Raw genomic sequence first — 72,089 nt, 5'->3', positions numbered from 1 at the left:
CTCGTGTAGGGTTTCACTGTTGTCAGCAGCTACCTCCCATCCTCGCAGTGAAAGCTAATGCTCACGCACTCTGTCACAGTACGGCCAATCACCGGTTCGGTTCCCGCTCCTACTGGAATAGAATCCCTCTTTTGCGTCTGTCACTAACGCCCAGCAGGTTAGAGTTTGAAGCACGTCACAGTCATTCAGTCATTGAATCCTACTCAGAATACCACAGACAAGGTTAGACCTTCTGGATTCTCTTGAATGCCGCCATCAGTTCTTGCCTATATCATAGATAACTCATACGTGTCTCATGCAAATCAATCTAGAAAGATTCACCTCACCAAAAAAAAAGTCTATGCTATGTATATTTATCAAATTTATTAAAAAGAAATAAAAATTAATATTTAATTTAAAAATATAAAAATAAATATTTTTAAATGTTTAAAATTTATTATAAAAAGTAAGTTTAACAATTTTGACACCAAACTTATAAATATTAACGAATTAACCAAAAAAAAAACTATTTGATTCATATATGAATTTATAATCTATGTCGTTGGATCGTGAAACCACACTGGTAAATACTTTTAAGTTTCCGCCTACTTTAAAAGCAAATAAGGAGCGATTTGCTGACGAGCGGTCAACAACTCATTATGTGATTTAAATTAATCATAAATTTTAGTTTTATTCGGTTTTAATAAGTTCGTTTATTTAACTATTATTCTAATCACAACTAACGTGTGTGACCCAGAATTTATATCAGCAGAAGTTGGAGGCCGTGACCTAGCAATCTCACCCACCCAGTGTAGCCGACGAAACCGACTCGGAGACCTTAGTCGTGGATCCTGATAGGATTTAGCGCGAGATCGCCTCCGAGACCCACAAAATCGCCGCTTTGGGTTTGACTCGTTCTTCGCCAATGGCCTCCACTCCTCCCAGTTGGAGGCTTCCTCTACCTTTGCTTCTGCCACCAGTCCTACTAATCTCCAAAAGTTATAGACTTGAGGGAGGAAGTCCAAAAGCTAACTGGTGCATGAAATTGTGATCACTACAACTTCACACAACTAACCAGCAAGTGCACTGGGTCGTCCAAGTAATACCTTACGTGAGTAAGGGTCGATCCCACGGAGATTGTTGGTATGAAGCAAGCTATGGTCACCTTGTAAATCTCAGTCAGGCAGACTCAAATGGGTATAGTGATAAACGAATAAAGCATAAAGGTAAAGATAGAGATACTTATGTATATCATTGGTGAGAGCTTCAGATAAGCGAATGAAGATGCCTTCCCTTCCGTCTCTCTGCTTTCCTACTGTCTTCATCCAATCCTTCTTACTCCTTTCCATGGCAAGCTTATGCAAGGGTTTCACCGTTGTCAGTGGCTACCTCCCATCCTCTCATTGGAAATGTTCAACGCACCCTGTCACGGCACGACTATCCATCTGTCGGTTCTCAATCAGGCCGGAATAGAATCCAGTGATTCTTTTGCGTCTGTCACTAAACGCCCCGCCCTCAGGAGTTTGAAGCACGTCACAGTCATTCAATCTTGAATCCTACTCAGAATACCACAGACAAGGTTAGACCTTCCGGATTCTCTTGCCGCCATCAGTTCTCGCCTATACCACGAAGATTCTGGTTAAAGAATCCAAGAGATATCACTAAGCCTCGTATGCTTGTAGAACAAGAGTGGTTGTCAGTCACCTTGTTCATGAGTGAGAATGATGATGAGTGTCACGGATCATCACATTCATCAAGTTGAAGAACAAGTGATATCTTGGACAAAGAACAAGCGGAATTGAATGGAAGACAATAGTAATTGCATTATACTCGAGGTACAGCAGAGCTCCACACCTTAATCTATGGTGTGTAGAAACTCCACCGTTGAAAATACATAAGAACAAAAGGTCTAGGCATGGCCGAATGGCCAGCCTCCCAATGATCTAAGAACTAGATGTCCAAAGATGAAAATACAATAGTAAAAGGTCCTACTTATAGAAAACTAGTAGCCTAGGGTGTATAGAGATGAGTAAATGACATAAAAATCCACTTCCGGGCCCACTTGGTGTGTGCTTGGGCTGAGCAATGAAGCATTTTCGTGTAGAGACTCTCCTTGGAGTTAAACGCCAGCTTTTATGCCAGTTTGGGCGTTTAACTCCCAATTAGGTGCCAGTTCCGGCGTTTAACGCTGGAATTTCTGTAGGTGACTTTGAACGCCGGTTTGGGCCATCAAATCTTGGGCAAAGTATGGACTATCATATATTGCTGGAAAGCCCAGGATGTCTACTTTCCAACGCCGTTGAGAGCGCGCCAATTGGGCTTCTGTAGCTCCAGAAAATCCACTTCGAGTGCAGGGAGGTCAGAATCCAACAGCATCTGCAGTCCTTTTGAGTCTCTGGATCAGATTTTTGCTCAGATCCCTCAATTTCAGCCAGAAAAACCTGAAATCACAGAAAAACACACAAACTCATAGTAAAATCCAAAGTGATTTTAACTAAAAACTAATAAAATATACTAAGAACTCAACTAAAAACTACCAAAACATACTAAAAACCATGCCAAAAGCGTACAAATTATCCGCTCATCACAACACCAAACTTAAATTGTTGCTTGTCCCCAAGCAACTGAAAATCAAATAAGATAAAAAGAAGAGAATATACTATAGACTCCAAATTATCAATGAAACTAAGCTCCAAATTAGATGAGCGGGACTAGTAGCTTTTTGCCTCCGAACAGTTTTGGCATCTCACTTTATCCTTTGAAATTCAGAATGATTGGCTTCTTTAGGAACTCAGAATCCAGATAGTGTTATTGATTCTCCTAGTTAAGTATGATGATTCTTGAACACAGCTACTTATTGAGTCTTGGCCGTGGCCCAAAGCACTCTGTCTTCCAGTATTACCACCAGATACATACATGCCACAGACACATAATTGGGTAAACCTTTTCAGATTGTGACTCAGCTTTGCTAGAGTCCCCAATTAGAGGTGTCCAAGGTTCTTAAGCACACTCTTTTTGCCTTGGATCACAACTTTATTTCTTTTTTTTTCTTTCTTTTTCTTTCTTTTCCCTTTTTTTTCGTTTTTTTTTATATATTCACTGCTTTTTCTTGCTTCAAGAATCATTTTTATGATTTTTCAGATCCTCAGTAACATGTCTCCTTTTTCATCATTCTTTCAGGAGCCAACAATTTTAACATTCATGAACCACAAATTCAAAAGACATATGCACTGTTCAAGCATACATTCAGAAAACAAAAAGTATTGTCACCACATCAAACTAATTAAGCTAGTTTTAAAGATGAATTTGAAATCCTGTACTTCTTATTCTTTTGTAATAAAAACAGTTTTCATTTAAGAAAGGTGATGGATTTCATAGGACATTCATAACTTTAAGGCATAGATACTAAGACACTAATGATCATAAGACACAAACATAGATAAACATAAGCACTAAAATTCGAAAAACAGAAAATAAAGAACAAGGAGATTAAAGAACGGGTCCACCTTTAGTGATGGCGGCTCTTTCTTCCTCTTGAAGATCCTATGGAGTGCTTGAGCTCCTCAATGTCTCTTCCTTGTCTTTGTTGCTCCTCTCTCATGATTCTTTAATCTTCTCTAATTTCATGGAGGATGATGGAGTGTTCTTGGTGCTCCACCCTTAGTTGTCCCATGTTGGAACTCAATTCTCCTAGGGAGGTGTTCAGTTGCTCCCAATAGTCTTGTGGAGGAAAGTGCATCCCTTGAGGTATCTCAGGGATCTCATGATGAGAGGGGTCTCTTGTTTGCTCCATCTTCTTCTTAGTGATGGGCTTGAGGTCATGCCTTCTCAGTTGAACCGGCTTTGGATGCCATAAATGGTTATGGAAAAGCAATGCTTTTACCACACCAAACTTAAAAGGTTTGCTCGTCCTCGAGCAAAAGAAGAAAGAAGAGAGTAGAAGAAGAAGAAATGAGGAGGAAGGGCATGGCTTTGTGTTTCGGCCATTAGGGGAAGAAGTAGTGTTTGGGGTGTGTGAAAATGAAGGAGTGATGATGATAGTGGGATTTGAAGGGTGAGGTTGGTGGGGTTTTATGAAGGATGGCTGTGAGTGGTGAAGAGAAATATGGGATTTGATAGGTGAGGGGTTTGTGGGGATCCTGTGGGGTCCACAGATCCTGTGGTGTCAAGGAAAAGTCATCCCTGCACCAAATGTTGCTCAAAATCACGTTTTGAGTCATTTCTGGCGTTAACCGCCGGGCTGGTGCCCATTCCTGGCGTTTAACGCCAGGTTCTTGCCCTTTTCTGGCGTTTAACGCCAGTCTGGTGCCCTGATGAGCGGATAATCTATATGCTTTTTGGCATTGTTTTTAGTATGTTTTTGGTAGTTTTAGTTGAGTTTTTATTATATTTTTATTAGTTTTTAGTTAAATTTCACTTTTCTGGACTTTACTATGAGTTCGTGTGTTTTTCTGTGATTTCAGGTATTTTCTGACTGAAATTGAAGGTTCTGAGCAAAAATCTGATCCAGAGACTGAAAAGGACTGCAGATGCTGTTGGATTCTGACCTCCCTGCACTCGAAGTGGATTTTCTGGAGCTACAGAAGCCCAATTGGCGCGCTCTCAACGGCATTGGAAAGTAAACATCCAGGGCTTTCCAGCAATATAATAGTCCATACTTTGCCCAAGATTTGATGGCCCAAACCTGCGTAGCAATCCGGCCTCAGAAATTCCAGCGTTAAACGCCGGAACTGGCATAAAACTTGGAGTTAAACGCCCAAACTGGCATGAGAACTGGCGTTTAACTCCAGAAAATGTCTCTACACATAAAATCTTCAATGCTCAGCCCAAGCACACACCAAGTGGGCCCGGAAGTGGATTTTTCTGTCATTTACTCATTTCTGTAAACCTTAGGATACTAGTTTACTACATAGGACCTTTTGACTTTGTAATCCGTACCGGATGACCTCATAACATTTTGTACACGTTCTTTCCACAGTATGAGTCTCTAAACCCCATGGTTGGGGGTGAGGAGCTCTGTTTGTGTCTGATGGATTAATGCAATTACTACTGTTTCTCATTCAATCATGTTTGCTTCCATTCTAAGATAATACTTGTTCTTAATCCGGATGAATGTGGTGATCAGTGACAATCATCATCATTCTCAACTATGAACATGTGCCTGACAACCACCTCTGTTCTACCTTAGATTAAGTAGTTATCTCTTGGACTCTTTTATCGGAATCTTCGTGGTATAAGCTAGACTGATGGCGGCATTCAAGAGAATCCGGAAGGTCTAAACCTTGTCTGTGGTATTCTGAGTAGGATTCAATGACTGAATGACTGTGACGTGCTTCAATCTCCTGAAGGCGGGCGTTAGTGACAGACGCCAAAAGAATCACTGGATTTCTACTCCGGTCTGATTGAGAACCGACATATGGAATGCCGTGCCGTGACAGGGCATTAGGAATCGTTCCAATGAGAGGATGGGAGGTAGCCACTGACAACGGTGAAACCTACACACAGCTTGCCATGGAAGGAGACTTGCGTGTTTGATGAAGAAGACAGTAGGAAAGCAGAGATTCAGAAGATGGAGCATCTCCAAACCTCAACCTATTCTCCATTACTGCAAAACAAGTAACCATTCATGTTCTTTTGCTTTTTACAATCAATCCTGATAATCTCTGATATCCTGACTAAGATTTACAAGATAACCATAGCTTGATTCAAGCCGACAATCTCCGTGGGATCGACCCTTGCTCACGCAAGGTATTACTTGGACGACCCAGTGCACTTGCTGGTTAGTTGTGCGGGATTGCAAAGTGTTATTGCAATTCGTGCACCAAGTTTTTGGCGCCGTTGCCGGGGATTGTTCGAGTTTGGACACTGACGGCTTATCTTGTTGCTTAGATTAGGACTGTTTTATTTTTGTTGGTTTAGAGTCTTTTAGTTGAGTCTAGTTTCATATTCTAAGTTTGGTGTCAATTACATGCTTTTATTTTTCTTTTAAAATTTTCGTTTTGCATGTTCTTAGTCCCTTTTTGATTCATAAAAATTCTAAGTTTGGTGTCTCTTTGTGTTTTTCCTTTAAAATTTTCGAAAAAATTAGTGTTTGATTTTCTAAAATTTTAAGTTTGGTGTCTTTTGGTGTTTTTCTCTTCCCTCTTTTTAAGAATCAAATCTTTTTCATAAAAATTTTCTCAATCATATCTTCTTAATTGCTGTTTTCAAAATCTTTTTCTTTACTAATTGATTCAGTTCTCAATTTGCTTTGATCTTATTTTCTTTCTAATTTTCGAAATTTTATTTTCCTTTTGATTTTCGAATTTTTATTCTAAATTTCCTTTTTGTTTTTATTTTTATTTTTCGGTTATTTCAAAAAAAAAAAAAAAAACAAACAAAATTTATCTCTTTGCAATTATTATCATTTCCCTTTTGTCCATTATGGACTTAAGTGGAATTAACCAGTCCAGAAGGACTCTGGGGTCCTATGCCAACCCCAGTACAGCTGCATATGGGAGTAGCATCTGTGTACCTCCCATCAAAACAAGCAGCTTTGAGCTAAACCCTCAACTCATTATCATAGTGCAGCAAAATTGCCAGTATTCCGGTCTTCCAGAGGAAGAACCTACTGAGTTTCTGGCACAGTTCTTACAAATTGCTGACACAATATATGATAAAGAGGTAGATCAGGATGTCTACAGACTGTTACTGTTTCCATTTGCTGTAAAAAATCAAGCAAAAAGGTGGTTGAATAACCAACCTACAGCAAGCATAAAGACATGGAAACAGTTATCAGAAAAATTCCTGAATCATTTTTACCCTCCAAAAAGGATGACACAGCTAAGGCTGGACATCCAAGGCTTTAAACAAGAGGATAATGAATCCCTTTATGATGCCTGGGAGAGGTATAGAGGTATGCTCAGAAAATGCCCCTCTGAAATGTTTTCAGAGTGGGTACAGTTAGACATCTTCTACTATGGGCTTACAGAAAAAGCTCAGATGTCTTTAGACCACTCAGCTGGTGGATCTATACACATGAGAAAGACAATTGAAGAAGCTCAAGAGCTTATAGACATTGTTGCTAGAAACCAATACTTATATTCTAGCAAGGAATTCGTTCCACAAGAAGAGGTCATGGCAGTAGTCAATGATCCTGATCCTCAAGAACAGATGAATGAGCTTAATCAACAATTGCTCCTGATGACAGAACAGTTAGCAGAATTTAAAGAAATGCTCCATGATACTAAGGTTGCTAACAAGAGCATAGAACTGCAGTTGAATCAAGCAAAACAGCAAATATCTAAACAAATAACAGAAGAATGTCAAGCAGTTCAACTGAGGAGTGGGAAAACACTGAATGCCACTGCTCAAAAGAGCAAGAAGTCAATTAAGGAACAGTTGACAGAGGATGACCAAGCCACTGTTCAAATCCCTCTGAGGACAGTAAGAGCCCAGAGAGGAATATATTGGCGTTCAAACGCCAGAAAGGGAAGGAAAGTTGGCGTTAAACGCCCATTCCTTGCCCAATACTGGCGTTCAAACGCCAGAACAGGGAGGAAAGCTGGCGTTAAACGCCCATCCCTGCCCAGTTCTGGCGTTCAAACGCCAGAAAAGGGGGAGAAGTTGGCGTTTAACGCCCAAACTTCATCCACTCCTGGCGTTCAAACGCCCAAGGAGAATCAGGCACCTGAGAGTTCTGATGATTATCCCCTAACAAGGCCTCTTCAACCATTTCTGTAAGGAATAAACCTGCAGCATCTAAGGTTGAAGAATATCAAGCCAAGATGCCTTATCCTCAGAAACTCCGCAAAGCGGAACAGGATAAGCAATTTGCCCGCTTTGCAGACTATCTAAGGACTCTTGAAATAAAGATTTCGTTTGCAGAGGCACTTGAGCAAATACCCTCTTATGCTAAGTTCATGAAAGAGATCTTAAGCCATAAGAAGAATTGGAGAGAAACTGAAAAGTGTTTCTCACTGAAGAATGCAGTGCAGTCATTTTGAAAGCTTACCAGAAAAGCTTCAAGATCCTGGAAGCTTTATGATACCCTGCACATTAGAAGGCGCCTGCACCAAGATAGCCCTATGTGATCTTGGAGCAAGTATCAATCTAATACCTGCATCCACTATCAGAAAGCTTGGGTTGACTGGAGAAGTCAAACCAACCAGGATATGCCTCCAACTTGCTGATGGTTCCATTAAACACCCATCAGGCATAATAGAGGACATGATTGTCAAGGTTGGGCCATTTGCCTTTCCAACTGACTTTGTGGTGCTGGAAATGGAGGAGCACAAAGTGCAACTCTCATTCTAGGAAGACCTTTCCTAGCAACTGACGAACTCTCATTGATGTACATAAAGGGAAGTAACCCTGAGAGTCAATGAAGATGAGTTCAAGTTGAATGCTGTGAAAGCTATGCAGCATCCAGACACACCAGAAGACTGCATGGACGTTGACATTATTGATTCTCTGGTAGAAGAGATCAATATGGCTGAAAGCCTAGAATCAGAGCTTGAGGACATCTTCAAAGATGCTCAACCTGATCAAGAAGAACTAGAGGAAGTAAAGGAATTTTCGAAAATTCCTCAGGAGGAGGATAAGCCTCCCAAACCTGAACTCAAACCTCTACCACCATCTCTGAAATATGCATTTCTGGGAGAGGGTGACACTTTTCCAGTGATTATAAGCTCTGCTTTAAATTCACAGGAAGAGGAAGCACTGATTCAAGTGCTGAGGACGCACAAGACAGCTCTTGGGTGGTCCATAAGTGATCTTAAGGGCATTAGCCCAGCTAGATGCATGCACAAGATCCTGTTGAGGATATGCCAAACCAGTGGTCCAACCACAGAGGAGGCTAAATCCTGCCATGAAGGAAGTGGTGCAGAAAGAGGTCACTAAATTACTAGAGGCTGGGATCATTTATCCTATTTCTGATAGCCCCTGGGTGAGCCCTGTCCAAGTTGTTCCCAAAAAGGGAGGCATGACAGTGGTTCATAATGAAAAAAATGAACTGGTTCCCACAAGGACAGTCACAGGGTGGCGCATGTGTATTGACTACAGAAGGCTCAATACAGCCACCAGAAAGGATCATTTTCCTTTACCATTCATAGACCAAATGCTAGAAAGACTAGCTGGCCATGATTATTACTGCTTTTTGGATGGCTATTCAGGCTACAACCAAATTGCAGTAGACCCTCAGGACCAAGAGAAAACAGCATTCACCTGCCCTTCAGGCGTGTTTGCCTATAGGAGAATGCCTTTTGGTCTGTGCAATGCACCTGCAACCTTTCAGAGGTGCATGCTCTCTATCTTCTCAGATATGGTAGAGAAATTTCTGGAAGTCTTCATGGATGACTTCTCAGTATATGGAGACTCATTTAGCTCCTGTCTTAACCACCTATCACTTGTCCTGAAAAGATGCCAAGAGACTAACCTGGTTTTTAAACTGGGAGAAATGTCACTTTATGGTGACTGAAGGAATTGTCCTTGGGCACAAAATTTCAAGCAGGGGAATAGAGGTGGATAAGGCAAAGGTAGAGGTAATTGAAAAATTACCACCACCTGCCAATGTTAAGGCAATCAGAAGCTTTCTGGGACATGCAGGATTTTACAGAAGGTTTATCAAGGATTTTCGAAAATTGCCAAACCTCTGAGTAATCTGCTAGTTGCTGACACTCCATTTATCTTTGATAATGAGTGTCTGCAGGCATTTGAGACCCTGAAAGCTAAGTTGGTCACAGCACCAGTTATCTCTGCACCAGATTGGGCATTACCATTTGAATTAATGTGTGATGCCAGTGATCATGCCATTGGTGCAGTGTTGGGACAGAGGCATAATAAACTTCTGCATGTCATTTATTATGCTAGTCGTGTTCTAAATGATGCACAGAAAAATTACACAACCACAGAAAAAGAATTACTTGCAGTGGTTTATGCCATTGACAAGTTTAGATCCTACCTAGTAGGATCCAAAGTGATTGTGTACACTGACCATGCTACTCTTAAATACTTACTCACAAAGCAGGATTCAAAACCCAGGCTTATCAGATGGGTGTTGCTTCTGCAAGAGTTTGATATAGAAATAAGAGACAGAAAAGGGACAGAGAATCAAGTAGCTGATCATCTGTCCAGAATAGAGCCAGTAGTTGGGGCGTCCCTCCCTTCTACTGAGATTTCTGAGACTTTCCCAGATGAGCAACTATTTGCCATTCAGGAAGCTCCATGGTTTGCAGACATTGCAAACTATAAAGCTGTGAGGTTCATACCCAAAGAGTACAGTTACATGCAGAGAAAGAAATTAATTTCAGATGCCAAGTACTACCTCTGGGATGAACCATATCTCTTTAAGAGATGTGCTGACGGAGTGATCCGCAGGTGTGTACCCAGAGAAGAAGCACAGAGGATCCTATGGCACTGCCATGGATCACAGTATGGAGGACATTTTGGAAGTGAGCGAACAGCCACTAAAGTCCTCCAATGTGGCTTCTACTGGCCTACTCTCTATAAAGATTCCCGAGAGTTTGTGCGTAACTGTGACAGTTGCCAAAGAGCTGGTAACCTGCCTCATGGATATGCCATGCCTCAACAAGGGATATTAGAGATAGAGCTGTTTGATGTATGGGGAATTGACTTCATGGGGCCATTCCCACCATCATACTCAAACACTTACATTCTGGTGGCAGTGGACTATGTATCTAAATGGGTAGAAGCAATTGCTACACCCACTAATGATACTAAGACCGTACTGAAATTCCTCCAGAAGAACATTTTCAGCAGATTTGGCGTTCCCAGAGTGCTAATCAGTGATGGGGGCACTCATTTCTGCAATAAACAACTATACTCTACTATGGTCAGATATGGAATTAGCCACAAAGTGGCAACTCCGTATCATCCACAGACAAATGGGCAAGCAGAGGTCTCTAACAGAGAACTAAAAAGAATCCTAGAACGGACTGTAATGGCCCGAAGAAAGGATTGGGCAAAAAGCTTGGATGATGCTCTGTGGGCATACAGAACAGCATTCAAGACTCCTATAGGCACCTCTCCATACCAACTGGTGTATGGGAAGGCCTGTCATTTGCCTGTGGAACTGGAACACAAAGCCTACTGGGCAACCAGATTCTTAAACATGGATGCACAGTTAGCTGGTGAGAAAAGACTGCTCCAGCTAAATGAGCTAGAGGAGTTCAGACTCAATGCCTTTGAAAATGCAAAAATTTATAAGGAAAAGGCAAAGAAATGGCATGACAAGAGATTGTCAAACAGAGTCTTTGAGCCAGGACAAAAAGTTCTGCTCTTCAACTCTAGGCTCAAACTGTTTCCAGGAAAACTCAAATCCCGTTGGGGGGGTCCATATGTGATTACAGGAGTGTCACCATATGGATATGTTGAGCTTCAGGATATTGATTCTGATAAGAAGTTCATTGTTAATGGACAGAGAATCAAACACTATCTTGAAGGAAACTTTGAGCAGGAGTGCTCAAAACTGAGACTAGAGTGATTCTCAGTGAAAGTCCAGCTAAAGACAGTAAAGAAGCGCTTACTGGGAGGCAACCCAGTCATTAGTAGGTTGTATGATTGTTCTTACAGAGGCAAATATCAAAAAATGAAGGAATTCACAGAGTTACAGAAGGATTCAGCTCAAAAAGCAGAGAAAATGAGCTTACTGGCGAAAAAACGCCAGTAAGGTGCATTTTGGGCGTTAAACGCCAGGTGTGCAGCATCACTGGGCGTTCAGAAAAACGCCCAGTGAGGAAGGTTTTCTGGCGTTTAACGCCAGCCAGGGTACCTGGCTGGGCGTTAAACGCCCAAAAAGGGTGCCAAGTGGGCGTTAAACGCCAGAATGGGTGCCATTCTGGGCGTTTAACGCCAGAAAGGTGGGGGGACCACATTTTTGTTTTCAACTCAAATTTTTTCAAACTTTCCTCTTTTTACCCATAACCTTCTACATAAATGCACTTCAACCTTTCATCATTCACTTTCAAATCTTCACAAATCAAAACCATTCTTCAAATCTATTTCAAAATAATCTCAAATCTTCTTCAAAAACTCACCCTTTTCTCAAATTTTTTCAAAATCTTTTCAAATTTCCTTTCAAATCTCTCTTTTGTTTTCGAAATTCTCCTCCCCCCACTCTATAAATGAACGTTCCTCACCCCTCCTTCCTCACACCATTCGAATTTCTCTCTCTCTCTCTCTCTTCTCTTCTTTCTTTTCTTTTTGCTTGAGGACAAGCAAAACCTCTAAGTTTGGTGTGCTTTTCCGTGATCACTAAGCTAAGATCTATCAAGATCATGGCTCCCAAGGGAAAACAAAACTCAAGAGGAAAGAAAGAGACTAATCCAAAGAATCTTTGGAATGAAGAGAAGTTCTTAACCAAAGAACATGAAGACCATTATCACAAAATAATGGTCTGAGGTCAGTGATCCCGGAAGTTAAATTTGATCTGAAAGAAGATGAATATCCGGAGATCCAAGAACAAATTCGAAACAGAGGTTGGGAAGTTCTGACCAATCCTGAGACAAAGGTTGGAAGGAACATGGTTCAGGAATTCTACTCAAATCTGTGGCTAACAGATAAGCAAAGAATGACTGGAACCGCTTACCATACCCACAGAACCATGGTCAGAGGGAAAGTTATGTACTTCCATCTGGACAAAATAAGAGAAATCTTCAACTACCTCAGCTACAAGATGATCCTGATTCCTTCAATAGGAGGATGGTGAGAGTAGATAAAGGGTTGGATCAAGTTCTAGAGGACATCTGCCTCCCTGGGACTAAGTGGATAACCAATTCAAAGGGTGTCCCAAACCAACTCAAGAGGGGAGACCTCAAGCCAATTGCAAGAGGTTGGCTAGACTTTATTGGGCGTTCCATATTGCCCACTAGCAACCGTTCTGAGGTCACCATCAAGAGAGCAGTGATGATTCACTGCATTATGCTTGGAAAAGAAGTGGAGGTTCATCATGTGATTGCTTGTGAGATCTACACCATTGCAAATAAGAATTCCACTGAGGCCAAACTGGCTTACCCAAGCTTGATTTCCTTGCTCTGTAAAGAGGCTGGGGTGAAGATGGGAGTAGATGAGTTCATACCCATTGAACACCCAATCACCAAGAAGTCAATGGAAGGACAAGTGCAAGACAACTCCATCAAGAGGAGGGCGCAGGAATTCCTCCCTGAATTCCCAAGAATTGACTACTGGTCCAGCCTAGAAGCATCTATTAACAAGCTGCAAGAGACTATGGAGCAACTGAAGGAAGAACAGCAGAATCAGAATTGCATGCTCTGCAAATTGCTGAAGGAACAAGAGAAGCAGGGGCGTGAACTCCAAGAGTTGAAACGCCAAAAGCTCTCCTCTCAAGCTGAGGGAGCATCCACTTCTCAAAATCAAGGTTGTTGAGTCCTAACTCTGTGAAAACCTCTATCATTAGGAGCCTCTGTTTTTCGTTTTTTTTATTTTCCTTTATTTTGTTTTTATTTTTCGTTTTTTCTAGTCTCATTCTATATCTATTTTTGAGTCTTGTTTTTAATTCATAATTAATAAAATTAAAGTTATGCCTTAAAGTTATGAATGTCCTATGAATCCATCACCTCTCTTAAAAGAAAAAATGCTTTAATCACAAAAGAACAAGAAGTACAGGATTTCAAAATTTATCTCTGAAACTAGTTGAATTAGTTTGATGTGGTGACAATACTAGTTGAATTAATCATCATTCTTAACTAGGAGAATCAATAACACTATCTGAGTTCTGAGTTCTCATAGATGCCAATCATTCTGAACTTCAAAGGATAGAGTGAGATGCCAAAACTGTTCGGAGGCAAAAAGCTACTAGTCCCGCTCATCTAATTGGAACTATGTTTCTTTGATATTTTGGAGTCTATAGTATATTCTCTTCTTTTTATCCTATTTTGATTTTCAGTTGCTTGGGGACAAGCAACAATTTAAGTTTGGTGTTGTGATGAGCGGATAATCTATATGCTTTTTGGCATTGTTTTTAGTATGTTTTTGGTAGTTTTAGTTGAGTTTTTATTATATTTTTATTAGTTTTTAGTTAAATTTCACTTTTCTGGACTTTACTATGAGTTCGTGTGTTTTTCTGTGATTTCAGGTATTTTCTGACTGAAATTGAAGGTTCTGAGCAAAAATCTGATCCAGAGACTGAAAAGGACTGCATATGCTGTTGGATTCTGACCTCCCTGCACTCGAAGTGGATTTTCTGGAGCTACAGAAGCCCAATTGGCGCGCTCTCAACGGCATTGGAAAGTAAACATCCAGGGCTTTCCAGCAATATATAATAGTCCATACTTTGCCCAAGATTTGATGGCCCAAACCTGCGTAGCAATCCGGCCTCAGAAATTCCAGCGTTAAACGCCGGAACTGGCATAAAACTTGGAGTTAAACTCCCAAACTGGCATGAGAACTGGCGTTTAACTCCAGAAAACGTCTCTACACATATAAAAGCTTCAATGCTCAGCCCAAGCACACACCAAGTGGGCCCGGAAGTGGATTTTTCTGTCATTTACTCATTTCTGTAAACCTTAGGATACTAGTTTACTACATATAGGACCTTTTGACTTTGTAATCCGTACCGGATGACCTCATAACATTTTGTACACGTTTCTTTCCACAGTATGAGTCTCTAAACCCCATGGTTGGGGGTGAGGAGCTCTGTTGTGTCTTGATGGATTAATGCAATTACTACTGTTTCTCATTCAATCATGTTTGCTTCCATTCTAAGATAATACTTGTTCTTAATCCGGATGAATGTGGTGATCAGTGACAATCATCATCATTCTCAACTATGAACATGTGCCTGACAACCACCTCTGTTCTACCTTAGATTAAGTAGTTATCTCTTGGACTCTTTTATCGGAATCTTCGTGGTATAAGCTAGACTGATGGCGGCATTCAAGAGAATCCGGAAGGTCTAAACCTTGTCTGTGGTATTCTGAGTAGGATTCAATGACTGAATGACTGTGACGTGCTTCAATCTCCTGAAGGCGGGGCGTTAGTGACAGACGCCAAAAGAATCACTGGATTCTACTCCGGTCTGATTGAGAACCGACATATGGAATGCCGTGCCGTGACAGGGCATTAGGAATCGTTCCAATGAGAGGATGGGAGGTAGCCACTGACAACGGTGAAACCCTACACACAGCTTGCCATGGAAGGAGACTTGCGTGTTTGATGAAGAAGACAGTAGGAAAGCAGAGATTCAGAAGATGGAGCATCTCCAAACCTCAACCTATTCTCCATTACTGCAAAACAAGTAACCATTTCATGTTCTTTTGCTTTTTACAATCAATCCTGATAATCTCTGATATCCTGACTAAGATTTACAAGATAACCATAGCTTGATTCAAGCCGACAATCTCCGTGGGATCGACCCTTGCTCACGTAAGGTATTACTTGGACGACCCAGTGCACTTGCTGGTTAGTTGTGCGGGATTGCAAAAGTGTTATTGCAATTTCGTGCACCATGCCCCTTTCTGGCGTTAAACGCCCAGAATGGTGCCAGACTAGGCGTTAAACGCCCAACAGCTAACCTCACTGGCGTTTAAACGCCAGCAACATCTTCCTCCAGGGTGTGCTGTTTTTCTTCCTGTTTTTCATTTTGTTTTTGCTTTTTTCATTGATTTTGTGACTTCTCATGATCATCAACCTACAAAAAAGATAAAATAACAAAAGAGAATAGTTAATTATAAAACATTGGGTTGCCTCCCAACAAGCGCTTCTTTAATGTCATTAGCTTGACAGAGGACTCTCATGGAGCCTCACAGATACTCAGAGTCATGTTGGAACCTCCCAACACCAAACTTAGAGTTTGAATGTGGGGGTTCAACACCAAACTTAGAGTTTGGTTGTGGCCTCCCAACACCAAACTTAGAGTTTGACTGTGGGGGCTCTATTTGGCTCTGTTTTGAGAGAAGCTCTTCATGCTTCTTCTCCATGGTGACAGAGGTATATCCTTGAGCCTTAAACACCAAGGATTCTTCATTCACTTGAATGATCAGTTCACCTCCATCAACATCAATCACAGCCTTTGCTGTGGCTAGGAAGGGTCTGCCAAGGATGATGGATTCATCCATGCACTTCCCAGTCTCTAGGACTATGAAATCAGCAGGGATGTAATGGTCTTCAATCTTCACCAAAACATCCTCTACAAGTCCATGAGCTTGTTTTCTTGAGTTGTCTGCCATCTCTAGTGAGATTCTTGCAGCTTGTACCTCAAAGATCCCTAGCTTCTCCATTACAGAGAGAGGCATGAGGTTTACACTTGACCCTAAGTCACACAGAGCCTTCTTGAAGGTCATGGTGCCTATGGTACAAGGTATTGAAAACTTCCCAGGATCTTGTTTCTTTTGAGGTAATTTCTGCCTAGACAAGTCATCCAGTTCTTTGGTGAGCAAAGGGGGTTCATCCTCCCAAGTCTCATTTCCAAATAACTTGTCATTTAGCTTCATGATTGCTCCAAGGTATTTAGCAACTTGCTCTTCAGTGACATACTCATCCTCTTCAGAGGAAGAATACTCATCAGAGCTCATGAAAGGCAGAAGTAAGTTCAATGGAATCTCTATGGTCTCATTTTGAGCCTCAGATTCCCATGGTTCCTCATTAGGGAACTCATTGGAGGCTAGTGCACGCCCATTGAGGCCTTCCTCAGTGGCGTCCACTTCCTCTCTTCCCTCTCTAGATTCGGCCATGATTATGGCTTTGCACTCTCCTTTTGGATTTTCTTCTGTATTGCTTGGAAGAGTACTTGGAGGGAGTTCAGTAATTTTCTTACTCAGCTGTCCCACTTGTGCTTCCAAATTCCTAATGGAAGATCTTGTTTCAGTCATAAAACTTTGAGTGGTTTTGATTAGATCAGAGACCATGGTTGCTAAGTCAGAGGGGTTCTGCTTAGAATTCTCTGTCTGTTGCTGAGAAGATGATGGAAAAGGCTTGCCATTGCTAAACCTGTTTCTTCCACCATTATTGTTGAAACCTTGTTGAGGTCTCTCTTGATTCTTCCATGAGAAAATTGGGTGATTTCTCCATGAAGAATTATAGGTGTTCTCATAGGGTTCTCCTAGGTAATTCACCTCTTCCATTGAAGGGTTCTCAGGATCATAAGCTTCTTCCTTAGATGAAGCATCCTTAGTACTGCTTGGTGCATTCTGCATTCCAGACAGACTTTGAGAAATCAAATTGACTTGTTGAGTCAATATTTTGTTCTGAGCCAGTATGGCATTCAGAGCATCAATCTCAAGAACTCCTTTCTTCTGACTTGTCCCATTGTTCACAGGATTTCTTTCAGAAGTGTACATGAATTGGTTATTTGCAACCATTTCAATGAGCTCTTGAGCTTCTGTAGGCGTCTTCTTCAGATGAAGAGATCCTCCAGCAGAGCTATCCAAAGACATCTTGGATAGTTCAGAGAGACTATCATAGAAAATACCTATGATGCTCCATTCAGAAAGCATGTCTGAGGGACACTTTCTGATTAATTGTTTGTATCTTTCCCAAGCTTCATAGAGGGATTCTCCATCCTTCTGTCTGAAGGTTTGGACTTCCACTCTAAGCTTACTCAATTTTTGAGGTGGAAAGAACTTTGCCAAGAAGGCATTGACTAGCTTTTCCCAAGAGTCCAGGCTTTCTTTAGGTTGTGAGTCCAACCATATTCTAGCTCTGTCTCTTACAGCAAAAGGGAATAGCATCAGTCTGTAGACCTCAGGGTCAACCCCATTAGTCTTGACTGTGTTACAGATTTGCAAGAATTCAGCTAAAAACTGATGAGGATCTTCCAATGGAAGTCCATGGAACTTGCAATTCTGTTGCATTAGAGAAACTAATTGAGGCTTAAGCTCAAAGTTGTTTGCTCCAATGGCAGGGATAGAGATGATTCTCCCATAGAAGTCGGGAGTAGGTGCAGTAAAGTCACCCAGCACCTTCCTTGCATTGTTGGCATTGTTGTTATTTTCGGCTGCCATGGTTTCTTCTTCCTTGAAGAATTCGGTCAGGTCCTCAGCAGAGAGTTGTGCCTTAGCTTCTCTTAGCTTTCGCTTCAAGGTCCTTTCAGGTTCAGGGTCAGCTTCAACAAAAATGCCTTTGTCTTTGTTCCTGCTCATATGAAAGAGAAGAGAACAAGAAAATATGGAATCCTCTATGTCACAGTATAGAGATTCCTTGAGGTGTCAGAGGAAAAGAAAAGTAGAAGACAGAAGTAGAAAATTCGAACTTATCAAAGAAGATGGAGTTCGAAGTTTGCATTAAGGAATAGAGTTAGTTCAGAAATAGAAGGATGTGAGAAGAAGGGAAGTAATTTTCGAAAATTAAGTAAAAGATTTTGAAAACATTTTTGAAAAACACTAATTGATTTTCGAAAATAAAAGTGGAAAAGAAATCAAGTGATTTTTGACAAAGATTTTAAAATTAGAAATCAAAAAGATTTGATTGAAAACTATTTTGAAAAAGACGTGGTTAAGAAGATATGATTGGTTTTAAAAAAATGTGATTGAGAAGATATGATTTGAAAACAATTTTAAAAAGATTTGATTTTAAAAATTAATGACTTGCCTAACAAGAAAAGATATGATTCAAACATTAAACCTTTCTCAACAGAAAAGGCAACAAACTTGAGATGTTCAATCAAATCATTAATTGTTAGTAAGTATCTTTGAAAAAGGAAAGAAATTGATTTTGAAAACATTTGATTGAAAAGATATGATTTGAAAAAGATTTGATTTAGAAAAACTTTGAAAACTTGAAAAAAAATTGATTTGAAAACAAAATCTTCCCCCTTGTGCCATCCTGGCGTTAAACGCCCAGAATGGTGCACATTCTGGCGTTTAACGCCCAAAACTCTACCCTTTTGGGCGTTAAACGCCCAACCAGGTACCCTGGCTGGCGTTTAAATGCCAGTCTGTCTTCTTCACTGGGCATTTTTGAATGCCCAGCTTTTTCTGTGTGATTCCTCTGCAGTATGTTCTAAATCTTCAATTCTCTGTGTTATTAACTTGAAAAGACACAAATTAAAAATATTTTTGGATTTTTAATAATGAGGAATAATCAAAATGCAAATAAAATCAAATAACAATGCATGCAAGACACCAAACTTAGCAGTTTGTATACTACTGACACTAACAAAATGAGAATGCATATGAGAAACAACAAAACACTCAAGTCAATAGAATTCAAAGATCAAAACAAGAAAATCATCAAGAAAAACTTGAAGATTAATTAAGACACATGCATGAATTCGAAAAATGCAAGAAGAACAGAAACATGCAATTGACACCAAACTTAAAATGAGACACTAGACTTAAACAAGAAATATTTTTGGATTTTATGATTTTATAAATTTTTTTGTGCTTTTTCGAAAATTAAGTGAAAAGGAAAATAAAGGTATCAAAATTCTTAATGAAAATTCCAGGAATCATGCAATGTTAGTCTGAAGCTTTAGTCTAAAGGAATTAGACATGGCCGGCCAAGCTTCAGCAGGACATTGCATTCAAGAGCTAAATTGATAAAGATCAATCAGCTTTGGTGATGATAAGAACATCACCTTGAAACACTAGAATTCATTCTTAAGAACTCTGAAGAAAAAAAAATACCTAATCTAAGCAACAAGATAAACCGTCAGTTGTCCATACACAAACAATCCCCGGCAACGGCGCCAAAAACTTGGTGCACGAAATTGTGATCACTACAACTTCGCACAACTAACCAGCAAGTGCACTGGGTCGTCCAAGTAATACCTTACGTGAGTAAGGGTCGATCCCACGGAGATTGTTGGTATGAAGCAAGCTATGGTCACCTTGTAAATCTTAGTCAGGCAGACTCAAATGGGTATAGTGATAAACGAATAAAGCATAAAGGTAAAGATAGAGATACTTATGTATATCATTGGTGAGAGCTTCAGATAAGCGAATGAAGATGCCTTCCCTTCCGTCTCTCTGCTTTCCTACTGTCTTCATCCAATCCTTCTTACTCCTTTCCATGGCAAGCTTATGCAAGGGTTTCACCGTTGTCAGTGGCTACCTCCCATCCTCTCATTGGAAATGTTCAACGCACCCTGTCACGGCACGGCTATCCATCTGTCGGTTCTCAATCAGGCCGGAATAGAATCCAGTGATTCTTTTGCGTCTGTCACTAACGCCCCGCCCTCAGGAGTTTGAAGCACGTCACAGTCATTCAATCATTGAATCCTACTCAGAATACCACAGACAAGGTTAGACCTTCCGGATTCTCTTGAATGCCGCCATCAGTTCTCGCCTATACCACGAAGATTCCGGTTAAAGAATCCAAGAGATATTCACTAAGCCTCGTATGCTTGTAGAACAAGAGTGGTTGTCAGTCACCTTGTTCATGAGTGAGAATGATGATGAGTGTCACGGATCATCACATTCATCAAGTTGAAGAACAAGTGATATCTTGGACAAAGAACAAGCGGAATTGAATGGAAGAACAATAGTAATTGCATTAATACTCGAGGTACAGCAGAGCTCCACACCTTAATCTATGGTGTGTAGAAACTCCACCGTTGAAAATACATAAGAACAAAAGGTCTAGGCATGGCCGAATGGCCAGCCTCCCAATGATCTAAGAACTAGATGTCCAAAGATGAAAATACAATAGTAAAAGGTCCTACTTATAGAAAACTAGTAGCCTAGGGTGTACAGAGATGAGTAAATGACATAAAAATCCACTTCCGGGCCCACTTGGTGTGTGCTTGGGCTGAGCAATGAAGCATTTTCGTGTAGAGACTCTCCTTGGAGTTAAACGCCAGCTTTTATGCCAGTTTGGGCGTTTAACTCCCAATTAGGTGCCAGTTCCGGCGTTTAACGCTGGAATTTCTGTAGGTGACTTTGAACGCCGGTTTGGGCCATCAAATCTTGGGCAAAGTATAGACTATCATATATTGATGGAAAGCCCAGGATGTCTACTTTCCAACGCCGTTGAGAGCGCGCCAATTGGGCTTCTGTAGCTCCAGAAAATCCACTTCGAGTGCAGGGAGGTCAGAATCCAACAGCATCTGCAGTCCTTTTGAGTCTCTGGATCAGATTTTTGCTCAGATCCCTCAATTTCAGCCAGAAAATACCTGAAATCACAGAAAAACACACAAACTCATAGTAAAGTCCAGAAAAGTGATTTTTAACTAAAAACTAATAAAAATATACTAAGAACTCAACTAAAACTACCAAAAACATACTAAAAACAATGCCAAAAAGCGTACAAATTATCCGCTCATGGAATTTTCACGTTTTGTCGAGCTTAAGTCGGCGCGTTTCGTAGAAAGACTTTAGAAAATAAAAAGGATTTTATAAGAGATATCGTAGATGAAAAAGATCTTTATTAATTGGGGAGGTACCTTTTTGCTACTAAGGGTTTTAATAGCCTATTTCCCTTAGCCTCTACTATGATGCCTCGTTAAAAACCCTTCTCCAGAAAAAACCCTTTTGGGAAAAAATCATGAAGTTGGGAAAAGAGTACATCAGGGAGTAAAGTTCGCTTTTAACTGTAGTACCTTCTCATGTTACAAGCATGCCAGACCTCGGGAGCTCAGTGCCGTTCAGGTCGGTTATTTTATAATAACCTTTTCCTAAAACTTCATTGACTTTGTATAGTCCCTTCCAATTTGTGGTGAGCTTCCATTCTCCTGATTTGTTGGCTCCGATGTCGTTTCTGATTAAGACCAAGTCATCTGGAGCAAACGTTCTTCGAATGACTTTCTTGTTGTACCTTGTGATCATCCTTTGCTTCAACGCTGCTTCTCTTATCTGGGCGTCTTCTCGGACTTCGGGGAGCAAGTCGAGCTCCTCTTTGTGCCTCTGTATGTTTCCGGTCTCATTATGGAGAATTACCCTTGGGCTTTGCTCATTGGTTTCTATTGGTATCATTGCTTCTACGCCATAGACTAGTCGGAAGGGCGTTTCTCCGGTGGCGGATTGAGGCATTGTCCTGTAAGCCCATAATACTTGGGGGAGCTCTTCGGCCCAAGCTCCTTTTGCTTCTTGCAATCTTTTCCTTAGTCATGCCAGTATGACTTTGTTGGCTGCCTCGGCTTGCCCATTGGCTTCTGGGTGCTCCACCGAGGTGAACTGATGTTTGATTTTCATACTGGCTACTAAGCTTCTGAAGGTAGCATCGGTGAATTGGGTTCCATTATCCGTAGTGATGGAATAAGGTATCCCATATCTTGTGATGATATTTTTGTAGAGGAACCTCCGACTTCTTTGAGCGGTGATGGTGGCCAATGGTTCTGTTTCTATCCACTTTGTGAAATAGTCTATTCCCACGATAAGGTATTTGACTTGTCCTGGCGCTTGGGGAAAAGGACCTAACAAATCCATTCCCCATTTTGCAAAAGGCCATGGAGAAGTGATACTGATGAGCTCTTCTGGTGGAGCCACGTGGAAATTTGCATGCATTTGACATGGTTGACATTTTTTCACAAATTCTGTGGCATCTTTCTGCAAGGTCGGCCAATAGAATCCAGCTCGGATTACTTTCCTGGCTAGTGACCTTGCTCCAAGATGGTTTCCGCAGATTCCACTATGTACTTCCTCCAACACCTCGTCAGTTCTTGAGGTCGGTACGCACTTTAACAGTGGTGTTGATATCCCCCTTCTGTAGAGGATATTTCTCACCAAAGTGTAGTGTTGTGCTTCCCTTCGGATCTTTTTAGCTTCTCTCTCCTCTTTAGGGAGGATGTCGAATTTCATGTATTCAACTAAGGGGTTCATCCATCCGAGGTCTAAACCGACTACCTCAAGTACTTCTTGCTTGTCTTTTATTACTGAGGGTTCCTAAAGGGTTTCTTGGATCAGGCTTCTGTTGTTCCCTCCTGGTTTGGTACTTGCTAACTTAGATAGGGCGTCTGCTCTGCTGTTTAGATTCCGAGTTATGTGTTTGACCTCGGTTTCTGCGAAGCGCCCAAGGTATTCCAAAGTTTTTTCCAAGTACTTCCTCATATTTGGGTCATTTGCCTGATACTCTCCACTTATTTGGGAGGTTACCACTTGTGAGTCGATGTATATCATCACCTTTGTAGCACCGACTTCTTCTGCTAGTTTTAGTCCAGCAATCAAGGCTTCATATTCTGCCTGATTATTTGAAGCCGGGAATTCAAATTTTAAGGAAACCTCTATCTGGGTTCCTCTTTCATCTACCAATATTATGCCTGCGCCGCTTCCCGTTTTGTTGGAGGATCCATCTACATAGAGTTCCCATGTAGTTGGTTTTTCCTCCTGATCCCCTGCGTATTCTGCAACGAAGTCGGCGAGGCATTGAGCTTTGATCGCTGTCCGAGTTTCATATTTTAAGTCGAACTCGGAAAGCTCTATTGCCCATTGGACCATTCTCCCTGCAACATCCGTCTTTTGGAGGATTTGCTTCATGGGTTGGTTCGTACGGACTCTTATTGTATGGGCCTGAAAGTAGGGTCGTAGCCTTCGTGAGGCTATTACTAAGGAGTAGGCAAACTTTTCTAGTTTGTGGTACCTTAGTTCAGGGCCTTGTAGCACTCTACTGATGAAGTAGACTGGATGTTGTCAGACCTCGTCTTCTTTTATCAGGGCTGATGAGACAGCCCTGTTTGCTACGGATAAGTACAGGACGAGGTCTTTCCCAGGTACTGGTCGGGTTAGAATAGGAGGTTGGCTTAAAAACTTTTTGAACTCCTGGAATGCCTCCTCGCATTCAGAAGTCCATTCGAACTGGCATCCCTTTCTTAATAAGGAGAATAGTGGAAGGGATTTCAGTGCCGATCCTGCCAAGAATCTGGAGAGGGCTGCAAGTCGGCCGTTTAGCTGCTGGACTTCTCTCAAATAAGTCGGACTTTTCACTTCTAGGATGGCTCTACACTTGTCGGGATTAGCTTCGATCCCTCTTTGTGTTAGCATAAACCCTAGAAATTTCCCTGCTTCCACTGCGAAGGCGCACTTTGCGGGATTTAGTCTCATCCCGTGCAGCCTTATGGTGTCAAAGACTTGAGAGAGGTCTGACAAGAGGTCGACTTCCTTCTTGGTCTTTACCAGCATATCGTCGACGTATACTTCCATTAGACTCCCCAGATGAGGGGAAAACACTTTATTCATCAACCTTTGATATGTGGCCCCCGCATTCTTTAATCCGAATGGCATGACCACGTAGCAGAAATTAGCTCTGGGCGTGATGAATGATGTTTTCTCCTGGTCAGGCTCATACATCGGGATTTGATTATATCCTGAGTAGGCGTCCATGAACGATTGGTACCCCGAGCTGGAATCCACTAGGGTATCAATACTTGGTAGGGGATAAGGGTCCTTAGGACATGCCTTATTTAAGTCGGTGTAGTCGACACACATTCTCCATTTGCCATTCTGTTTTTTGACTAGCGCTGTATTGGCTAGCCATGTTGGGTACTTGACTTCTCTGATGAAGCCAGCTTCCAGGAGTGCCTGTACTTGTTCTTCTACTATTAGGGTTCGTTCTGGGCCGAGCTTCCGTCTTCTTTGCTGTACAGGTCGGGATCCCGGATAAAGCGAGAGTTTGTAGGACATGAGCTCGGGATCTATTCCAGGCATGTCCGAGGCCTTCCAGGCAAAGAGGTCGGAGTTATCTCTTAGGAGCTTAGCCAATCCTTGTTTTAGGGTTTCCCATAGATTGGCTCCTATATGAGTATTTTTCCCTTCCTCCTTACCGACCTGTATCTCCTCGGTTTTTCCTCCCGGTTGTGGTCGCAGCTCTTCTTTGGCCCTTGCGCCCCCGAGTTCTATTGTGTGAACTTCTCTGCCTTTCCCTCTTAGATTTAGGCTTTCATTGTAGCACTTCCTTGCCAACTTTTGATTTCCCCTTACCGTTGCTATTTCCGCTGAGGTCGGGAATTTCATGCAGAGGTGAGGAGTAAATACCACTGCTCCGAATCGATTGAGGGTAGCTCTGCCGATTAAAGCATTATATGCTGACCCCACATCAATGACTATGAAGTCTATACTCAGAGTCTTTGATTTTTCCCCTTTTCCAAAAGTAGTGTGAAGGGGCAAAAATCCTAGCGGTTTTATTGGCGTGTCCCCTAATCCGTATAGGGTGTCGGGGTAGGCTCTTAATTCTTTCTCATCTAACCCTAGCTTGTCGAAAGCAGGCTTAAAAATGATGTCCGCCGAGCTTCCTTGGTCTACTAGGGTTCTGTGGAGCTTCCAGGGATTATTCCTTGCCCATCTTCTTTTGTGAATGAAATGGTAGGGAGGTCGGATGACTCTTCTCCGACCTGATAAACTCTTTTGAGATGTCTTTTGCGAGAGGATTTGGTGAGCCCCCCTCCCGCGAACCCTCCTGAGATCATATGGATATGTCTCTCTGGTGTCTGCGGTGGTGGGTCTCTTCTATCCATGTCGTCTCGCTTTCTCTTTCCGTGACCGTCCGACCTTTCTATGAGATATCTATCAAGCCGACCTTCTCTAGCCAGCTTTTCTATCACATTTTTAAGGTCGTAACAGTCGTTTGCGGAGTGACCATATATTTTATGGTACTCGCAGTAATCGTTGCGGCTTCCCCTTTTTTATTTTTAATGGGTCTAGGGGGTGGCAATCTCTCAGTGTTACAAATCTCTCTATATACGTCCACTATAGAAACTTTCAGAGGAGTATAGGAGTGATATTTTCTTGGCCTTTCGAGACCGAGTTCTTCCTTTTTCTTGGTTTCCCTTTCTCTTTCTTTTGTTGAGGGAGGGGGTCCGGGTCGCCAACTCAGGTCTCTTAATTTGGCGTTTTCCTCCATGTTGATGTACTTTTCAGCTCTTTCCTGTACATCACTCAAAGAGGTGGGGTGTCTTTTGGATATGGACTGCGAGAAGGGACCTTCTCTAAGCCCATTGACTAACCCCATTATTACTGCCTCGGTGGGTAGGTCTTGAATCTCCAAACATGCTTTATTGAATCTTTCCATATAGGCTCGTAAAGATTCTCCGACCTCCTGTTTTATTCCCAGGAGGCTTGGTGCATGTTTCACTTTGTCTTTCTGGATTGAGAACCTTATCAAAAACTTCCTTGAGAGGTCTTCAAAACTAGTAACCGACCTCGGGGGGAGGCTATCGAACCACTTCATCGCTGCTTTCGATAGAGTGGTCGGGAAGGCTTTGCATCGCGTAGCGTCGGAAGCATCAGCTAGATACATCCGACTTTTGAAGTTGCTCAGGTGATGCTTTGGATTCGAGGTTCCGTCATAGAGGTCCATGTCAGGGCTTTTGAAGTTTCTCGGAACTTTAGCCCTCATTATGTCCTCGCTGAAGGGATCCTCCCCACCTAGGGGTGGTTCTTCTTGTTCGTCGCGGGCGTTGCGACTTTTGAGGGAGGATTCCAACTGTAAGAGCTTTCTTTCTAACTATTTTCGTCGTTCCATCTCCTCTTTTAGGCTCTTTTCAGTTTCCTTTTGCCGCTCTCGTTCCTGCTCTAATTGCTCCAGGCGGCTGTGGACTAATCCCATGAGTTCAGTTACATGGGGTGGTCCTTCTTTTTCTGACTCGCGCCCTTCTGAGGAGTTTACCTTCGGGTTCTTTATTCCGGAAATGCCTTCCCTGTGTTGATTATCGATTTCTTGGTGGAGGGTGAGGTCCACATCGTTGTTGCCTGTGTCCAGATTCTCTTGTTCAGAATCTGTCTCCACATGGCCTTCTTCGTGGGATCTTGACAAACCCCAATTTGACGGTTTATCTTGTATTGAATTTAGGGGATTTTATCACCTTTTACCCACATTTATTCAATGAAATAGCATGGTTTTGTATATTCTCCTTTAATTGTGCTTAAGAGTGAAAACATGCTTTTTAGGTCTTAAAATAGCTAAATTTAATTCTCCTTGATTCCATTAGATGCCTTGATATGTTTGCTAAGTGATTTCAGATTTAGAAGGCAAAGATTGGATCAAGGGAATGAAGAAAGAAGCATGAAAAGTTGGAGAACTCATGAAGAAATGAAAGAACCGGAAAGCTGTCAAGCCGACCTCTTCGCACTTAAACGACCATAACTTGAGCTACAGAGGTCCAAATGATGCAGTTCCAGTTGGGTTAGAAAGCTAACATCCGGGGCTTCGAAACGATATAAGATTTGCCATAGTTGCTACACGTATGGTGGCGCGCACGCGCAAAGTACGCGCATGCGCCGTTGCTGCCACCTAGTTCACTTAAAGCAACATGTGGCCAGCGATTTTAGAAGCCTTGTGGGTCCAATCCAACTCATTTCTGATGCTATTTAAGCCAAGGATTGAAGGGGAATCAACATACTTTTCATACTTTTACATGTTAGTTACCATTAGTTTAGTTTAGTAGTTAGAGTTAGTTTCTAGAGAGAGAAGCTCTCTCTTCTCTCTAGAATTAGGATTAGGATTAGGATTAGTTCTTAGATCTAGGTTTTAATCTTTGCTTTCTTCTACTTCTACCTTTCAATTCTTTGTTGTTACATTCATCTTCCTCTATTCTTTTGTTGTAATTTCTTTTACGTTGTTCTTATACTTTGTTGTAGATCTACTATTGTTCCTTCCATTTCCTTTCAATTCAATAAGAGGTAATTCATAATAATTGTTCTTCTTTGCTTTTCTATTGTTGATCTCTTGCCTTTGTAGTTAGATCTCTCTTTAATTCTTGCAATTTATGTTGTTTACTTTTATTGCCTTTTATGTGTTTGTTGAAATGCCTCTTCTAGATATAGTATAGATTTTGTTCCTCTTGGCCTAGGTAGAGTAATTAGTGACACTTGAGTTATCTAATTCCTTTGTTGATTGGTAATTGGAGAGATTGCTAATTGGTTTGGAGTGCACTAAAGCTAGTCTTTCCTTGGGAGTTGGCTAGGACTTGTGGCTCAAGTCAATTCATCCACTTGACTTTCCTTTTTTTAGTAAGGGTTAACTAAGTGGTAGCAATGAACAATTCTCATCACAATTGAGAAGGATAGCTAGGATAGAACTTCTAATTTTCATACCTTGTCAAGAGCCTTTTTATAGTTGTTAGTTTACTTTCTTGCCATTTATCTTTCATGCCTCTTCAAAACCCCAAAACAACTCAAACTAATAACAAGACACTTTATTGTAATTCCTAGGGAGAACGACCCGAGGTCCAATACTTTGGTTTATAAATTTAGGGGTTTGTTTTAGTGACAAACAACTTTTTGTATGAAAGGATTAGTGATTGGTTTAGAAACTATACTTGCAACGAGAATTTATTTATGAATTCTAAACCGTCAAAAATCCAATCGTCAGATCTATCTGCCATCGTTGGATGATCTCTCGGGTCCCCGGCAACGGCGCCAATGTTACGGTGGGTAACCGGAGATTAATAAGATGGATGGCTTTGGATGGCCCAATTGTCCGCGGATGGTGGCTTCTGAGCTAGTTTGCACGTTGGAGCCTCCTTCCGACTTGTGCTCGTGAATGAATGGGGGGTAGTACCTGCAAAGACACTCCGATGCCTAAGTTAGCAAGGGTGTGAGCAGGTCTAGAGAGTATTGGGCTTAGAGATACCTGAGGGGTGTCAGTGTATTTATAGTAGTGAGCCAATAACCACCGTTGGAGTAGTGCCATATTTTTAGGGTGTTAACCGTCCCATGATCTTAGGGAGGTTAAGATATGGCTCGATAAAGTAGTTAGAGAGATTTTAAGGGCAGTTACTCATTTGAATGGGTGTTTATCTGCCAACTATTCTCCGTCCCGACTTCTTGGGAGTAAGTCGGGTTTGACACCGACTTCTTAGCGTGAAGGTTGGTGCTTAGTAAGGCTCAATCCTCTGGACTAGGCCTTTTATTTGGACCTGGGCCTTTATTATTGGGCCAGGGTAGGAACAACTAGTATATAAACTTGCAGAAAAGAAAAAAAATAATATATATACCATAAAATATAAATTATACCTTTTGTCTCTAATGTATCAAAATTCTTTAAAATTATAAAAAAAATAAATTTATTTAAAATAAAAATAATATGATTAAGTGTAATTTATTTAGATGTAATTAAAAAATAATTGAATATTATATATAGTAAAAAATTAGTATTATTGAAAGATAAAATTAAATTAAAATTTATTTTTATATATCGTTTTTGTCCCTAACGTTTTCGTCCTATTTAAGTCCCTAACGTTTCAAAATCGTCTCAATTTTGTCCCGCCGTCAATTCTGTTAACGGATCCTTAACGGTAGGACAACATTAGTCAATTTTAAAAGGTTAGGGACTTAAATAGAACGATTGAAATATTAGGGACAACTTTGAGACTTACCCCAAACGTTAGGGACAAAAACGATACTTTACCCTTTGTTTTATATTATTTCTTAGCAAAAGATTATATAATCCCAAAATATTTAAATTATTTTTTATTAAATAATTTTAATAACAAAATATATTTTCAATTTTTTAATAATCATCAAATAATTTTTTATATATTATTTAATTTTAAAATTTTAGATTATTTTTCAATTTATTATTTTATTATTCACTATTCCTCTTTCTTGGTTTAGGATGTAACAATGTTAGTTTTCACGTAGAGGAAGAAAAAAGTATATCCATCATTAATTAGTGCTTTTGTTTTTGTTTTTTTTTTTTTCTATGGTATTTTTTAGTTCGACATTAATCTGTTGCATTCATTTAAGAGTTTATTGTGGGTGAATAAGTTACTACATGTATAAAACAGGATTCAAATCTTGATATTTATTTAAGCAGACTAATAAATTAACTATTAGACTAATCTAACTTAGTTTATTAGTGCCTTCGTTATTCCATGATCATATGTTCCAAGAATCCGATCTATTGGCTTCGAGATAATTTTTTGTCCCAACTAAGAACATAGGTTGGATGATGCAGGGGCAGGTTCCATAATGTAAGGACAGATTCTAATGATTTAATTTGTTAAAATTAGGTGATACATGGCTGCGTTTGTCCAATTGCTGTTCATGCATTCAGCATTCCTTTGAACTGAGATGCGAATGAAGATGATGAAGCAAATTGAATCAAAGAGAAAGAAGCAACCTGAATCGAATTCGAATTTGTTCCTTTGCGCACGCATCAAATCGATTTGGTAATATTTAAATCGGTTAAAAATATTGCCAATCAACCAACCAATCGATTACCGAATTAGAGAAATTGAATAATAAAATAATAAAATTAAATTAAATCAAAGATTTTAAATTAAATAATATGCAAAGAATCAATTAATAAACAAAATTTAAAATAATTATTTGTAAATTATTAAAAAAATTTAAAAATATATTTTATTATTTGAACCACTTAATAGTCCAAAAATTCTGGAACTATGTTGACTGAAACCTTGCTTGTTTCTTAGATTAAACTTCACATGGATGGTGCCAACTATTATTTGAAAGTTGGAACACACAACAATAATATCTTTAGATAATTATTTTCTCTTATAATGTAATGCACACAATTTTAATTTAAAAATGATTAGATTTTTAATTTTTTATTTTACTAAATTTTCTCATTCTAAAAAAATTTAATTCTATTTTTAATATTTTGAAAATTTTAACTACGGTTTCGAACTTAGAATTCACCTTTTCTGTTAATAAGACCAAAAAAAAAAAAAAAAAACACGCACACCCTATTAGGCCTAATCCAACAATAGCTGGCACTGTGAGAAAACTGCAGCCCCACAGACCACCATCAGCATCCAACACCTTCTCTCCATAAAGGAGGTCCGCTGCACCCTATAAATAATTGTACGTATCTACGTACCATAATAATATATAGATATAGTTGCTTTGATTTCAATTTTTCGGAGGAAGAGTTGATTTCAATTTGCAGGTTGGTGCCATAGATCACCTCAATAAGCTGGTAATATGTATGTATATATATTCATTAGTGTTTATCCTATATTTTGATTATTAATTATGGAAATGAGTTTATTTCTTGGTCATAATGCTTATAATAAATAATTGACAGGTATTACTTGTGATTTCGTCTTATAGGTTCATTTTTTGTGATTTTCTTTTGATTATATATGGATTGCAGTTTATGCTAATGTTGTTTTTAAAAAATATATGCGATGAATTCCTATTATATTGATGAGTACCGATGAGGCCAATGTTTGCAAAATTGCCTAATAATAATCCTGATTAATTTTCCTATTAACCCTGAACCACCTATCAAATTCACATGTATGGATTACTTTGGTGGTTAAAAGGAGAAAGCCTAAAGCTAACGTGTGGACCTTATTTTCATTGCAGCTATCTTGTTTCCTATAAAAAGCCTCTGTAATTCATCACAAATAATTAGGTCTAAATCTTGTGATTCTTTTACCATATTTTCCAATTTAGCTGGTAAAAAATTTAATCCTTAAAATTTTATTTAAGAATTTTTCTTTGGCCAATAGATTACTGGATACACAAAGCAGAATTTGAACCACTGATATTTATTTCACCAGGCTAATAAACTAACTATTAGACTAATCCAAATTGGTTTCTTATAATCATTTTTAGTTAAATAAAAGATATAGAATAATCAAAATTAAAATTTATTTGCTGATGAATTTTGCAGTAGTCATTTGTCGACGTCTTTATAGATTGAATCGTATTCGCAAATTCATTTACGGATATGATCCGATCACAAGATGATCGGATTGAATCCGATATGATTCGCATTCTAGTCGGATCGGATTGCAGATCTCATATCTAATCTATATCTGAAAATTTGATCCGAATATCTGTAGATCCACACTAAATTAATAATAAATAATAAGTAATATCTTTTATTTATGTTTTATTTTAATTAATAATTATTATTCATATATGTTATATTATTTTATTTTTGTTATTTAAAAAAAATAATTTAATAATATTTTAGAAGTAAACATGTATGTTTACAAGAGTGAAAAAAAATTATTAGAGAAAAAATAGTTTTATTGACTTCTTTTAAAATAAGATTTTTAATATATTTATTATTTTGCAAATGTATATATCCGATATCCGATCTGCAAATGTGCGGATCGGATCGGATCTGAGCATAAAAATATAAAGATCGATATTGGATTGATTCGATGAGTTTAGTGCGGATTAGATCAATATTTTAGCCATATTCGATCGGATTCGTGAATACCTCTAGTCATCTAACTTTCTTAAAATTTAATTTTTAGCTTACATATATAACTTATTAATTTCAATATTTGTTAGAAACAAGGTTGTGAGAATCGAACCGATCAATAAACCGATAAAAATATTGGTTCAAAGGTTTAATGGTTAACCATGGTTAAATCATGATCGAACCAGTTTAGTTAAATATTAAAATAAATACATTAAAATTTTTAACTTGGTGATCACTATCTCATTATTCCATCTTCAAAATAAAAAATTCCTAACTAATTTTACTCAGCAACAAATTAATAACTAATAAATTAATTCAGAATTATAACAATAACACAAAAATAACACAGAACATTATATATATTCAATAATAATAATAATAATAATAATCCAAGAGTCAGAACAAATACCAACAATCCGGTTCTCTTCACAACAACCATGAACAATGAAAAAAATTAACTCACGAAACAGCATATAACCCAGAAAAACAACGATCCGCAATTAACTCTCAGAAATGAAACTGAAAAAGCACTGGAGGAGCTTACCGTTGACAACGTCAAAGAGCAAGCAGCGAAAAATGGAGAGGCAACGATGGACAGAAAAACCCTAATCCTCAAATCTATTTGGTCACTCGACAGTGATCGAGGCGATTGTTCACCGCCATTTATCGGATTTTTTTCCGTGACTGAGCGCCACCAATTCGAACCTTTCATCTCTCTTGTAACCTAGTTCAGTTTGATCAATACCCTTTCTTTTTCATTGTCCAATCTCCACCTCCAATCCGCCACACTCCCAAAAGGCCAACACCGTCCCATTCTATAGTAGCCACCAGCGTCCATTCTTCTTCAGACTCCGCCATCCTTTCTGCTTCATCGTGATCGTCTCCCTCATCTTCGACGGTGCGTGCCCTTCCTCTCCCAGAAATTGAAGCTGCGAGTTCCTTTGTCCCCCACTACGTGAGTTCTATCGTCGTCTTCTGCCTTTCGTTGCCTTCTCCTTCAACACGACTTTGGTGTGTTAGCAAGGTTTTCGAGCTTTAGGGTTGGATTTTCGTGAGAGAGAAGGAAGGGGGGGTGCTCTCTGCCCCCTTTGAGCTTTTTTTTCCCAATTTTTTTAATCAAAACAGTAGAATTTTGATTTAGCAAACCGGCATTTTAGAAAGTTGGACTGGTTCATGCAGTTCATTGATTAACCAACGGCTTTATCGGTTATTTATAGATCAATTTTTGCCATCGTCATTAACCAGATCGGTAAAAGGGTCGGTTTCCGATTAACCCAGTCGGTTCAGTTCAATTTTCAAAATCTTAGTTAAAAATATAAAAATCTAAAATTCAATTTTTGTTATCCAAAAAAAATTAAAATAAGACAAAAATAATTATACAAAAATTCATGTAAATCTAAAAAAAATTTATATAAAAAATATATTAAAATTATAATTATTTATATATTTTTTTTATTAATTTAAACTTTTAGAACTAATAATATCGTAACAATATCCAATTTTGCGTCGTCTGTTTTGCTGCACATTCTTTTCAAGCCTACATAATTTAAGGAAATTCTTATTATAAATAAGGTTAAGCAAATTACACAACACATTTATTTTATAATATTTTGTTGGTTCGGGTGGCTGTTTTATTAAGCAAATCATATATTCGAATTCAAACTTTTCACCAAAATGAAAAGGTTAGATGCAGGTAGGATTAAAAAATGTAAGGAACCTACCGCTTAGTGCTTCGCCTAGTCTGGTTTTTCATAAAACACGTGCAGATCTAAACTTTTAAATTAGTAGTTTGTGTCCAAGATTACAAATTAATCTTAAATGATCAAGTGATAAGTCTACTTTTTTTCTATTAATTTTTACCTATTTTAAAAATTTATATATTATTATAAGGACAATTTTATGGTGTAAAAGAAAAATTCTTTCTATATATATAAAAGAAAAATTCTTTCTATATATATAAAAGACACGTGTAAGAAGATGAAATTCTTATGGTGATAGATTCTTTAATTATGAGTTGTATAATGTGATATGTGGCTTTATTGAAAGGGGACAAACTCTATATTATTGCAGGAATGGGACAGGTGAATAATGATTAGAGTCATTATTCTGTGTAAGTAAAAATAATTAAATTATGATTATTATAATATTATGTTAATATAATGAATCCAAATTTTATATATGTTAGTATCAATATGAGTTAGCTCGAAGTAGAGAAAGTTGAAATTTGGATCATAGGACAGACATACAGGAATATAAGATTGATATATGTTTGCTGTTGTTGAATCTTTCTACCTGAATCTTAGGATTGACATATGCTTTTGATTTTTAGATTTAAATTAATAAACAGAAAATCTTAAAATATAAACTATAATCGAACTTATTATTTAATTTGTTATTGTCTCAATTCTTATTTTAAATGATCTGATTTTATATTGGCAATAATTTTGATTTGCATAAATACTACATAAAAATAAATAAAAACCTATTATACTTTTAATTCATGATTTTTTGTGTTAGGAACTTTTCATATTCCAATTGCAATTTGCAAGTCTCATTTTTTTTGAAAAGTAAAATAAATAAAAATTTAATTTTAAAATAAAAAAATAATTGTGTGTTATTTTACAATATTATTATTTACAATAACAATTTAAATTAATTTAATAAAAATAGATATTATCGTGTTATTGTAATGGTATATTTCTAATTCTTTTTTTCCTTTACAGACTACCACACATGATATGCACTAATTTAAAAAAACCAATAGAATTCATTTGTTTCTTATACCTTGTTTCTCAAATTATATGAGTCAAGAAATTTACCGATATTTATTTTCTTATTTAATTTATCTTTATAGGAGTAATTTAAAATAGATGAGGTGTCTTTCTGAAATCTTAACACATTCTCCTTTGAAATTAATAAACATTATAAAACTAAATTCATATACCTACTTGAAACCGAGACGGTCTTCAAGTTTCGTGAGTTTCGTTTCAGAGAAATGGCTCCAAGCAAGGTGCATGTCATGAGAAAAGGTCCGGTTTTGGGTATAGAGTTTAGGTAGAAAGATTCAACAGTAACTAATATATATCAATCCTATATATTCTTGTATGTCCGACCCATAATCCAAATTTTTAACCTCTTTTATTTTGGGCCTAACTCATATTGATAATAACTTATACAAAACTTGACCCACAAAATAAAAACTTCAACCACTAATTACATGCTCATTATATTAATATAATAATCATAATTTAATTATTTTTATTTACACAGAATAATGACTCTATTAATTATCACTATTCATCTGTTTGACTCCTATAATAAATAGAATTTGTCCCCTTTTAATAAAATCACATATTACATTATGCAATTCATAATTAGAGAATCGTGCCATTATAACAATCTCATCTCTTTATAGTGTCTTTGCATGTATAGAAGAATTTTTTTTTCTACACCATAGAATTGTCTGTTTATAAATGTTGAATTTGGTATATTATATATAAGTAGATAAATAAATAATTTTTAATTTTTTAAAAAATTGTTTGATATTTTAAATGCAGGGTTTACTATGCCAAATTCATCAATAATATGTCAGATTTAATATTTAAAAAAATTTATAATAAATTGTAAATCAAACCAATTAATTATATTACAGACCTAATCTATTAAACAAAAATGTTTATCTTCATCTGGCATGTTTATACTTCTAGATGTGGGTCGTCAATCGTCATCATATATATTTCCATTTCATGTGGGAAAACAAATCTTAGCGTTGTATCTTTTGGTTTAGTTTAAATCTTTGTGACCGAATTGTACATAAACCAAGATCATTATTAAAAGAATGTGTTACTCCATGAGAAGCTAAGTTTGAACTCTAGGAAGCTACCAACATGTAAGATTCCCCACTCTTAATAATTTTATAACAGATCAGATTCATCATATATAGTATACTAGATAGTAGATAGATACATATTACTTTCTTCGCTCTTCAATTTTCTTCTTCTTTTTAGTATTATTCTTATTATAAAATTGATTAATCTTAGCTAGCCTAAACTAACAGAGGCCTTTGAAAGAAGTAGAAAGTCTTTTAAGTTTGTTTCATGATTTCTTTTTATTCAGTTTTCTTTTTTAATAAAATGAGACTTAAACTAACTTGAGAAGGCGGGTACAGAAAAGAAATACCCTATTAAAATTTTTCCAGAGATTTAATGACAATCATCTGTTTGACTATCTCAAATAAATGCAGCAATTAATAACTCCAATAAGAAAATTTCAGTAACTAATTATTTTTTGTCAATACATAGCTAACAGTTTAATTACTTTCGCCTTTTCTTTTTCAAAGAAAATAGTATTTTTAATTATTTTTTGGGTAATATTAGGTAGACAAAAAAAAAACTAGAACTTGTCTTATTTATCATTCATTAATTGTCGCAACAATTAATAAATGCTAAATAATGCAAGTTATCCAAACATTTTCGTTTTTATATTACTTACATAATGAGTACAAATTAAAACGTTAACCTTATAAAATTCCACCAAAAATAATTCCCCTTATTAGCCAAAACGATGTTTTATTCGGCGCCTATTCCCATACAAAATAAAAGTATATAGAGAATAAAAAAAATAAAAATAAATGATAAGATATATGTTTTTTTTTGTTTAAATAAAATATGATTTTATTATTAAATATGTCTAATGTATATATTTATTCTCTCTATATTATTTGCAGACTCGTCTACACTGTATTTGTAAAATTGGTCTTAAATTTCATTCATTCTTGCACGGAAAAGGCATTCCAGAAATAAAATAACCAAGCATGCATCCTATATAATAAGGAGGGTAACAATGTAGAATGCAGTACAAGAAAGAAATCTTATGAAATTATTCTTATAATTGCATTCTTCAATTTTAGAGGTCTCAAGTATGTATTATATATTATAGAATATTATATTTAATTTGTTACATAATGCTTTAGATTTTGAGTTTGTCTACTATATATTTCTGTGTCTTTCATTGTTTATGATATATATTACTCTTTTTATTTTAAATTTGTCTAACAAACATGCTTTAATAATAATAGATTTGTTTGCAGAATTAATTATGGTAACGCTGGGTACTTCGTCTACATTATGTTCTTTTATTGGTGTCATGCTACCACAACAAATAAATTTTGGCTACCGAGGAAAGCAAGAAGTGAAACATGCTCGTTGTGGTGGCTTCCAAATTAAGGCAAATGTTAAAACCCCAAACAAGGATGATAATTCTTTGAGAGTTACCACATCTTCTACTCTGGATGATTTTGTGTTCCGTCAAAATTTCACTATTAAATCGTATGAAGTTGGTGCTAACGAAAAGGCATCTATTGAGACTTTGATGAACTATTTTCAGGTTTGAATTTTTACCTCTGGCTCTATGTAGTTATGATTAGTTTTCTTTATATATATATATAGTGGTGCTATTAGTTTCATCTTCTTGATTATTATTTGTTGTTTAACAGGACTCTGCAATTAATCACTTTAAGACATTTGGAATTCATCGCGGTGGCTTTGGTTCCACAGAAGAAATGATTAAAAGGAACTTAATATGGGTATTTACTCGTATGCGAATAGAGACTTATCGTTATCCTGTATGGTAATTAACTTACTTTTAAATATAGTGTCCTTATAATGAATTAGAGTAATTATCTAAATTAAAATTAAATATTTTAGTCCTAAAAAAAAAATTAATACACAGATTAATCTTTAAAGTTTTATTCTGGCAGATAAATTAGTCTCAATTCATTTTTCGACAAAGTAGTTACTCATATCAGTTCCCAAAGATTTTAAAAATTGACATTTTAGTCCCCAAGAAAAAGTAATATACAAATCAATCTCTAACGTTTCTCTCTGTTAGACATAACACTCCTTTATCCAAAAATAAAATAATAATAATAATAATAATAATAATAATTATTATTATTATTATTAATTATACAATAATATTATAATATATTTTTTTACATTTTTTGAACAAAAATAATGATAAATTTATTCATTATATATATATATATATATATATATATATATATATATGTTACACAATAATAATAATAATAAAATTATTAGAGATTATTGTAAAAAAATTCAAAATTAAAATTATTTGATATTTTTGTATTTAATATAATTAAAAGATGTGCTATGTAAAAAAATATGTATTAAAAAAATATTTTAATTTAAATTTATATTAAATACATGTTTTTTAATACAAATATATTTTTTAAAATAATACATCTTTTGATTATATTAAATACAAAAATATCAAATAGTTTTAACTTAAAATTTTTTGTAAAATAATCTCTAATAATTTTATTGATTATTATTATTATTATTATTATTATTATTATTGTTATTGTTATTATTATTATTATTATTATTATTATTATTATTATTGAATGATTATATATATATATATATATATATATATATATATATATATATAAATACATATATATAAGAATACATATATATAAGAATATAATGAATAAATTTATTATTATTTTTATCTAAAAAATACAAAAAATTATGATACAATATTATTATGTAATTAATAATAATAATAATAATAATAATAATAATAATAATAAAAATATTAGAGATTATTTTACAAGAAATTCAAACTTAAAACCATTTGATATTTTTGTATTTAGTATATTTAAAAGATGTACCATTTAAAAAAATATGTTTATATTAAAAAAATATGTATTTAATATAAATCCAAATTAAAATATTTTCTTTTAATACATATTTTTTAATACAAACATATATTTTTTTTATAGGACATCTTTTGATTATATTAAATACAAAAATATCAAATAATTTTAACTTTGAAGGTAAAATAATCTCTAATAATTTTATTATTATTATTATTGAGTGATTATATATATATAAAAATTTAATAAATAAATTTATTATTATTTTTATCCAAAAAATACAAAAAAATATAGTACAATATTATTGTGTAATTAATAATAATTATTATTTTATTTTATTTTATTTTTGAACAGAGGACTATTATGTCTTATAAAAAGAAACATTGGAGATTGATTTGTACATTAGTTTTTCTTTGAAATTAAAATGTTCATTTTTAAAATCTTTGGGACTGATCTGGGTAATTACTCTGCCGAAAAATGAACTCAAAATTAATTTGTTTGCCGAAATAAAACTTTAAAGATTAATCTATATATTAATTTTTCTTAGAAACTAAAATGTCTAATTTTAAGATTTTTGGAGCCTAATTTAAGTAATTACTCAATAAATTATTATTATTATTATTATTATTATTATTATTATTATTATTATTATTATTATTATTATTGGATTTACCGAAAGCTTATGCATGTAACTTGTTTCATAGAATTGGTTTAATAGCTTTAGAGTTTAGAGACTGTAATCTTACTACCAATATGATAACTATTACTTTGGACAAGATTTTACAATATATATTTGTTCTCAAGATACTTAAAATTGGTGAGATTTAGACCGGAAGATGAGGGTTAAGTATTTTTTTGTTGAGATGATCAAACATTTCTTTTAACGAAGTGATGTTATTCGAATTTTTTGGAGAAGCTGAAAATACAGAAACTTTAATACTTAAATTAACAAATATTTTAGGTGATTTTTATATAGATTAAAATTTATCGATATCTAAATTTGATGAAATATTTATATAATGGATAATGTTAGGTAGACCAAAAAAAAAGTCAAAACTTATTTTATTTAACATTTATTAATTTTTGTAACAATTAATGAATATTAAATAAGATAATTTATGACTGTTTTTGGCTGATTTTTTTTTATTACCATAAAAATAATAAGTTATCTTTTTATAATTTATCTACTTATTATAATGAGTAATTATTCATCTTTTTTATTTACGAGTTATTGAAATCTCATATTTAAATATATGAACATATTTATAGATATAGCTAAGATTCTGCCAATTGATTCGTACAAGAGGGTCGGGTGTGCAAAAAAAAAAAGTGATTTTGAATCCCTTACCCCCTTACCCCTGAAATGAGTTTTAGGGACTATTTGATAAATTTTAAAAGTAATTTTTTTGAACTTTTGACTTATAAAAAGTAGTAGTATTAATGTTTGGTACAATTTTTAAAATTAAATTGCAGTTTTTTAAAAAATTATTTAGGAGCTTATAAAAAAGTTAAAAAAAAAATTTATTGCTCTCGTAATACTACTACTTTTTACTACATTTTTATAAAACAAGCATTTTTAGAACTAAAAATCTAAATACAAAATAACTTATTTATAAGCTACTTTTAATATAGTGCTTGTTTGAGTGCCATTATTTTGATAAGAAAATATTTTTTTTAATGAAAAATATCTGTTTTTGTTTTTTAGTGTGTTTGACAAATTTCTAATAGTAAAAGTAAAAGCACTAGAAAAAAGATTTTTTTAAAAAGTTGTAATTTACATTTTTTTTAAAATATCTTTTTTTCCTTAAAAAAGATGTTTTTTATGTAATAAATAAACAAAAAAGTATTTTTATATTATTATACCCAAATATAATTGATAAATAAAAAGATCTTTTTGCATGAGATATTCAAACATAAAATTACTTTTACTTTTTCATAAGATCTTTTAAAAAAAGATAACTCAAAAAAGATCTTTTCTAAGAAGTTTACCCAAACAAGCCCATAATTATTTATTGTTTAAACTATTTTTTCAAAAAGAACTTAATTAAGTTGTTTACCCAAACTTAATCTTAATTTTTTTGGATCTAACTTTGAGTTATGAACAAAGATATAAATAATATTTATAATAATAAATACATTAATTTTGTCAAATTGAAATTAAAGTTATTAATGTAAGAGCAACTCCAATGCTAAGAAATAGAGTTCCTCTTCTGACATATGGGGACTCAAGTACCATTGGAGTGAAAAAGGAAGGAAGACTCTTCACGTGGATCAAGGTTGAGAGTCCCTCTAAACAGGGACTTGCAATAACCAATAAAATCATGCCATGTGGTAAGTTAATAAAAAAAATAAAAAATATATTAAATATATATTAAATAATTAAATTATAATTAATTTATTAATAATTATAATAATTTATTATATTAAATATTTATATATCTATTTAATTAATTATTTAATAATTAGTTATATTAAATTATAATTAATATAAATAATTATGTTAAATCAATATCAAATATTATTTATATTGTTATATTAAATTATAATTAATTAAATTTATTTTACATAAAAAATAAATTTAATTTTTACATATTATAAAATAATTTTTAGTTGGATTATTTATTTTTATTTATAAAATTTAAAATACTAACCAAATTTAAGTTATTTATTTTAATATTTTATAATATTAAATTATTTTAAATTTATAAATTTAAATAATATTATTATAAAAAATAATAATTATATTAATTTTAATTATTTTAATTAATTAATTATGTGGGACTACAATAAGAACTAAAGTTAGTTCCTTCAAATAGAGGAGAGAGAGATTTTTTGAGTTCCTATTTACTGGTAATGATGCAAAAACTGACGTGGAGTTACTTTTTATGATAGATGGGCCATAAATAGGGACTAGAATGAGTTCCCTACTGGAGATGGTCTAAATGGATGATCTACTCATTTTATTTTAAGAACAAATAAATATTTAAATTAAATTTTAAAGAACTTTAAATTAAACAATTTGTTTTTTAGTAACTTTTTATTTTTTAAAAGCTTTTGAAAATTACTCATAACTGATTCTTCTAACATTTTGAAAGGGATTTATTTTTTCTTTTAATGATATTTTTTAAACGTAACTGTTCTTATAATAAAATTTATCAGAAACTTATCTAATCATACTTATTAAAAAATTGATTGAAAATAGAAAAATAATAAATCTATTGATAAAAATAATTTTTAAAAATTTTTAAATAATAAAAATTTATTGATATTTGCTCTTATTTTAATGTCACTTCTCATTAACTGTAGTTTTGCCTAGCTAGTTACAGAAAAGTACTCGTTTCTTATTTAATATAAATAAAATAGTATGATATAACTAATAATTTTTTTTTATTAATATTTAAATTTTAAAATTTTAATTAACATAAAAATAAATATTAACTAATATTAATAAAAAATATTTTCTCATAAATTTGTTACAGCGATGAAGTTGTTCAAGTGGAAGCTTGGATGTCCGTAGCTGGAAAAAATGCTGTGCGTTGGAATTGGCTTTTGCGAGATTCCAAAACATATCAAGTCTTAAGTAAAGCCTCCAGGTGGACATCTATCAATTATTGCCAATTAATTTGTATATAATCAATATATTTTTAATTTGTTAGCAACATTTTAATAACCGATTCATTTTTAATTATTTTGATAAATCTCTATAACAGTGGTTGTGTCATGATGAACAAACTGACGAGAAAATTATCAAAAATACCAGAAGAAGCTAGAAGGGAGTTTGAGTCCTATTTTGTAAATTCCTCTCTGATGATTCCTGAAGATGGTATAAAAAACATACCCAAACTCAACGTCACTACAGCAGATTATATTTGTACCGGTTTAAAAGTATGTAGTCTTTTCTTCTAAGTTATTTTTTATATATTAATTTTTGAGAAATATTAAGAATTAATACTTGTTATTAATATTAAATTTAGACCAATATTTTATTTTTATATTATTAAAATTTAAAATTTTAATTTTTTATATTTAAATAAAATCAATCAAATTTTTATTAAAAATAATAAATTTTGTTAGTTACGTAAAATTAATCTTGATTTTTTTATAGATTAACTAATTAATGCCTTTATTATATTAATTAATTTTTAGCCAAGATGGAATGATCTAGATATAAATCTTCATGTGAGCAATGTGAAGTACATTGGTTGGGTTCTGGAGGTAATTTTTTCTTCTCTATCATCCACATATTTTCTTATTGGTGCCTGAACTAGTGTTCTCCTATTTAAGTATTTTACACATAAATACTCCTCATTTTCTTAATAATCAAGTTGTTTAATTGCAAGTTTAACAAGAAGAAAAATCACGCTGACTTTTTGTTATTATTTTTTTCCTGTGTTTAAGAGATATTAGACACATGATGACTCTATTTGCAAAAGTATTATTAAATTACTCTTTTATTTTATCTCATGACAACAATAAAAAAATATAATGACCCATAAATTTAATCCAATAAAATACATAAATTCAATTACAATTTTAGTCTTTATTATTTTATTTTTATCTTAGCTTTAGTTATTCTTATTTTATCTTTATTTATTTTTATCTTTCATAGAACAATGCTCTATATATATATATTTAGTTTTACCCTCATAGTTTACAACACACTTCAGTACAATTCAATTAATCAACGATCATTAAAAATTCTTTTCTTTACTTTTCCTATTCTTTCACAATTTTATCACGTATCAACTGATTTTACATAGAGATTTAGCTTATTTGACATTTGGTATCCTTGTGTTCTGTAAAATTTTGTATTAACTTAGTACGAATATAAAAAAAATGTATGTAATCCCATAATAATAATAATAATAATAATAATAATAATATACAACTTCAACTAGAAAGATAACTTTTTTAGTTAATATCAATTAATTTTTTAAAAATATAAAAATTAAAAAAATAATTTTACAATAAAAATTAATTAATATTAATTAATTAAAAATTAGTTCTCAGTATTTAGTTATATAATATACCTGGTCATACTTTCTTATTTGATTCTTTATTGGTGATAAGAAGAGCTGAAATGTTTTGATGGCTTTTGGTTTGGATGGTGCTGTAGAGTGTTCCGGAATCAATATTGACGAATCATGAGTTGTGTGGCATGAGTTTGGAATACAAGAGGGAGTGTGGTAGAGATAGTAAGCTTCACTCTCTAACTGCAATTTGTGGCGCCAATAATAACAATGTTGAGTTTTATCATTTGCTTCAACTTGAAGATCGTGGTGTTGAGATTTTAAGGGGAAGGACTAAGTGGAGACCAAAACTTTAACATTATTGCATATAATATTCATGTTTTAGACGAGACCCAACTCCAGTCTTAACAATATATTTGAAATTTTTCTAATAGATAAGTAGCAAAATAATTACTAAAGCATGCATTATCCCTGGATTAATGTATATTTAATTTCAGTCATTGTAAATTTCAATATTTCGTAAGCATGTTTTTTACATAAATTATTTGGACTCATTTATCTTATATGGAAATCAAAATATATATATAGTAATTAATCAAAATGAACATTAACCTGTAATCATTCCTTAGCATATATACCAGCTGACCTTTAGTCTATTAACACATATATATTGGAATGCATGACATGAGAAGATTAACCTTGCTTTTTTCTTTGTATCTAACAAAAACCCCATTGGAAAAGATGGTAACCTTAACTTATTTTCGCCAATTTGAATTTAGATACGTAATAGATTCTAATATTTTAGGTGAGTTGTATCGGTCAAACCGAACACAAATCAAACCAGACACTAAGGGGAGGACATCAAGCCGCGCGTCTACGGTGGAGTCGCGGGGTCCACACGATGCACTCCCCCAGTCCACCAATTAGCTAGCATTCCTCTCAAACTTCTAAAAATCAAATCGGACCTATCGATTTGATCGAGTTAATTGAAAATCGATTTATTGATTGATTCGGTTGATTTTTAGAATTATTCTATAAAAAATTGAAGAAAAATTGATCAAATAAAAAATTAATCAATAAATCGGCTTAATCGTTCTAATTTTTTAAAGACTCGTTCGCATTTCAGTATTAAAACGACGCTATTTTGATCTTAGAAAAAAGAAAAAAAAAAAAAAACCCAAACGGACAAAAAGGTCATAAGCACTGAAGCAAAACACTTCCTGGCCTCCCTCTTCCTTCTCTCACCCCAAAATCGTCCAACCCTAATTTCTTGTGAAACCCTATCAGACACTACAACAAATAAGGGTTTTCGCAACGGTCGAAAACCGTTGCCATAGATCGAAAAACCGTTGCTAAAACTTTAGGCAACGCTTCAGCAACGGTTTTTGACCTGTGGTATATGCGGCCGTTGCCAATGCTCATAGGCAACGGTTTTTTACCTAAGGCAACGGCAACCAAAAAAACCGTTGCCATAGTTACTAGCATAGACAACGGTTTTAACAACAAATTTTAAACAACGGTTTAGAACCGTTACTGGATAGGCAACGGTTTATTACTGTTCTCTTGCATAACGTAACGGTTTAAAACCATAACTGGATAGACAACGGTTTTAAACTGTTGTAATTTTGTTATTCACAAATACAACAGTTTAAAAGCGTTGCCTTTGGTAGTTTTTTTTTTTGCAATAATTTTAATACTATTGCCATTTTGTAACTACCTTTAACCACGGTTTAAACACCATTGTATTTGACAACTTTTGACAACGGTATTTTCTAATTATATTTTTTTTATTTACAATAGTTTTCTCATATTACATTGAAAGTAATATTCCAACTAATTTTTAGTGTCAATTGATTAATATTCCAACTATTTGAATCAAATCACTAAAAAAAACTAATTAAACATTACATTTATAACGTATTCTATAAGATTCATACATATTTGTGACCTATAAAAAAATTTTTAGAAGTCAAATAAACTAAGATACTTTAAAATCACATAATAAAAGTCTAAGTCATAACAATATCTAATCATAAACAAAAGAGATTTGAGCTTCTTTGCATCCTTAATGCTTTTACCACAGCTCCCACTACAGCAACAACCCAACCACTCAATGAACCTGCACAACACAACCCAGGGGAAAAAAAAGAAAAAAAAAATATAATCAGAGTATTATAGATACCTCAAAAAACTAAACTTAATTGCACAAAATGAATGACAAATATACAAATTAAACAAGAGCAAAACTACAAGCTAGTAGGGTCATCCCCATATTTCCAAACAACCACAAAGTCCCAGGCTTTGGCCTCAACAAAGGGCCTAAGCGACTCTAAAACTGCAGAATCACTCATTGTTTCTTTCTTCCTATGAATATAATGCAGCCTTTGGTCACTTATTATTATATATATAGTAAGCTGATACAAGTTTTAACGGTTTCACAATTTCATAAACACATGGTGTGCACGACAATTTTCCAGACCAAATAATTGGGTGGGACAAGTGTATCATTCTATTCAATTCAAATATATCTCTGATATGTATATATATAGTGTGAATCCTGCTCCTGCAAGAAAATCGGAGCACAGAAAAAGAAAAAAGCAAGTTGTTTTATACTGACATGTCATGGCAAGTGGGTACAAAGTTTCAAGAAGTTGCAGTGAGAGCAACCCACAACTGCACAAGCACAAGCACATCTACTCTTAACAAATGAAATTATAAATTAACCTTCGAGACATGTCTCAATTAACTTAATGAGTGTTTTCGAACATATTTTAAGATATTAGTAGGGATCTTCCAAATAAAAACACAAAAATATTGACAGAAATTATGCTAAAGTTGTTATAAGTTAAGCTATCTTAGGACAGAAACACAAAAATATTAACAGACACAAACTTGTTTGAAGAAAGAGACAGATACATCATACATGGATATAAATAAAGACATGACGATTTTGTCTTATCTCTATCTCCTTTTTTATATTTTCTGCTGAGAAAATTAGCAAACTTGGAGTTAATGGTGGAACATATACCTATTCGGCCAATGAATGTTGTGTCAACTAGTGAAGCAATAGGATCAGCTGTCAAAGCCATAGCAAATGGCACTGCAGTTGACAATATTTTCCAACCAAGGTTGTCTGCTTTGAAAACAAGTCTGCAGTAAGAAGAAAATAAAAAAAAGAGCTTTGAAAACAAGTCTACAATAAGAAGAAAATAAAAAAAGTCAAGAATTACACCTGTAGAAGAGAAATAATGAAGTAGCAATGAAAATAAGTAGCTGGTATCCCTAAATAAATTGCAAATTGGAATTCTGCTCCCATCTTGTGCTGAAATGAGTTTGTCAGCCTTATCAAGGAAGCCAAATTAAGTTTTCTACTTATGAAACCAACATGAAGAGTTGTCGTTAATAGGGCCACTAAAATGATACTAGATACCAGAATTCAGACGCCAAAAATATGTTCTCCATATATATATGATTTAATACTGGTCTAAAAATCAAAGCATAGTATCAATGATCAAGGAACAGTTATAACAAGTTGATAGAGCAGGTGGAGGTGCTTGAAAGTATAACAACCACGTAAATTTCAGTTGCTGCTCTGATATCCACCTAGCCATAATTTATGTATGGAAAATTGCAGAAAGTAGCCCAACCAAAAATCAAGAACAAATTAGAAATTATAACAAAAATCAGAATGCAAACACTAAATAACAGCACAGAAGTGAATCAAAACCAAAAACAGCATAACAATAAATTACTGAATCAATAACAAATTAAATGCAAAAAATAGCAGCAGCTATCAGAACAGAAACCAGTGATAGGCAGTGACCAAAACAGGCAGCATTATACCAAATCTATATTCAAATCAAAATAGAAACCAAATCAATTAAACTCACAGAACAAGAGACACTTGAGTTACCTAAACAGAGGTTGAGCCACAATGAAGAGGCAGAGACCAGTGACAGGACAAGATTCAGAAGCAGCGACGTCCAGAGAGACGACGGCGTCACAGCAGAAGCTTCGATGGCGGCAGCTTGCGGAGACAGGGACCCTCCTCTGTGACGGCGACGACGGTGTTGGCGCGGACTCCACGAACGGCGACGACGAGGGTTCCCTCCCTCCTCGCGTTCGGCCTCTCTCTCTCCCCTCATGAACTTTGCGCGCCTCTATCTCTCTTGCCTTCGTGACCGGCGGCTAGGTGGCAACACGGCGGCGGCGATGGGCTGAACGGTGACGACGTGACGGCGGCTCCCTCTCTTCCTCTCTTCATCATCTTTGTATGTGTGTGGTGTTATGTGTGTGGTGTGTGTTGTGTGTTGTGTGTTATGTGAAACGGGGGGCATCTGAGGGTTATGGCCACTGTGTGTAATAGAATTAGGGTTAGATAAAAATTAGAGTTAGGTTAGGATTTGATTTGAGAATTTTTGGATTAATTAGAGTAGGATAATTTTAATAAAATTAGGGTATAAAGTATTAATTTAAAATTTAATTTAATTTTTTAAAATTATTTTTTAAAAATTATTATTTATTATATTAATTTATTAATTAGCTTTTAATCAAGTATTCTAATTTAAAATTATCAGATGAATGAGATGATATAATTAGTTTTTTTAATTCATAAAACTTAAATTATTAAATTACAAAAATATCAATTATTTAAATCAAATTATATAAATTTTTTATTATTTTATAACTATTAAGTTTTATAATTTAAATATAGAAAACTATTCAATAATATTTGTTATTTATTTATAATAATAATTTTTGAGTTTTCTACTAAGTTAATATTTATAGAGAACTATTTTTATATGTATCTTTTAATTTGCATAATTATTTAAATATTAAAAAATTGTTGCTTAATAAAAAACTTATTGTAATGGTTATAAAACCGTTCTTTAAAATAGTCAAAGAGAACGGTTTTATTTTATTGCTATAGCTTAATGAAAAATTAAACTTCAACAGCAACACTATAAAAACTATTGTCTAAAATCATCTAAGGGAACGGTTTTAAAGTGTAGTAACTTTGGCAACGGTTTTTAAGCGTATTTTTTGTATAATTATTTAAACAACATTAAAAAACTGTTGCTTAAAATAAAATTCTAGTAACGGTTATAAACCGTTCTTTAAAATAGTCAAAGAGAACGGTTTTATTTTGTTGCTATAAAATAATGAAAACTGAACTTCAATAGTAACACTGTAAAAAACCGCTGTCTAAAACTATCTAAGAGAACGGTTTTAAAGCGTTGCCGATTTTGGCGTTGCTAAAGCCCATATTTGTTGTAGTGAGAGCAAATAGCAAAGCCACACTTCTACTATTATCCCCTACTACTATCGGCACTGGCGGTGACAACCAGCGGTTGCATCCTCGTCACTCGAAGGTCTGCTCTTCTTCTTGTGTCACCGTCTCTGTCTTAGTCGTCGTCGGCCGTCTCTGTCCTCGTTGTCATCTCTATCCTCGTCGTTGCGCATCTTTCTTTGAGCCATCTCTCTCTCTCTCTCTCTCTCTCTCTCTCTCTCTCTCTCACTGCGAAAGTGCGAAGTGCGATTGTGGGAACATACCCCTGCCGTCGTGGACTCGCTACCATCGTGGACTCTTCGCCTTCTCTTTGTCGCTGTGAGTTCTTCAATCTTCAGTAATTCAGTTTTTTGTGTTAATTATAATTATTCTGAATTGCTGTATTTTACTATTTTTGATTCTGAATTTTGGTTTTTTTTTAAAGTCAGATAATTCCATTCATATAATAAAAGAAGCATATAAGTGTCTATATATAGGACAAAACAAAAAGAACTTCCAACGCTCTACTATAGAGGTAACATCATATAATAATCTAATAAGAAAAATAAAAGAAAGTAAAGTGCTCATCAATTAGAAATTGGGGATTGTTGAAACTCCTTCTGCAACTTCAAAACCAACGCCATTATCTCTTCCACACCAGTTGATACATTATCAAAGGTAAATTTGTTCCTAGCCTTCCATAAGGACTAGCTCAGAATCGTCATAGTCACCATTTGGGAGGAACTATTGGATTGAGTATGCAAGATCCCATCCTCGTGTTCTACTCAACATAGAAATCAAAGTATTTGGTGCTCCCTCTAGTAGCCGGTGAGCCCATTTTTGACCAATCTCTATTGATTTCTCACAATACAAGAAGCAATGGTTGATTATTTCTGGGAATTATAAGCATCTTCGGTAGGTGGGTTAAACTGACGGGGTGCAATGATGAAGCCTTTGCATTATTGGAAGCTTTTTATGGAAACCCCTCTAGAGAAAAATCTTAAGTTTTGTTGGGATTTTTAGCTTCCATAGTTCTCGTCACAAGTTTTGTTATCTCATAATCTCTGGACAAAAATCTACGAGAAGATGCGAGAACCCATAAACAACATGGTGGTACTCAGTACTCACTTCATACAAACTACTTTTATTAAGGGTTCAACAAATTTTATCTTCTCCACCCCCAATTGTTGTTGATAGCACACATTGACTAGTGCTCTCAGAAGAAATGCATCTAATTAGAGTTTGATTCTACAGTACATTAGAAAGAATTAAGTCTTTAACCATCAATAGTGGTTGATTTTGCATATTAGAAGCTTCAGATAGAGGGATAACCGAAGAATGTGGAGGAGCAAGTCATAGATTGCTGAAGATTTGGATACTGGACCCTACACCAACTCGCCAAATCAGCCTTTTTTCAACAATCCTGCACCCTTCCAATATGCTACGTCACTCTCAAGAAGGTACTGCTTTGACCTCTCATTCATTATAGAACTGTATCGAAAATATTTATCTTTAAAGAGTCTAGATAGGAGCAAGGTGTTGAAAACCAAACTGGTCATTAAACCACTCTAGTTACTGGTTCACTAATTCATTAGTTCGATCAATTCTACCGTAGTTCAACCGAAATACCCGTTTTATAATAAAATAATAAATAAAATATAAATAAACACATTAGAACATAATTATAATTTTTATATATATATCGTATTGATAGCTAAATTCATTATTTGCATTCTCTTATATATTATATAACCTGGCTTATTGAACAAATAGAGAAAACTCAATTCAAAATATAAGCACAAAATAACTGAAGGGTAGGTGACAAACCCCGTTTTGACGGTTTATCTTGTATTGATTTTAGGGGATTTTATAACCTTTTACCCACATTTATCCATTGAAATAGCATGGTTTTATAACTCCTCCTTTAATTGTGCTTAAGAGTGAAAACATGCTTTTTAGGTCTTAAAGTAGCTAAATCTAATTCTCCTTGATTCCATTAGATGCCTTGATATGTTTGTTAAGTGATTTAAGGTTTAGGAGGCAAAGATTGGATCAAGGGAATGAAGAAAGAAGCATGAAAAGTTGGAGAACTCATGAAGAAATGAAAGAACCGGAAAGCTGTCAAGCCGACCTCTTCGCACTTAAACGACCATAACTTGAGCTACAGAGGTCCAAATGATGCGGTTCCAGTTGGGTTAGAAAGCTAACATCCGGGGCTTCGAAACGATATAAGATTTGCCATAGTTGCATTGCGCATAGGGGCGCGCACGCGCACGGTACGCGGACGCGCCGATGGTGGCACATGACCCACTTAATGCAACACGTGGCCAGCGATTTTAGAAGCCTTGTGGGCCCATTCCAACTCATTTCTGATGCTATTTAACCCAAGGAGTGAAGAGGGAAACACATGTTAGTTATCATTAGCTTAGTTTTAGGAGTTAGAGTTAGTTTTAGAGAGAGAAGCTCTCACTTCTCTCTAGGATTAGGAAATAGGGTTAGATTAGGATCTCATAGTTCTAGGTTTAATTCAAGTCTCCTTCTACTTCTACATTCAATTGATGATTGCTACACTTTGGTTCTTCTTTCTATCCCTATCCTCTTGTTGTAATTTCTCTTATTTTGTTTCTAGGTTTTGTAATTGAGATATTCTTGTTCTTTTGTTTTCTTTTAATAATGCAATTTGAGATAATTCATGTGATTGTGGTGTTGTTGATTGTTGTTTTGTTAATTCTTTGTAATTGTTTGTTGTTGATTCCTTTTATTCTTACAAATAAAAATGCTTTCTTTCATTACCCTCCAAGTGTTTGATGAAATGCTTGAGAGGATGTTAGAGTAGGATTTTATGTTCTTGGCTTGAGAAGGTAACTTAGGATTTCTTGAGTCACTAGTGTCCAATTGATTGCTAGTTGATAGCCATTAACTCTAGCCTTCATTAATCCAATTAGTGGAAAGCTAGGACTTATGGACTAGGATTGATATAACTCACTTGACTTTCCTTTGTTAATTGATTTAAGGATGACTAAGTGGGATTAATCCTTGCAACTACCATACTTGTGGCTAGTGATAATGATGAAGACCCTTGACAACCAAATCTTGCCAAGACCATTTTGTTAGTAAAGTTTTCTTACCATTTACTATTCATGTTTCTCATCTAAAACCCCAAAATAACTCACAACCAATAACAAGACACTTTATTGTAAATCCTAGGGAGAACGACCCGAGATCCAATACTTCGGTTTATAAATTTTAGGGGTTTGTACTAGTGACAAACAACTTTTTGTATGAAAGGATTAGTGATTGGTTTAGAAACTATACTTGCAACGAGAATTCATTTGTGAATTCTAAACCGTCAAAAATCCAATCGTCAGTAGGACAATGCTAATACAAATTAGAATTCTTGCACTAAAAGACCTCTTCGAACTCACACATTCAACACATTATTAAAAAAGCACATATTTTGCATTAAATTAAACAAACGTTCCAATTTGTCTTGATATAAGTTCACTTTATTCTAAAAATACATAAGTCAAGCACTTCAATCAAACAAATATTGAAGCATGAAACAGAGTTAGAGCTCATTTGCTTTCCATTTATAAGTTGTAACATATATTATAATAAAATCTTCACAATGAAGTTCTTCAAGAACATAAAAATTTCAACAAAAGAAACATAAACTAAATAAACCATTTTACAAAACTAGCATAAACTCAAGCATTGATTTAATAGGATGATCACATGGATAAAACCTGCTGCACCTCAAATTCACTACAGACAACAAAAACAATAAAATTAAGAAAAAATCAAAACATTGCATTGAAGCATGATAAAAAATTGACATAGTCAAATTATAGAATGCTAAAACAGAATCAAAACAAAATTAAAGACAATATAATCACATAATATTAGAATCAAAATTCAAGAATATCATTAACAATCACAGATTAAGAATCCTAAAAAAATAACTTCAAGAGCACAAAGGTGAGGAAGCAACAACAAGGTTCACAGATTAACTAACAACAATTATTCAAAATTATTCAACAATTATTCAACAACAAGATTCACAGATTAATTAACAACAATTGTTCAACCCAATAACAAGTTTACAGATTAACTAAAAACAATTATTCAACAATTATTGTTAAAAAAATTAATACCTAGAAGCTAGAACAGAGCAGAGCAGATCAGCAGATTGAGCAAGAGGGAGACAAGGGCATGACTGAAGGGCTAACCGGTGGAACAGAGCTGGCACCAACGACAGTAGAACAGAGCTATGCGACAAAGGCAGGAGGCGAGACCGGCAACGGTGGTTTCGAAGCTCAAACGGTAGCTGCACGATAGAGGGGAAGGAAGTCGCAATGGTGGTTTGAAGCTCGAAGTTGTGACGATGGCTGGACGGAAGTGAGGGAGTGAGCTCAACGACGATGAAATGAAGGATAAGCTCGAGGATGGGAGGGAGTGTTGCACGTTTTGGCTTTGCCGTTGTGGTGTGAGTTACTGAGTTAGGGTTGGGTAATAGTTAGGGTTCCTCAATCCAAATGGCGCCATTTTTGCAAAAATTAAGAAAACTGGCAGGGTCTCGATTCGGTTCGACCGACCGGTCCTGGTCGATTCGATGGTTGATGCCGGTTTCTCAAACTTTCGATTTTGATATTTGTCCCAATCGTTTTTCCATCGGTTCGCAGTTCGACCGATTTAACTGGTCTATTCGAACCAATTTTCAGAACCTTGGATAGGAGTGATTGTGGTTGAGAGACAACTTTTCATCATTGTTTTGCTAATAGCGCCAAATTCTGAGCCCCCAAGTCCTTAAAACTAAGGTAGACAAAATCAAGTGTTGAGTTGTGGAAACACACGATTTTGCATTTTTGCATCTTCTTCCCATGCCGATTATGCTTCTGGAGTTGAACCAAGGTGCTTCGTGCAGAATCACCGTTCAAAAACGTAGAACCGCCGGAATCGCGCTTCTACAGTGATGTTATATTCTAGATTGAAGAACCTCTTTTCTTAGCCCTGATTGCAGCCCAATCCAACCTAAAGGCCCAATCTAAGTAGAAGAACATGGAAGATGGAACCTTAGTAGTAAATTGCCTGAATCTCTCAACCTCTCTCACTTTTACAATTTATCTCCATGGCCGAAATTTTCAAATTTTCACCTCTCTCAAGTCTCAATCTCTGACTCTCTCTGACTCTATCCTTCTGAATTTGAATTTCATGCGGCCAAAATCTCCAATTTGGAGCGCCGCTGTAAGGCAGGCCACCGGTGCTGTTGAATTGAATTGGTGGTGGCTGGACAACATAAACTTTGCGAGTGTGACTGTGCAAGACTCTATGCCTCTCTGTCTCTGGTTCTCTGGCTCTGCGACTACAACTCTACAAGTTTTTGTACCTCTCTAGCTCTCTAACTTCTGCAATCATGTGACTGGCTGACTGCATTTCTGCCTCTCTAGTCTCTGATTCGCTACTGCTCTTCTCCTCTCATTCGCTGCTAGTTCAGGAAAGGTAGGACCTCCCCTTTATCTTCTTCAATGTTCAAGATCTTGTACTTGTACTATATTATTTTTTTCTTTGTTTTGTTCTGAATATGTTTGTGATATTGATTATTCTATTGAAGTGTTGAAATTAATTTATAAATACAAATGTTTTATACTTGTTTTGTTCTGAATTTTTATTTTGAGTTATTAATTTGTATGATTGAATATTTTTTATTGTATTGAATTGAATTTTTTAGTTGAATTTTGTTAAACTGTATTTTATTTTGAATTAATTAAAATGAATGATGAAATTTTTATTATTGTTGAATTTTTGTTATAATTAAATGTTGTTTCGGTTAAAAAAAAGGAACTGAAAGAAAAAAAAATTAGTGTATTTGGCCAACACATTTTGGAAGTTGAAACTCTGAGATGCCTTGGTTGCTAACTTACTACGGTAGCTGCTGGTTCCACTTTGAAAATATTAGTTGATTAATTCCCTTGAAGAAATGTGCATGGTTGGCATTCTTTGTAACATAAACTTAGATGATCAAAAAAGAAAGATGGGTTTGAATTGGGTTCAACAATAATATTATATAAAAGTAGCTTTTAGAATGAGGCATTAGGATTTTGCTTAGTTGAAAAACAGAGTTGACACTAGTTTGTGTATCCCACATTTTTTTGTAATATTTTTTAGTTAATTAGTTAATTAGTAGTTCATTCTAATAGTTTGATTGGTTTATTTGTTATTTGAATTTATTTTAGTGTCGTATAAACTTGTGAGCTATGAATTTTGTGTTTTAATTTATAAGTTGAATTGTGATTTGTGTTATGAGTTATGTCTTTTAACTTGTTTCGATATATAATAGTTATAGTCCTATAAAAAATTTAGTTTATTTTTTATTATATGTGAAATTAATTTTTGCTATCAATTTTTTTTATAATTTATATTTTACGAGTCACGTTTATGTTCCGTCTTATAATTCAGCGAATTATAATTTTGAACTAATTTAGCGAGTTGAGATAAAAACTACAAATTTACTATATTAGTTAAAATCAAGTCCACCTTTTAATTTTGGTCTCACAACAAAAACATGGTAATGAATAAATAAGTTTCCTTTTTTAATAAATTATGACAATTCAAAAATAATAATGAATATAAAATAAAAATAAAATAAAAAATACTTATTATAAAGCAAATGACATATAATTTTATATAATTATTGTAGAGAAAAGTTCTACATCCATGTAAAAAATACATGGATGTTATCCAAGTCGTCGTCTTCTTCTTTTTCTTCGCTTGTGTTATAGGCTTCGTCGTTCTCCTCGCTCGCGTTTTCCTTCTTCTCCTTCTTCTTCTTCTTTTCTACTCACATTTTTTGTTATGGATCTAGATTGACTTCAACCTAATTAGCTTCGTCATTCTTCTTCTTCTTTGTTTTCTTCTTCGATCTGGACTTCTGAATTGAAACAATGAATGAATCAACTTCAAATCAGTTGCATGGGGTTATTACGTTGAGACAGATAGGAAATGATTGCTGCATGCTATCAAAATAATCTTAAACACTGAACAAAGTAAAAAGAGGCCACCGAACCGAACAACATTCATCTGGTGAATCAAAATCACAAAGGTCATCGAACGAACAATGTTCATGTGGTGAATAAATAGTGATCAACTTTCAATCAACAAGAATAGTATTTCTCCTCCTCTACCTCCTCCTCCTTCTTCTTTCAAATTCACGTACGCAAGTTCTTCTTCTGCTTTTTCTTCTTCGCGCACGCAGATTCTTCTTCTTTCGTTATAATCATCACCAACATGTTGTTCGGTTAAGTGGAGTTGCTCATTTTGATTCACTTGATTGTTAATGTGTTCAGTTGAGTCCTTGTGCATGCAGAAATATTTTTCTTACTGATTGAATGCTTATCACGTTTATTCAGCACATGATTGGTGTTTGATCTAGTGGTGTTGACCATTTCGATTCACCTGATAGTACTCGGTGAACGAAACATAATCCATTATATGAAATCAAATTCGAAACACCTCTGTCTACAATTTAGATATTATTAATTCAATTCAGATTCAGAATACCTGCGTCCATTCAATTCAATTCAATTTAATTTAACAATTGCATTCCATTCAATTCGATTAAAAAAATAATCCATTAGCAAAATGTTGGTGTTGTTGGTGATGACGATAACGAAAGAGGAAAAGAAGAAGAAGAAGAGAAGGAGGAGGAGGAGAAGCAGAAGAAGAATCTGTATACGAAGAAGGAGAAGGAAGAGGAGGAGGAGGGGAGGTATACGTAAATTTGAAAGAAGAAGAAGAAAAAGAAGAAGCGCGTGTTTTCACTCGTCATTAATGCGCATGACTCTATTTTAGGCTTGGACCAACTTAGTTACATGGTTATATAGATGTGTAGTGCGCCCCATTATTGTAAACAAATTAATTTGTTCAACTAATGATCTAACTGTTGAACTAGTGATTTAATGACTTAATATTTTAATGAGATTCATTACCGATTCGATTCTAATAACTATAATTTTACTAGTTAATTTTACCTTCATATAATAGTAAATTTATCTATTTATTTTGTTTATAAACTTAGTTAAAATGTGCTTTAAAGTTACCATATAGAAAAAGAATTTATTAAAGATATACATATTATGTTAACAAAAATATTAAAGAATATTAATTATGTCAAATTTTATATACTGATTTTTTTAATTAAATTAACATCAATATAATAAAAGAGATTAATCACTTAATCTATTTGTATATTAAATAAATTTATTTTTTCAATAAATATATAATTTTTTGTAAGTAAATTATACATAAATATATGAGAAATTTTATGGTACTTGCCAAAAAAATTAACATAACATACATGTCAATTATTGAGGATTGGAGGCCAATTTTTTTAAATGAAAAAAAATATTAAAATAAAATAGTCTCAAGTATCAAATCAAGTCAGTGAGAGTCAGAGAGAGAGAGAGAGAAGCTAACTATTAAATCCATTCACATAATTTTCAATGAGAAAAAGTAATTATTTATTAAATTATTTTAATAAATTCATCATATAATCTAATTTTTAATGCATTTTAAATTTTTAGTTAAACAATAGTTTATCATAATAATAAAATTTTTGAAAAATTAGTATTTTATTTGTCGAAATGTATTATTTTAAGAATATTTATTAATTTATGTAATATTACTTATTCCATTTATAATAAAAATAAGATGTATATATGCATATTTTGTTTACACTATAAATAAGATAAATAAAATAATATGAACAAAATATTTTAAAAAAAATCTATTAATGTCCGAAATAATAATAATAAGTATAAGATTAATTAAAAAATAAATATTTAATATTTTTATTATAAAATTGTTAAAACATCAAATTTGGATGAATTATGTAAATTGATTTTATTTTTTAAATTGATCCAAAATAAATTATAAACATCATCTTTTTAATTATTCAATAGTCTATCGTAAGAACTAAATAAATATATAAATATCTTATTTATATTTTAAATAAAATTACCTAAAAAATTTTAATACATATTTTGTTTACATTCTAAGTATGGCACAAAAAAAATATAATTCTATGAAAAATTAATATTTGATTATAAGTTGTTGATCTTTGCATAAATTTTTTAGCATTGTTATTTGTATAAATGTAATGAGTCTATATTTTATTTTTTATTATGAAAAATAATTAAACTTAAATACTTTGATTAATTACTATAAATTTTAATATAAAAAATTTAAGAATTGATATTTTAATTCATAAAATATATAAATTAATTTTATATTCATTAAAATTAAATTTGATAAAATTATTGAAATGATTTAATAAACAATTTTATTAAATAGTTTTTAATTTTACTAAATTAACATAATTTTAATAAATAATAATTTATTTCTTTTTTATTCACGATGGTGCTACGAATGCAGCAATCCCAAAATGACTAAAAATCTTGCAGGACGTGATATATGTCTCGGTACCTTTCTTTAGGATTTGAGTACATTTACTTTAATTTAATCTTTAACATTCTTTTTATTTTAAAATAAATATGCCTCTAATTTTCATTAATTGATACGTAAGATCAATATACTATGCTTATTTTTCTGTTAAGCACTATAGAATTTTCTTATATATTACTATAGAATTTTCCTATATATTAGAGTAGATTAAGATTTAGTTTGGATAAATAACTTAAATGAACTTTTTTAAAAAAGAAAAGATTTTTATTAATATCAATTTATAAATAAATTATTTTATATTTAGATTTTTAATTATAAAAGTATTTGTTTTAAAATTATAGTATTTGAATAAATGGCTCAAAAAATATAATTTTTTACGCAAGAGAATAGATAATAAATAAGAGTCAAATACGATTTTAGTCTCTAAGGTATAAGTTGAAAATTTTTTTCGTCTCCAATTTTTATTTTATACAAAATCGTCCTTAAAATTTAATGTAGTTTTAAAATTATCTTTCAAACCTAAATTTTAAATTTTTAGACCAAATTATCCCTAACAAAAAATATAAAATTAAAAAAAAAAGAACAAAAAAATCATTAACGGAAGAAAAAGAACTAGAGAAGCCATTAATGGAACCCCTACATAAAAACCCTTCCTTCCTCCATTTCTCTCAACCCATTCCGCCATGGCTCCTCCTCCTACCCTCCCACTCTTCCTAGTCTTCCTCTTTGTCGTAGCCACCTTTCAATCCAAATCCAAATCGGGTATCATCCGCCTCAATGACTAGTTCCTATCCCGCTTTCTTATCTATATCGCCACCCCTTGCTCTTACTCCATCGTCATCTTCCTCGACGCCCTCCAGCTCCATGACAAGATAGAGCTATGCCTCCACGAATTCTACCAAAAATTTTTCATTGTCTCCTCCTCCTTCATCGCCAACTACAACATCTCCTACCCTTGGCACTCCAAGCTCTTCTTCTGCGATATCGAAGTTTAAGGAATCTCAGTTCCCATTCACGAAATTCGGTGTCAACACCCTCCCGCACATTTGCCTCATCGCCCCCAACCATTCCTTCAAGGATTCACGGTGTAAACCTCGCGTAATTAGTGAATAATTAGCTAATAAATTAATTATTAATAAAAAAAATTAAAAAATTAAATTTTATAGTTTAATGAAATAGAAATCATTATAATATGAATTTTGACACTAATTTTAAAGGTTTTGACTCAAGATTAGGCAAAACAGTTGAATCGGATCTACATTGGGCCCAACGCCTAACCCAACATTACTTAAATGAAGAGTACATCTCTTCTTCCCCAAAGCAAAAAGGGAGAAACACACTAGGCCAGAGCCAAGGGGGAAGAATGCCAAACCCTCACCACAAATCCAATCTCACATAACTTTCAATCCAAAACTCCGATTGCCGCACCGAGATTTATAAAATTCATAGAATAACTTGGTAAGTACCTCACTATTTCTTGCTCAGCCATTTTTTCTTAAATTTTGAATTTTGAGGTATCAATTTTGAGAGATTATGTGATTTTGGGTGTTTAGGATCAAATTAACCTTGTAGACTTGTCAGGTCTTGTCTCAAATCTCTGTTGGTAAGGTGAGAAACCTCTAATCTTTGTGAATCATTAATAATTATGAGGCCTAGGTTGATTTTGGATGATATTGTTGGTATTAGATTAAATTTTGAGTCTTTGAACCAAAGTGGTGGTGTTGGAAACTTGGTTTTGGATCTTAGAGGCTAGGATATCAGTTGATAGACATTTTGGAGCCTTGGATTTTGTGGAACGGTGGTTAACTATGATGTTCCGGGCTTTAAGAGGAATCGGTCAAGGTATTATTTTAGTTTCTCATAGGTAACATGTAATATTTCGTGAAAACTTAGGTTAGATGGCCCTAGGTTAAGTTGTATGATATGTATGATTGATGATTAGAGACTTGTGGTTAGACTTGTTGAGTGAAGGATTGAAATGTATGATGATTAATTATGAATAATTCTAAATAATGATGATGATAAATTTTGAATTGATGAGTAGTATGTATGTATGTACAATTATTGAATAATGAGTATATTGGAGTTGGAAGGTGTGAGAATGTATTGTTGAGATGGTAAGTATTGATGATAAGAAGTGTGATGATAAATAATGATATTGAATTATGAGAATGATGCTTGTATGAATGATGATTATGTGTGGTTTGAGTTGAAAATGATTAAGAATGTTGATGATGAGAAATGTTTGAGAGAATCGGGGTTGCTATCGTTGTAAAATAATTGAATGTGAATTGAAGTTTGGTAAAATAGAGGATTAGCGATTTGAATGGAAACTTGGTGTTGATTTGAGTACACAACAAATTTAAATGATGATGACAAACATTGAATTATTGAGATAAATACTCAATTAATTTTGATTGTTTTTATTTAGTGATGCAAGCAAATAAATAAAGCATCCCAAACAAAAAGAAACAAGAAAAGAGGAGCTACCCATATTTTCAATTGAAGCCCAAGTGAAAGTAACAAACATCTCTATTGGGCCGAATGAAGTGACAAAAAAAAATCTAATCCCAATGCAATTCATCCAAGTTGAAGCCAACATTCACATTGCTTGCTTCGGTCAGATTCTTGAAGAAAGAGAGAGTTTCTTCTTCCTGGTTCATTCACCAGAAAAGAAAGAAAAAGAAAGGTTCATCATGAAAATAGGGTCACATACTAATCAAAGTATGTTAAGTAAAGTCAAAGGTTAAAGATAAATAATTTTTATTTGCATACAAGTTGATTTTTTCACTCCTTCTCCTACTCTCTATGACACCATTTCTAGAAAGAAGAAGGAACTGATGATGAATTATCTCTGCTTTAAATCAATGGCTCAAAGTGTTTCTTGGAGCCAAAGCACCTAATCAAAGGTGTGGATTTGGGATTGTCACTAAGAAGACATCTTTCTGATGCTCTGTGGACCTCAATAAAAGCAAATGAATCAATTTCAAAACCCCTAATTTTGGGGATGATTGAAGAAAAAGGAGGCATGATATCTGAGATCTTAAAGTCTAAGGAGTTGACTGGAGAGAAAACCTATCTGGGTCTCAGCACAAGGTACAAAAAAGAAAAATGTTTCTAGTTGGAGGCAGGGAGAGAGAATCAGAATCTGTGTTTGTTTTAGAGCTTCCCTGTGAAAAGTTCAACGTTTTGGACAGTATTTCTAAGTTAAAGAAGTATTCCGCCAAGATAAAGAGCTTAATCAAAGTTAGCTAAATTCGGTTCAACTTATAGCAACAAAGACAGTTATGCATCAATTTCCTTCATGTTTTACAGTTTTGTATGTTAGTTTGAATGTATATCTTTCTATAATATCTTTGAGAGGTAAAAGGCTGTAAGAAAGACATTGAGAAAAAGCCTAAGAGTGAAAAAGGCTGAGTGAAATATTTGAGAGAAAATCCAAGAGTAGATTCTGATTTTTTGTTGTTGTAATTTTCTGTTTTGTGTCAAGTACATGTGAGGTATCCCTTGCTAGTTGGGTAAGTACTTAGTGTAAAGAGTTAGGTATTAGCATAACCAAGTCAAGTTTAGGAATAAGAAACTTGTGTGTTCAGATAGAATTGGGTGAATCCTAAGAAATTGGTGTATGTAACATGTAAGAACCGAGCTTAATTAATCGTTTAATTAAGTAATTATGTTGCCCTAATTAGGTTCCAAAAAGTTAGAGTGAGAATTTGAGGATTTAAATATGATTTTTGGACTCAGTAGATCTTTTGAGTCAGAACAATAAAAGTGAGAACAATAAAAAATCTTAGAAAAATATTAGAAGTCAAAAACCGATCGATAATTTTAAAGGTTTGGTCCGAAGTTGGGCCAAACGGGCTAAAAACGCCAACGGGTTGAACCGAGCCCAAGTTGGACCCAAACCGAACATATAAAAGGGTCCATTAATGAACCCAATCAGCCATAACATCACCAGCTGAGAAGAGAAGGAGGAGAGAACCCCATGAGCACTATTCACCATCTTCTTCTCAAGCTCATATCTTGAGCTATAGAGCTCCGATCGCCGCACCGTTTGCGGCTACGCGTTCCTTGTGAAGAGATCTACAAGACCCACCTAAGAAACTGGTAAGGAAAGCTCGAATCCTGATCAGTTCTTCTCTTCAAAATTTCGAGTTTTAAGATTTTTGGTTAAGTGAGATTTTATGATTTTGGGTATTTAGGTTCACTCTAACTCTTGCTTAGCCTTGGATATTGGCCACCAAAACTGTTGGACAAGGTAAGAGCTCTTGAAATCCTTGTGAGATTATATTTAAATTGAGCCCTAGGTTGATTTGTGATTATTTATGTATATATAGCTTGATTATTGTGAGTTTGGGAGCTATTGGAACTTGTTGGTGGCTTGGATTGTGTTGGAAAGCTTGTTGGTGATTATTGTTGTGCTCATTTTTTAGTTTTGGCATATTGGAAATCGACCAAGGTATGGTTTTGGTTTCTTCTATGTAGTATATAATATCCATGGACACTTAGGCTAGTGACCTATAGGATAGGTTTGAATTAAAATGATTGTTAATTTGTTGAATGATGATGTATGATGATTTATGATGAGTTGATAAAGTTGAGTAATTATGATGAATGATGATGATATGATGATGATGATGATTGATTGTGTGAATTGAAAAGTGAATGGTGATGATATATGTGATGTTGAGATTGATGAAATGGTAATGTGGTTGAAAAAATGTGAATGAGGATTGATTATAATGTGATATATTGATTATAATGTGAAATTTTTACCTTGTACGCATGCACAGACCTGTGCGTACGCACACGCAGATACAGACAATCTGTTTACAGCACTAGCACAGCTTGTGTGCTCACATACCCAATGAGAAATTAAAACCTGTGTGTACGCACACATTGGGAAGGTCAGTTTGTTGAGGGCGCGGACACAGGTTGTGCGAGCGAACAGACATTGTGAATTTTGGTACCTGTGCGTACGGACACCTCTATGCGTACACACACGTTTTAAAACTTCTCTAGGGCGTGCGCGCGCACACCCCTGTCCGTACGCACACGCCCTGTTTCTCAAATTTTAACTTTGTTTTCAACTATTCCACCTTTCCAATAAGATTGTAAGCTTCTATAACACCCTTTTAAGACTCTTGGACATAGTTTTGGGCATATGAAGCATGGGAAAGAATTTAAGAGATTTAATTTGATATTGTTTTGAAAAATTAGAAAACAGAGGCTTAGGTTTCTGATGTACTAAGGATGGGTTTGATGGTGTGGGAAGAATGACTGGTATGTGAAATGAGAACTGATGAACTGTTGAGTTCGGAACTGAAATGTGAATTGACAGTAGTTGAGCTAAGTCAAGAACTCGGGATAAAAATGTTAATTGGACAGTGGTTGAAATGAGTCGAGGACTAGAATATGTAATGATGATTCATTGATGGCTTGAAAATGTTTTTTTCTGAAAAACCACTAAACTACTATTTTATATTGAGATTATGAGACACTATGCGCCCGGCAAGGACGGCAGTGGGATCCCACCTGTCGAGGTAGCGACGGCGGCGTAAGGGCGGTGGTTCGTCCCGCTTGAATTGAGATGTGAGGTCCATGGCAAGAGTATCCCGCTCGCATCCCTTCGGATCAATAGAGCGTGCAGGCGCAAAACCGTAGACAGTGATTCGAGCACTATATCTCGGGGGTTCCCAATGATGATTCCGAAGGGCGACATCTCCATGGAGATGTGTCGGGTTGACAGTTGAACCAACAAGGTGATATCACAGCCAATAGAACAGGCATTCATCATGTGCATTTTCTATTTGTTTGTTTGCTTTGCTGACTTGTAATTGTATGCCTAATTGTATAACATGTTTAATTGCTACCTGAGTTACTTGCTTTATATGCTTCTACTTGTGATTTACTTGCTTTATATGCTTCTACTTGTGATTTACTTGCATTGTATATAATTATGATTTCTACTGGGATTGAGGAGGTTTGGAAGGAGGTGGCGATGGGATCGCATGGAGGATAGGTTGGTGAAGGCTGTGAGACAGCGATGTTTGGTTAGAATAGAAATCCCCTGGGATAGAGCACCCTGTTTGTTTATGTTAAGGTTATATATATATATATATATATATATATATATATGCTTTATTGTTTTAGTTATACCTTAAGATAAATCTTGTGATGGATATGAAGTCTAGGATTGCCTTTGGCGTCCCGGAGTCTTATATCCTACATCACTGGGCACTGTACCATACTGAGAACCTCCAATTCTCATACCATATTTTTGTTGTATTTTTCAGATGCAGGTTGCAACCCACCTCGGTGAGTTGCTTGGAAGGTAATAGAAGTGGAGGATCCTATTACTTTTGGAGTCTTTTGATTATTTTGTTTATACATCTCTCACCTTTGTATTTTGTTTTGCTTAGAGGCTTGTATTTGAGAGAACAAAACTTGTATAAGCTCTTTTTACTGTCAGGTTTCTGTTTGTCTGTATATATGACTAGCCGGTTTAAACTCTGCGAGCTATGGCTAGATTATTATGATATTATACTCCTTATCTTTTGTTATATCTATATCTTGTGCCTTAAGTTAGAAGATTTTTTAGTAGGTTTTTGCACTTTTCATATCCTATTTTTGAGCTATATCCTTCATCGAGCTTCTAGTTTATACTATTCTTTCTATATATTATATATGTATGTGCTTAGAACTGTCGTAACCTTTGATTAACATTTTCTTTACGACGTGAGGTAAAGTTTAGGCTAATTAGGGTGTTACATAATACTTAGACTATAGTGAAAATTCTACCACTATTGTGGTGGAGACTGGATGTAGGTTGCATAGCACAAGGCAACTGAACTAGGATACATGACTGTGCAACTTCTTCCTTTCTCTCGCTGTTCTGTTTTTCGATACCTATGAGATAAAACGAAATTGTCTCTTAAATTTTTTGCTGCACAGTTTAAATAGAAATCAAGTTTAAGCTGGGTAAAAAAAGAATCAGTTTATTAAAGCTAAAGAAGGCCATAGATTCAACCCTCCTTCTCTAAGCCTTCTGTAAACTTCACTTGGTTTTTGACCTAATTTCAGCGGGCCACAACTTGGCTTTCGGACTCCCAATTTCTATCAAATATTTCAATTGAAAATTGGGTCCGTGAAGGTTACATCGTTTGAAGAACGGATGAAAAATAATTTTTAACAAAAAAAGTATACGTGTCGGAAGTTTGTGTGTAAAAGGGAATTCTGCAGCATTAACAGCTTTTGACATTTTTGAGGGGCTCGCGTCCGTGAGTGCACATGCGATGCGACTGTTTGGTTCTGGCCAAACGTGTCCGCATACACGGAAGTGTGCCGCATACGCGAGAGGTAAAAATCATATGCTTGCGTATGCAGACAAGTGCCATGCGATGCAAGCTAATTGTTTGGTCTAAGGGGGATCGTGTACGCATGCATGAGTCGCGTACGTGAGTGAGGAAAATGACACCCCTACATACGTGCAACATGCCATGCTAATGCAGAATCCTATTTTTTAGCAACATTGTGTTTTGTGATTTAAACATGATTTCAAACCTCTAAACCTCTATTTTTACTTTCTAAGACCCTAAAACTTAGTTTTAGTCATAGTAAAGGAGTTGAACCTTTAGAGGGTGGTAACTTGGAAGAGAAAAAAGTTTGTGAAGTTGTGAATTATGGTTGAGAAGTGCGAAAATGCTGAGTATGTGATGAGTATTGGCCATGATGAGTAAGAATAATTGAACTTGAATGAATAATGATAAATGAGGATGATTGGTGATGAGTATGTTGAGTTTTCTCTCTGTTATAAAGTGTGTCAGGCACTATATCCCATGAGTGTGTTAGACACTATATCTCAAGAGTGTGGCAGACGCCATATCCCAAGAGTGCGGGAGCACTTTACCCTGGAAATTGTGTCGGGCATTATATCCCATGAGTGTGACAGGCACTATATCTTAAGAGCGTGGCAGGCGCTATATCCCAAGAGTGTGGGAACACTTTATCTTGGAAAATGCGACGGACACTATATCGCATGAATGTGACGGACACTATATCCCGAGAGTGTGACGGGCACTATATCCCAAGAGTGTGGAGGCATGTCAGAGAGAGGATATCTGGGTTAGCTACCGAGTTTGTCAAGTTCTGGCAAAGTAACCGACACGTGAGCTCACAGCTAGTAGGAAAGGTATACATCATATGCATTTGTTTGTCTTGTTTGAGTTTGCATTACTTGAGTTTTCCTATTTGAATATCTATACTTACTTGCTATATGTTTTACCTGCTGTAACTGTATCCTACTTGTACTTTCTTTGCCTGTATTATTTGTCTGTGCAACTGAGAGGCCCCTTGTCTGGCAGAGGAGTGGCGAGGGCGGTTTCACCATAATTTTGGAGGATTGGAGGAAAATGAGGATTGAGGGGTTAATTTAGGGTTGGTTTAGAGCCTAGATGACTTAAATTATAACTCTAAGCTTTAAATTTGAGTGTCGGAGTTCTAAGATCGTCTTTGGCTTTTCTGGGACCTTATATATTATTTATGTGGGTACCATTACTATACTGAGAATTTTTGGTTCTCATTCCATACAAATGGTGTTGTTTTCAAATGCAGGTCGAGAAGCACCTCGTTGAGCGTCTGAAGTTTCTGAACAGGCAAAGTTTAGCTTTGGGATGTTATATTTTGGATTGTCAGTTATGTATTTATGTTTATAGACTCTTCTATGTGTATATATAACTTATGTTTAATCCTCTTAGAGGCTTTTGGAGAACTAGGTGCTTACTTTATGTATGTCGGGTCATTTAGGTTATACTTATATACTTATGTATGTAAATATTCTCCAGCCAGCCTTAACTTCGCAGGTCGAGTCTGCAGCTTGATATTCTGTCTTGGTACTCTATTCTTTATATATTCATGTCTTATCCTTTTCCATTTTGTCTGATTTTATGTTTTCGAGTGCGATGCTCTTTTTCCTTTTGCGATTTTGCTGAAACTTTTTTTCAAGACTCCTAGTTACAAATTTTTTCAATTATATCTATGTATATATTTTACTTTTTTAGAGGTTGTAATACCTTGCCACCTCTGTTTTACAACTTAAGCGTAAAGCTCTGTGTGGTAGGGTATTACACACAGCCCATGGACCAAGGCGATTTCTCGCGACTCACTGAGTCAATGGTCGAGTTCGTAGAGTCCAAAACCAAGATCTCCATGGTGGGGCTCTTGAACACTATGGTGGGGCTCTTGCTGGCATTTATATCTCAGGCTCTTGTGAAGGTGAATAATGTGATGGTTCAAAGGGTGGTTTTGATGTTTGCCTTGTTGGGTTGTTTCTTAGCTGTGAAGCAGGTTGTATTCATGAATAATTGAAAGATTAGTTATGGTATTCATGGCTTTTGGCCCTCTAGTTGAAATTGATAGAGCAATTGGCACCAAGTATGGTTTGCCATTCTTTTACTCTTTGGTTTCATATTTGAGATGTTTGAGCAATTGACACCATTGTTATTGTTGCTAATGCTGTGATGAAAAAGAAGAGATGTTGTGATGTTGAAGAAGAAAAAGATGATGATACTGTGATGAAGAAGAAGAAAAAAAGAGGAGAATGGTATTTTGGTTCGAAGGACGATTTTAAAATTATATTGGATCTTAGAGACTATTTTGTTTGTAAAAAAAGGTTAGGGACGAAATTTTTTTTTTGTTTATACCTTAGGGACCAAAATCGTACTTAACCTTTAAAATAATTGTGATAACAAATGCCTTCTAATATTGAATGTTGATTTTATAATAAAATTCTAATTTACAATAATATTGATGGCAATGCCAAAGAAATTATTGTATAGTTAGTGTTAGATATTTTATTGTGTATGATATGGTAGGTGAAAATAGAAAACAAATATGAAATGTATGTCATGTATGTTTTGTTACTGTTTTTTATTTGTATACTCCTATTAGAGTCCCCTCCTTCTTTATTAAGGTCAAGAATTTACTGTAATAACTATAAAAAAATAGTAAACTATATAAAAACAAAATCACATGTGAAAAAAATTGGATTGAAATTGAGATTTCATACGACACACAATGTTAAATATAAATTTAATAGGAAAAACAACCATTAGTAACCATGAATTTTACGAACACTGACAAAAGTACCCATCAAACAAGAAAACTAACGTTGTACCTATGAAAAATAGGTTTCAGACGACAGAAATACTCAAACTCTAATTTTCGTTGACTTTTCAACAAAATTTTCAAACTAACCCAATCCTTTTTTCTTTCCCAAACTTCAACAACAGCAGTGCTTCAAAAAATTCCATTCATCAATGGCTACAAATTTAGCTCCTTTATTTTTTTTCTCCTAAATCTTCTTATTCTTTTCAAAATTCACCAAAAGAACACACTCTTTCCGATCTAAAAGAATCATAATCAGAATCAAAAGCTTAACATGGTTGAATTTACAACAACCATTCTCACTATCCGTCACACTCTTTCACTATCATCGCCTCATCATCGTCGTGTCTTGCACAACCTTTGTTCAACAGTATCGTCGCCTCCGGCTCCACACTCGTTCGTCATCGTTGCGGCCTCCTAATCGATCTTCCTCATCATTGCTACATCTAGCAGAATCGTCACCGCCACCAGTAGCATCATTGTCACCTCTAGCAGCCTCTTTGTCGCTCATTGTTGCTGCCTTTCACAGCTTCGTTGTCGTCGTCACATCAATCTTTTCTTCTGTCGTGGCCACCTTACATTTGTTGCCACCTTCTATACTAAGTCCGATTTTCTGATTAACATTTTGAGTTTAGGATTTGTTCAAATTTTTTTGGCAATATAAATTTTGGATATGGATTGATTAAGTAAATTGATTGGTAATTTAATCCTTCTTTTTTGTTGTTGTTGGTGGTGGTGTAAGTAGTGGGAATGACCTTTCAAATTCTAAGTACAGAACCCATCTTTCATGGGTACAACTTTAATTTTTTTTATAGGTACTTTTATCAGTGTTCATAAAGTTTATGGGTATTAATGGTTGTTTTTCCAATTTAATAATAAAAATATAGTAGTAAAATGATAAAAAAAATATGCGGTTCAGTGGACCGTTGTATAAAAATGGTGGTGAAAAATCAGTACATTATGTAAAAATAGTGGTGGAGGACCAGTAATCTCAACAGAAACAAAATATTTTTCATAGAGTCGAAAATAAAAGTAGTACAATAGTCTCTTTTATTTTGAAGTCAAAATTTTTTTTAGTGAAAGTGATAAAATAACTTAAGAATTAGAAAACTCATATTTTTTATTTTTTCATAAATTTTAAATTAATTTTTTGAAAAATTAAAAATATTTTTTTAAAAAATAATATCAAACACGTTTAATGTAATATTTTATAATTAAAAAAATTTACTATTTCTCAAAAGGCTCTAAATATACGATTCGCACGTAGCGCAGACCATACACTTTGTAGGAAAGTAAAAATTATCTTTTATCTTTTAGGAAACATTTCAAGTGCATCGGGAGTACCAGTTGTTTTAACCGTTGATCTGAATTATAAAAAATATATATAATATATATTAATTAAGATCAACGGTTAAAACAACTGGTGCACGTATACTTTCCGGAACACTTGAAATGTTTCCTATCTTTTATATTCATTATGTTAAGACTGAATAGTTTTCGAATAATTTGTTCGTTACTAATTATTTATTATATATTAATAAATTAAAACTTCTTGAATTGAACTTTGATGTTTTGGATTTTTGTTAGTTCAATATGTATCCAAACAAATTTAACAAGTCCTTTTGATGATGTAATTGATTAGCATCTATGATCTATAAGGCGGAACAAGTTGGTTGATGATGACTTACGACAGTTGAGGCAAAACTAATTTCTACTATGGAAATGCATGTGGTTTGACTTCAACAGCTTCACTAAGTTTTTCTTTGCGTGTAGTTGTGCAATAATTAATTTTCAATTCTGACTATTGAGTTAGTGGCTAAATTTGGTTTAATTTATTTTTATAATAAACTTTATATTTTAAAAAAATTATTTATTTTTATATTTTTTAAATTAAATATTAATTCTCAAATGTTTTTGGTAAATTAAACATTATTTTTTAAATACCAACAATCACCGTAATTAATTAGGGGGTCATTTGTACGACTAAGATTTGTGTGAGTAATTAGCACAGAGATTATTCTTTCTAAATTATGAAATTGATGACGTGGTTAATTGGTTATGGTGGCTTTATAGTGATGCATGCTGTTTTTGTGAAAATAATTAGGGTATGTTTTCGTCTCTTACATAGAAATATATATAATACATAAAATTATATAGAATTTTTTATTAAAAAATTAAACAAAAAATATATAATAATTATTATTATAAATATTTTATAACTTAAAAATATTAAAAATAATTAATATTTATTTTAGTTAATTTAAATTAGTTAAGTGGTCATCTCATCATTCATTGTTTAAGTAATTATTTAAAATTCAAATTCTGTTTTGTGTGTATAACAATTTATTGACTAACGACAGACCTTTAATAAATAGAGTATTAATATGAGTTAAAAAATTTGTAGAAAAAAATAGTATTTGTCTTTAAAATAGAATAATTTCTTATTGATAGTAATACTTATGAAAATTTATCTTTGTTAAAATTTACTAGGGATAATTTTATTTGTTGGTATCGTATTCATTCTTGAAGTTAAAATAATATGATCAATGTTGTTACCTGTTAAAACTTATATTTTATGATATTCATGGTAACATTACCGAAATATATACCATGGTTAAGTATTAGTTAGTGTAAAAAGAAACCAATAACAAATTTGTTATTCAATATATAATTTATTCTATTGAAAAATAAATTAGTATTTTTTGAATTGATAAATACATTTTCTTTCAATTTCTTATATCATTTAATTTGATAATATTTGCTATTAAAAAATAGCACATGACCATATTATTCTACAATATGATGTTCAAAGTAATTTCTTATTTTAAAATTAATTTTGGTTAATGAGAAAAAAATCAAATTATTTTTTTATTTTCTTACTCAAATTTAAAATTAAATTTAGAATTGATTAACAAATCATCTTTTTTTTAATTTCAATAAAAAATTAGTTAGGTGCAAAATATTCAGCATTTAATAATTTTAATCATTTAACTTCTAATTACCAAAAATTAGGTTAGAAATTAATTATAACTTAATAATCGATAATATATATTATATTAGTACGTAAATAATAATATTCAATATATTAATTATTTATTTTTTGACAGAACTAATGTATAATTTATTGAAGGTTGATTTATTTTCTAAATTTTTTTATAAATTGTGAAAATAATGATCTTATTTTTTATTATGTAATTAACTTAATTATAATCTTTATTTTTTTCTACTAAAAAAATTAATTTATACTATTTATATATTTTTTAATACTAATAAGTAAGTAGGCATTGTACTATTATATTTATTGTCTTAGACAAGAATTTAAGTTACTTATTTTATATATATATGTTAAATAATGTAAATAATATATCGTATCTTAAATGCATTAAATATATCTTAAAAGGAGCAAAATTATGCAATAAATCATATAAATAATCATTACAAAAAAATAAAAAAATATTTATCATATATAATAATCTTTGATACATATAATATCATGTATATATTAAAATTATCTATTTTAACTATGTGAGTGATTATTATTTTTTTTATTACA

The 72,089-nt window shown here is 34.3% G+C and overlaps 2 protein-coding genes and 1 non-coding gene across 10 annotated transcripts; 2 read left to right on the top strand and 1 right to left on the bottom strand.

Moving 5' to 3' along the window:
- Positions 1-17,423: 17,423 nt before the first annotated feature.
- LOC130953994 (small nucleolar RNA R71) lies at positions 17,424-17,531 on the top strand. The gene has a single exon (XR_009076153.1). It is a non-coding gene; the product is annotated as a small nucleolar RNA R71 (small nucleolar RNA).
- Positions 17,532-36,803: 19,272 nt separating this feature from the next.
- On the top strand, positions 36,804-44,076 carry LOC130960911 (palmitoyl-acyl carrier protein thioesterase, chloroplastic-like). Of its 2 annotated transcripts, XM_057886439.1 has the most exons (7): positions 36,804-36,907; positions 37,079-37,374; positions 37,484-37,617; positions 42,154-42,267; positions 42,385-42,559; positions 42,821-42,889; positions 43,791-44,076. In XM_057886439.1, the coding sequence occupies exons 2-7, from the start codon at positions 37,087-37,089 to the stop codon at positions 43,998-44,000; spliced, it is 990 nt and encodes a 329-aa protein (XP_057742422.1). In that variant the 5' UTR covers positions 36,804-36,907; positions 37,079-37,086; the 3' UTR covers positions 44,001-44,076. The 2 variants fall into 2 exon arrangements, with proteins under 2 accessions (XP_057742422.1, XP_057742431.1); XM_057886448.1 differs by lacking the exon at positions 36,804-36,907 and having other exon boundaries at positions 37,058-37,374.
- Positions 44,077-45,566: 1,490 nt separating this feature from the next.
- Positions 45,567-47,977, bottom strand: LOC130960920 (uncharacterized). Of its 7 annotated transcripts, none has more exons than XR_009079301.1 (4): positions 47,558-47,977; positions 46,877-46,966; positions 46,673-46,794; positions 45,586-45,763 (listed from the first exon to the last, which is right to left on the bottom strand). XR_009079301.1 is itself a non-coding variant. In XM_057886465.1 (4 exons), the coding sequence occupies exons 1-4, from the start codon at positions 47,787-47,789 to the stop codon at positions 45,675-45,677; spliced, it is 516 nt and encodes a 171-aa protein (XP_057742448.1). In that variant the 5' UTR covers positions 47,790-47,977; the 3' UTR covers positions 45,586-45,674. The 7 variants fall into 7 exon arrangements, 4 of the variants coding, with proteins under 4 accessions (XP_057742442.1, XP_057742448.1, XP_057742456.1 ...); XM_057886465.1 differs by having other exon boundaries at positions 46,673-46,777; XM_057886459.1 differs by having other exon boundaries at positions 45,567-45,763; positions 46,673-46,966.
- Positions 47,978-72,089: the final 24,112 nt, after the last annotated feature.

The sequence above is a fragment of the Arachis stenosperma genome, chromosome 1 (assembly GCF_014773155.1).
Source record: "Arachis stenosperma cultivar V10309 chromosome 1, arast.V10309.gnm1.PFL2, whole genome shotgun sequence".
Taxonomy (NCBI): domain Eukaryota; kingdom Viridiplantae; phylum Streptophyta; class Magnoliopsida; order Fabales; family Fabaceae; genus Arachis; species Arachis stenosperma.
Note: the sequence above shows the minus strand (reverse complement) of the source record. Positions and strands in the feature narration are given on the sequence as shown.

Bases quoted from the DNA above. Each gene is read 5' to 3' on its own strand.
- LOC130960920 (XM_057886459.1), bottom strand. From the start codon at position 47,789: ATGAGGGGAGAGAGAGAGGCCGAACGCGAGGAGGGAGGGAACCCTCGT. The intron at 46,967-47,557 runs GTAACTCAAGTG...AACTCATTTCAG, and splicing joins GTGGCTCAACCTCTGTTTAG to CACAAGATGGGAGCAGAATT. The intron at 45,764-46,672 runs GTATATGTTCCA...TGTGTTGTGCAG, and splicing joins AACATTCATTGGCCGAATAG to GTTCATTGAGTGGTTGGGTT.
- LOC130960911 (XM_057886439.1), top strand. From the start codon at position 37,087: ATGGTAACGCTGGGTACTTCGTCTACATTATGTTCTTTTATTGGTGTC. The intron at 37,618-42,153 runs GTAATTAACTTA...AATTTGTTACAG, and splicing joins ACTTATCGTTATCCTGTATG to CGATGAAGTTGTTCAAGTGG. The intron at 42,560-42,820 runs GTATGTAGTCTT...ATTAATTTTTAG, and splicing joins ATATTTGTACCGGTTTAAAA to CCAAGATGGAATGATCTAGA.